Source organism: Eschrichtius robustus, chromosome 13, assembly GCF_028021215.1.
Source record: "Eschrichtius robustus isolate mEscRob2 chromosome 13, mEscRob2.pri, whole genome shotgun sequence".
Taxonomy (NCBI): Eukaryota; Metazoa; Chordata; class Mammalia; order Artiodactyla; family Eschrichtiidae; genus Eschrichtius; species Eschrichtius robustus.
The window spans coordinates 40,453,167-40,520,060 of record NC_090836.1 but is presented as its reverse complement, the minus strand read 5'-3'; the positions used below and the strand labels follow the sequence as shown (position 1 = coordinate 40,520,060).

The following is a 66,894-nucleotide window of genomic DNA, read 5'->3' as shown; positions in this document are numbered from 1 at the left end:
ATGTTGTACATCCATTATGGATTGTGGGTCCCCTTCTGTCTGCCTTGTCCTTTAAATGGACTGTTTTACATGCTGCCTGTGTCTTGTCTATTAGCCGGAGCTAAGTTCCTGGAGGGCATTTTCCTCATCTAATACTTCTGAGGAGCCCCTTATGCTAGGTGTTTAATAAGCCTGTGTTTAAGCACTGGGCTTGGGGGCCCTGGAGGGTGGAGTGAAGAGATGGTTTGACCATCTGGTGGAAATGGTTTGACCATTTGGTGGAAATAAAAGCCACCCATCCTCAAAGACCTTAGAGTCTAACTCATGTAGGAGGCCAGGCAGATACCAAGCAATGGACCTTATCAAGAAGGCAGACTCATAGGCATATGGTCCAGTTTGAAGCTGGGTGTAGATGATGGAGGGGCAGAGGTGGAGATAAGTCAAGGATGATGTTGCCTTTATCTGACTCTCTATGTGTGGCTCTCTCCTTAGTTTTTAAAAGTTGATTTATTTTAAAATAAATTCTCTGGATTTTGCTTTCTTGCTTTGACTTGGAAACTCCCTGGTAAAAAAGGACTCGATGGTGTTTGTCTCTCTGACTGTCTCTCTATCTCTTTGACTGTTTGTTCTGTCTCTGTCTGTGTCTGTGTCTCCTGATCCAAGCTGGACCAGTGATTGGATCCTCAGTGTGGTCTGGATTCCGGAGTCCACGCCTTAACCAGGAGTCTGAATACTGTTCATTCATTCATTTCATTCCACATACCTGGACTTGAAGTCTGAAACGCAAATAACATGCAAATCTGTGGCTCCTTGGCACTTTTTAAAACCAGACCTGTCTGTGGAGCCAGCCAGAGAGCCCTCCTGAGCCAAACACACCAGTCGGGACTTCCAACCCACCCTGGATACCTAACAGCATCCCTTGTCTCCTTGCCCCCTCCCACACCCCTTTCTCCTCACCATCTAACCTCCAGGAAGTGCTTCCGCCGGTCTGCCTGTAAAACTCGCACTCCAAAGAATAAAACAAGAAAGCACGAACTTCTGAAAAATCTTCCACTATCCTGGTGAAACAGTTTTATCTGTGTTGAGTTAGAAGAGTTGCTTGTCATCACCAGGACATTCTTTTTTTTTAATAAATTTATTTATTTATTTTTGGCTGCTACTCTTCGTTGCGGTGTGCGGGCTTCTCATTGCGGTGGCTTCTGTTGTTGCGGAGCACAGGCTCTAGGCGTGTGGGCTTCAGTAGTTGTGGCACATGGGCTCAGTAGTTGTGGCACATGGGCTCAGTAGTTGTGGCTCGCGGGTTCTAGAGCGCAGGCTCAGTAGTTGTGGCGCACGGGCTTAGTTGCTCCGCAGCATGTGGGATCTTCCCGGACCAGGGCTCGAACCTATGTCCCCTGCATTGGCAGGCGGATTCTTAACCACTGTGCCACCAGGGAAGTCCCTCCAGGACATTTCTTGAGTTCTAACATTTTTCTGACACAGTTAAGATTTTTCAGCCGTTTGAAAATGGTTGGAGTGAGGAGGGAAGCCTTCAAGCCTCTCTTGTTTTCTGATTCCCCAATGTGGTTAAAGATAGCTGACGATTGCCTGGGTCTACAGATGGGGAGTAGACTCCATCACAGTGGGGACCTGGACCCAATCGTGAGTCAGAGTCAGCCTCTACCCCCGGGTGGCTGGGTTGGTCTTGGGCCCTGCAGAAAGTTACAAAGGGAAGGGGGGTGGGATTCACGTTCCTTAAGGAATTCGTGTTCCAGATGCGCTTTTTATTCTTTTTCAGATTCTTTTCCATTATAGTTTATTACAAGATATTGAATATATAGTTCCCTGTGCTAGACAGTAGGACCTTGTTGTTTATCTATTTTATATATAGTGTTTGTACCAGATGCTCTTCTGAAACCCAGGAAAGAAAGTTTGCTTCCTTGTACACCTGAGCTCCGTTTCCCGTCAGCCCACCACCGGCCAATTACCTATGCCTACAAGGGCCCGCGAGGCCCTGCACGGTGGCTCACCACCTCTCCAACAGCTTCCCCCATCACTCTGCCCCGGCTCCTTGGTCTCGGCCGCACAGGCCTGCTTGGTGTTTGTCTAACAAACCCACCTTGCTTCTGCCTCATGGTCATTCTACTTGCAGCTTCCTGTGGCTGGAGGGCTTTCCCCCAGACACTCTCCCCCCGGCTCACTCCCTCACCTCCTCTGTCATTCCCACACCCCAGTTCTCACGCTCCCTAGCTCCCTTCATGTTTTCTCTGTAGCATTTCATATATGACTATATTATTTACTCATTTGCTTTGTCGGTCTCTCACTAAAATGTCTGTTCTGTTTATGCTGCATCCCAGGTGCCTAGAACAACGGAAGGAGAGAATTGTTGAAGGAGTGAACGAGTTACAGTTATTCAGCATCTCTGAGCAGTGCCTACCTTCTGTATTGAGAACCTCCACCCTATCAAGTCCTCACTCACTTCCTCGCATGTGGTTGACAGGGCAGCCTCCCCCAGGGCCTCTGGCTTCAAATTCATCATCCACTTAGCACTTAGAGCTGTCTTCTTCCAATAATAATAAGAAGACTAAGCATTTATTGAGGCCCTGGCCCCAGCTTTATGTGCCCAATCTTTATATACATTACCTCATTTAATCCTTACAAGTGTATGAGGTAGGTACTTTATCCCCATTTCTCAGATGAGAAAACGAGCATAGAGATTGCATAAGTTGCCCAAATTCTCACAGATTGTCAGTGATAGAAACAGAGGCTCCAAGCCAAGAGCCTGTGTCCCCGAAGCCTGTGGCCTGCCACTTCACACAGCCAGCGCTGCTGCGTCTCACTCAGCAGGGGTCACGGGGCTCCAGCAGCATGAAGCCAGTGAGAGCCTCCGATGAGGTCCGCAAAGGCCAAGGCTCCCTCTTTTCCCTCATGAGCAGGATTGAGGCCCTTACTTGTCTCTTCACCTTAGTTTGGAAGGTCAAGGGGAATGTCAGGGCACCTCTCCTTTGGGGTTCATTTCCTCTTGACTTCTCTAGCAAGGAGTACCAAGGAATTCCCTCACCCCTCCTTCGACAGCTCTTTCTCCAACTGCCCTTCTTTTTTGCCCCCCACTCTTGTCCCCAACTCCAGGTTGCCCATACTAGCAACACTTGTCCTTTGAGGCCTCTGGTTCTAACCCCGAAAGGCGCAGGGCTGAGGATTGGAGGGTGGTGACTAGGGAGACACCAAGCCGATCCAGCGCGTCCCCACAGATTCTCAGGGATCCAGGGCGTTGCGTGGGGGGCACACTTGCAGACATTTTGGGTGCTCCACAGTGCTCCATTTTATCTTTTCACTTTCTTCTGCGTCTAGGGCTCAGTCCCCTCAGTATGAAGTTTCCTCTGCCATTCCGTTCCGACTGGTTTGAGAATCTCAGGAATGCAGAGCCCAGTGCCCTCCTGCTCTCCCCTCCCACCTCCGGACAGAGAGCCCCTGTAGAGGCCGAGGGGGAGGAGTCCTGCTGTCTTCCTGGAAAAGAAAGACAGCACACACTCGACCCTTCCTCCCACCCTCTGTCTCTGATTTTTTCCCCAAAATCAGTCTGCCGCTTTCAGCTTCCTCTTAAACAGACGGCCTTTCCCACCCTCACCCCTCACTGGGGGCCTCTCTTGATGGTAATTACTCCTAATTGTTTTCCCTTGGCGCACGAGGCCTTTTCTTGCCTGCCCTGAGCCAACAGTTCTGTGTCTGCTCAGAAAATGGGCTCAGCACAGACCAGAGGCAAGCCCCCTCCGGCCTTAAAACCCAGGCTTTCTAGGTCTGATTCAGAGGGCAGCTTTGACCATGGATCTACTTTAAGGGAAGGCTCTACTTGGACTCTCCCAAAACAAATTGCAGCAGGGAAGAGTGATTAAACTTCAGGAGCACATCCCAGCAACAAGAGCCCCTGAGGAGCTCTGAGAACTTCCTTCCATGAAGATCTCAGCACCAGAGAAGATCTACTGGATCTGGCCTGGGGACAGGACCCCTGAATGGGGTCTCCAAGCCCCACGGCGCCGGCCTTGGTGGTATGGAGCCGCCCGTCTCCTCAGTCAAGCCACCTCATCACGGCCACTCATGCATGCACACATGCACTCACGTACACACGGCGGCTTTGTGCTGCTCCCTCCTGGCACCCCCAGCTTCTGGATCAGCACCGTGATAGCTAGCGATGGGGCTGGAGGAGGAGGACGAAGGAGGGGGGACCATGGGTAGCAGGGGTGGGGGTGAGAAGAGTTTGGATGGGGGCAGAGATGCCACCGTCCCTTTTTCCCTCAGCAGGGCTGCTGATACTGATTCGCTCTACCCTCAAAGGAAGGTCCTTAACGGTCTAGCGCTCTTGAGAATTCTCTATACCTTTTGGGAAAGGATTTGGGGGTGTTATCTAGAGAGAAGAGGACATAGGAATGTTTTATTCATTCATTCAAAAAAATATATGTGCTTACTATGTCAGGCCCCTGTGTTAGGTGCTGGAAATGTTCTCCACCTCCTGGTCCAAGCACATAACAGTTTACTCTAGCCCCAGCCTAAATCATTTTGTGCCCAGGGTCCTGTTCCATGGCACCCCCATCAGCCTGAGCCTCATCGCTTCCCATCTATCTCCTCCCTAACTCAGTGCTGCTTTGCCCAGCTGCAGAGAACCTTTTCTAGTGGGCAGAGAAGCCTCTGCAAGAAGGGGCCTGAAGTAAAACATGAGGATGGAGAAAAGGCCAGTTTCACCCAACCCCCAGACCTCCAGGGGAGTCTCAGGGACACGCTGTAAAGAGTCTGGGAAGAGAGATTTCCTTTAAATTCAGGAATAAGTTGGCTGCACCTTCTAGACCTAGGTTTCTCCTTCTTTGTATCCCACGTTTGGACCAAGAAATCAGATTAGGTTTATCAGAATGTCTACTTGGATCTAAGAGTCTTCATTTATTTATCTATCTTTCTACCCATTCACCCATCTACACATCTGCTTATCCATCCATCCATCCAACATTCACTCACTCACTCTTTTAGGACCTACTCTGTGCCAGGCACTGGGGAGAGAGGGATGAATATGGTATGGTCATTGGTCTCTGTGGGCCTATTCTTTGGTCCCCAGGGCATCTCTCTCAGCCTCAGCTACTTCCACAGAACCCAGATCTCCCTTCTCTCCTCACATAAGAAGCCAGACTCCTACTGAGGAGGACTCCCAATGGATAACTAGAAGTCCTGAACCAGAAGCCACTGGTAACAAGGGCCAGTGAGGGGAATGGAGGCCAGGCTAGTGGTGGGAGGGATGAGGAAGGCTCCCAGCCAGGCCACTGAGCCCATCACTGTGGCTTGGCTCTTTTTGGTGAAAAAAATAGCAACTTTGGACAAGTGTCTCCCTGTGTCCTGAGCTCTGGGTTGCTCCCGACAGGAGTCACTCCATTAAACAAACCACAGCCAAGGGCAACAGGGGCCCAGAGAGGACTCGAAGGGGGAGCAGGGACATGGGGCTGAGGACAGGACTTGGGCCAAGCCCATCCATCACAGGCACAATGGTGCAAGTGAGGCCTGCTGGCTGAGTTGGAGTTCTGAGCACACATCGCGGGAGCTGCAGGTGAGGCAGGGGAAAGAGAAGCCACACCCAGACTCACAGACAAGCAGAAGACAGACACACACAGTGCGAAACTGAAACCTCTCCGAAAGCAAATAGGGTCAGGTCTCTAGAATCTGTTTTAAGGTATTAGCCAAAGATTCTTCTCCCAAAGTACCCAGATGCGTAACAGGAGGTTGACAGTAGGGTTGAGAAGGGGAGGTTATGACAGGGCACCAGAGTGTGTGTGTGTGCGTGCGTGTGTGTGTGTGTGTGTGTGCGCGCGCACGCGTGCACACTCTATTAATATACGAGTTTGGGTCAGTATAATTTTCTTTCTTCTGTGCCTTCTACTTCATTCTAAAATCAGAAGGACTCTGAGTGGTTTGGGCTTCTCCAGGCCTCTCCTCCCCTTTCCACATGTGGCCGAGGGCGAGTTAATGGGACTGCACACACAGAGACTCACACAGCCTTGCAGACAGAGACCCATTCATCCCAGGACACTGCGGCACCGCTCTCCCAGGCTGGCCTGCGGTCCGTAGCTCCCACATGCGCGAGTGAGAGACGTGCGCCTTTGCACACGCCATGCCCTCGAGCACACACACAGAGCCACACTCGGGCTCTGTTAACCCTTCACCACCACGTGCGGGGGGCTCTTGGCTCCCAGCCTGGGCTCTGGACTTGCCTTTCTCAATCCCTTTTACCCAAGCCTGGCCACACCTGAGTTAACCCTTGAACAACGTCCTCAGGATCCCCAGGGAGCCCACCGCGGGCCTGCAAATCCCCTGAGTCCCCGGGAGGGGAAGTGAACACACTCTCAGCCAAAGAACTGGATGAAAGCCTTCCTCCCCATGAAGGAAGAGAGAGGACTCTGAACGTCTGGGTTCAAATCACAGCTACGCCGCCTGCAAGCTGCGGTCCTCGGACAAGTCAGTCCGCCCCTCTGGGCTCCAGTCTCTGACAGTGAGATGAATAGAGACCACCCTGAGGTCCATAGAGAAACCTACTAAAATCATACGCAAAACATGTAGAAGTCTATATTTTGCTGGAAAGAGGTTTCATGAGTTTAGCCAGCTTCTCATAGGTCCGTTGAACTCCCTCAAAACCAAAGAATCAGTGAATTTCTTGACCATTCAGGGCTCTACGTGTATGAGTCATGTGCTTTGCAAGTGACACAAAATGGCCAATGTAAGTCCACTCAATCATCTAAGGTCAGTGTCAGCCTCACCCGACACCTACTTTCTGAGGTTCTCCCACATGACCCCCATACCCATATCCCCATACCCATCACCTCCGTGGAGAGTCTAGCTCAGGCTCAGACTGAGGTCCTCTCATCTGACGGACCCATTTGCTGGGCTGGGGTCGTCAGGTTGGAGGGTCAAGCCTGGTAGTGGTCATGGAGCAAGAGAGAATGGAGGATGGGGTGGATATTTGGAATAATAACCATGATACTAATGTCTATAGAGTGCTTTCTATGTGCTAGGCATTGTGAAACCAAACAATGAAGTGAATAATATCATTATTCTCATTTTACAGGTGAGGAAACTGAGGCTCAGGGACATTGTGAATTGCTCAGGATCACTTGCCCAATAAGTGGTAGAAACTAACACTGAAATCAGGACTGTCTGACTCCAAAGTCTTTACTCTTAAAAGAGAAGGACATCAAGGGGATGAACCCATCCCTGGTGACATTTCAGATGAATTGGGCACAGCACTCTTCAGCATTTGGGGTACAAAGCTACATAAGGAATCCCCTTTGGAGGGAAGGGCCAGAGCCAGAAGTCTGTCTGAGCCAGTCCTTGGGAGTATGAGGGCAGCAAGAAGGCTGGGCCAAAGGCACTGGCTCTTCAGAGCTTTTGCCAAGGCCTGGTTCAAAGCCCTCTTTGTTCACTGCTCTGACTTCTACAGGGTCCTCCATCTCCATCCTCAGGGACCTTGGGCTGCTTCACCAACATACAGGGGTCCCCAGTCCCTCCCACCCTCAGCCAGAGAACAGCCAGCCCCCATCATGCTGAGGGGTCCCTGAGAGGGTGGGTGGCTCGGGGACCAGGGGCAGGACTGCTCAGGAGGTGGGGTGGGCAGGAGGGACTGTGTCCGGGAGAATCAGAGCGGAGGCACTGCATGCCCGCTGCTCCCCAAACAAACAGGCTTTACTTCTTTTGAGGCAGAGAATCAAAGACTTATTAGCTGCTTATTTTTATATTACTTAAAAGAATTTTACAAATTCTTATTAATGTGCTACTAAAGGGCTCAGAATTCCTCCAGACGCTTGTTAATACAGCTCCCCTATCCTCTTCTCCCTATAATCCTTCAGCCCCCTTCAGCCTCTGCTGAAGTAACAAAAAGAGAAGGGAAGATGGGAAAATGTGCCAGCTGGATTCTTGATAGATATCCCAGAACTTAATTTCAGCTTCCTCCTCCCCAGACTGGCATCTAGAAGGAACCAGAGAATATAGGAAGGAGCCCTAGCTCTAGGAAGTTCTGGAGGATGCGGTCCACTCCACTAGGGAGTGGGGAGTCGGGAAATCTCCAACTCCTTTCCTGGTCCCCTTGCTGGACACTCCTAATACTCCATTCTTCTCACACTGTTACCTTGGCCCTTCTGGATTTGAGCTCCATCTCCTTCCTGATGGTAGGGATGGTAGTCATGGCTGCATTTCCCAAGCCTGGGAAGAATATGACTGACAGCTTTGCAAGAGCCTCCATGTCTGTGGCCTCGTTTCCTTGCCCCCTTTGCCAGGGAGGACATGAGGCTGTTCCCAGACAGGGCTTGTTCCTCCTGCTTACCTGGGTCCCCCACACAGAGCACCTCCTTCAGGTCCCCCTGTTCTCTGCTTAGCAGTCACCTCCTGCTCCAGCACAGGCATCTTCCTGCCCTGTTCACAGACAATTCTAGAGATTTCCTCTCAGTGCAGAGCAGCGTGTGGACTGGGGGCCCAGGGACCTGTGATGGTGGGATGTCCTTGGAGCTGGGTGGTCCAAAGGTGGGCTAGAAACTACTCGGGACACCAGGAGGGCAGGGTCACTAAATAAAAAATTAATCATGTAATCTCTGATATTTGATTTTTTTTAAGCATACAGGTGGTCATCATGGTAAAAGCCAAAACTTTGTTGGACTTCTGTATACTTACTTTACCATTTGAACTGCCTTTATTTGAATACCAATCTTTTCAAAGCTGGCACTTGTAAAAGTTTTAATCCAGCTCCAAGGGCTCTGCATTGTCCCTAAGCAAAAGGAAAATCAGCCTGGAAAAGTCAGTCCTATGTGGCCCCCAAAATGGGGGTGGAGTGACGGCAGTGTGCCAGAAATAAGCGGTCTAGGCTTTGGGGCCAAGGAGCTTAGGTTCAGGCCCCAGAGCCACAACGTGTTACCTGAGAGACCCTCAGCTCACCCTGTGTTCTCTCCCCTCCAGACGGTGCAGTATTATTTGCCTCTACTTCAGTGGATTGTAATGAAGGTCAGTAGGACTGCAGATGCCCAGGCACATTGAAAATAGTCACGACATCAACATCAGTCATCATTAGAGCAAAGGGTGGAGGGAATGTCCCAGAAAGACCATCAGATGCTTTATGATGGCATCTCGTCCACCTCTTGGTTTCTAGTCCAACCCAAATACACACAGGGAAGGAGACCCCAGGCCTTCTCAGTCTAATTCTGGCCTCACCACATTGTGAGGGTGGTCTCTCTCTCTACTGCTCAAATAAACACCTTTGGGTTATGTAAACAACAACAGTTTAGTTCAAGGTAAATTTCCAAAAGGACTCCCTTTGCTAATTACAGACACAACGCCACCGGGCCTCCAGGGAGAGTGGACCCCACCGTAAGCAGCCCTGTCCAAGTAGGGCTTCTTGGTCCCTGTGGTGTCGGTGGAGACTGTGATCTCTGAGTTCACCCTCTTGCTTCTGGCCAGGGCAGAGTGCAGCCCCGTGTGCTGTTTCTATCGTGTGAGCGCACTGTCACAGCCTACTAGTTGAAAATTGGCTCTCCTTGGATGGCCCTCAAGCACTGCATTTTTTTCCAGCAAGTCTCACCAGACCCACAGATGAATTTATCTTCCCTGCGTGTGCCATTTGGCTGTTTCTGTTTCAGGAACCGCTAGCTCAATGAGTTCCACTGTTCTATGGAGCTGGCCAAAACAGCCATGGCTCTGTTCTCTCCGCCAGACCCTGGGGCCTGGAGTTCTGCCTCCGGGAATTCCAGAATTTGAGAATGTTAGAGCTGGAAGACACCTCAGCCCTTACCTAGTCTTGCCCCAACCTCTGTACAGATGGGGAAACTGAAGCCTAGGGAGGGGAAGTCCTTCAGGAGCACAGAACGTCAGCCTTTCCTTTAAGCTGTGCAGGCACCCCTTTCCCTGGCCTGCTGGCCTCTCGGCCATGGAGAGCTGGGACCCTCCCAGGCAGCCCACTCCATTGCTGGAACGCTAGGAACGTTCTTCCTAACACTGGGCTAAAACTGACCCCCTGACTCCCTTTGTTGCTCATCTTTTTGTGCAGTCTCCATGGAGAGACAAGACCGACCTATAAAGAACAATTTAGAAATCAGTTCATCCTCAAAGGGAGTGGAGCAGACCGTCCTGGGTCTTTCCCGGGCAGCCCCTGCCACCAGATTGGAGAGAAGGCCCAGCATCCTCATCACAGATACTTGGATTCAAATCACACTTGATTGCTTAAGCGCTATGGGACGGGGAGCATGTTACTTAACCTCCGTTCCCTCATCTGCAAAAATAGGGATAATTGTAGTTTCCACCTCTAAAGGCTGTTGTGAAGATGCAACGAAATAACATGAAAAGTGATTAAGCACAGAGCCGGTCTATGGTCAGAAGGCAACTAATGTGGTTTGTTGATGCTGTTGGAAGAGCATAGGCTCTGGATTCATATTGCTTTCATTTAAATCCCAGCTCCTTCACTCCTTCATGTATGTATCATACTTGACTTCAAACAAGTTACTTAACTTTCCTGGGCCTCGTATTCTGCATCAGTTTGGATACTTCCAAGTTACAAAAAAAAAAAAAAAAAATTCCAACTCAACTATCTTAAATAATAATGGACTTTATTAATTCACATAACAGAAAATCCTAAGGTCATAAGAGTTTCAGGAATAGTCTGATCAGGGCTTCAGCTTGTCTCTGTGATTCTCTTGGCTTGGCTTGGCTTTGCTGATATGTTGGTTCATCCTCACCTATGATGATGGCTCACCTATGATCCTAAGATCGCTACCAGCAGTCCCAGGCCTCACACCTGCACATATCACAGTCTAACATAAAAAGGAAAGAGAAGAGCGGTCTTTTCTTTCCTCATCATTAAATCAACTTCTGCTCTACACTTCGTTTGGATCAACCTGAAAGAGTTTCTCGGGCATGAGTGATAGGATTACCCTGATTGGCTCAGATCTACCAGGTTCTACCCTTGGAATTGGGCCTGGTGTCAACCCTACCAAACTGCAAGTTTGCTCCATAGTGGGGGTGGGGTGTGATGGATGCTGAGGAAGAAACCACCATGTCCTCTGCAGAGGACATTTGTCAGGGCTGGTTTAGATAAGGTATGAAAAGTGTTCAGAGTAGCACCTGACCCCCAGGTTTTTTTGTTTGTGTGTTTGTTTGTTTTTGTCGGTAGCACCGTGCGGCATGTGGGATCTTAGTTCCCCAACCAGGGATTGAACCTGCGTCCCCTGCAGTGGAAGCACGGGGTCTTAACCATGGGACCACCAGGGAAGTCCCAGGGCTAACCATTTTTTATGAACTATCATTGTTATTAGCACCCTGAGCTCATGCCGTGAATCAGTTTTCAAATGCATTTCTGATGGCCAGTTTGGGGTACAGCCCCAGCAACATCACCAAGCCTATTCCTTTCTATTTCACAGCAACAATGTTGCTGCAGCCCTACTCCTTGTTTCTTTCTCCCTTAGGACTCTGTTCAGCCTCAGGCCACTGGGAACCCTTCAGGCCCTGCAGTGCCAACAGCCTGCTTGTGATTATGGCTTCTGTAGCTCCCTGGCCCTCTCCTAGCTTTGGTGGGCAGCTGTGCTGCGTGGTTCTTTGTTCCCAAAGTAGAGCTTCCTTTATAGTCTTTCCACATTTTAACTTCTCCCTCCAAAATTTGCTTTAAGGCATCCAGGACCCCAGCTTTATTCTCCCCTTTGATCTGTGTCACTCAAAGTACGCCAGTCCCAGGGAGATAATATGTCCCCTCTGCTGGCCCCATAAATTATCTCAGGAGAGATAAGCCTTCCCTCCTAGACAAAAGTTTCAAGGGTGTCTTCAATGGCACGTGTCCTACCAACCTCTGGTTTTAAGTGGATCAATCCCAGGTTTGGGTGATAAAAAACTATGGGAGATTTCTTACAGCAAAGGACTTCACTTACGTGGTTAATATCAGAACCTACTCTTCTCCAAATGGCTGATGCTGGAGGCTCCTCTCTGACCTTCTGGCTGCAGAACAGAGAGCCCCTCCTGCCGCTTTCAGGTGGCGTGAGTGGTCTGGTTACTAAGACTCTAATGACTTCTAGGTCAGCATCAGCCCGTTGCCAGTGCCTGGAGAACTGTGTCCGAATAGGTCATCCCCTCTTGTCATCTTGCTGGTACCATACAGCTTAGAGAGTCCATTGGACGCCCTTCTAAGGATGTGCCCAGTGGCCCTGACAGTTGGGGATGGCGGGGGGGTAGTTGTTATTTTTCTAGTTTACAGAGAAGAGAATGAGGCTGGAAGACTTTAAATGGTTTGTACAAGACCACTCAGCTCAAAAGTGGGAGAGCTGGGACTTGAATCTAGGGCCTCTTGAATCCAATGCCAGTGTTCTTTTGACTCCTGCAGATTGGTTTCTTGCCTTTGGACCTGTCTCTGGGGAAGGAATACCCTGAGAAACCTCAGTCAGGCTTGTCTTCCTGCCTAGCCCAGCCTGAGCCAGAGCAGGAGCTGGTGCAGCGAAGCAGGAATGGGCCCTAAAACCCAGCTCTGCCCCTGTGTGGCCTTCCCTTGGGGCTGGGGGCACACACAGTGGGGATCCCAGGAATTGGACCAAATCCTTAGTTACATCTGTAAACACGGTGGCAGTCTCTTCCGATCCCTGGAGCTCCATAGCTGTGTGGGTGAACATTTCTCACTGTTTTCTTTCTCCTTTAACTTCAATCTCCTCCCCAGGTCTCCTCTCCATTGAACTTGATTTTCCTCTTAATTTCTCTCTTGACCTCCAGCGCATTTCAGTTGGCCTTTCTCTCTTGTTGATTTCTTCTTTCTGCCTTTTCTCTCCCTCCTTTTTCAGAACTTCCTGGGTTAAGCAGGCAGGGAGATGCTTCAGCAGGGCTAGGGGAGAGAGGCTGCTGAGCTGCCTTTCCCGCCCCCTCCTCCCCCCTCCCCCCCCCCATGCCCTCCATCGGCAGCTGCCCTGCACCCCTCTCACTTGGGCCCTGGCCCCTCATCACCTTAGCCAGCTCCTCCTTGATGTGTGGGGCTGAGACGAAGGTACACAGGGACCGTCAGAGCCACTTGTCTGGGTACAAAAGCTTCTTTCTCCCCTTCGGAGATGAGGTTTCCAGGCAGGTTATTTTTATAACAGGGCTCAGGCGGGAGCCTTCAGAGAAAATAAACAAAGTCACACACACCAGTCCTTCACACTCCTCAGCCCCTTCCCTGAGGGGCCCAGCCTGGCTATTGCGGACACAGGGACACCCACCTCCCCAGAGGGGCCACGGAAGCTGCTGCCTGGATGGAGAGAGGCCGGGAGGTCCGTGCGGGGGGAGGGGCTCCTGCGAGGGAGACAGACAAAAGCCCTCTGCCGCTGGTCCTGGTTGTCCAAAGGGGGTCCGGGAGGAGAGTGCTGAAACCTTGGGGCCCCATCTCACAGTCTGGGCCAGGGTCTTGGGTTCTGCATCTGTAGGGGAGAGTCAGATTTAAATTCAAATTTAACCCCGATTTTCTAATTGCCCGCCAAAGCCGGTCACTGTGCTTGGAGCTTTCAAACACATCTCATTTATTCCTCATCACTGCATTCAGTAGAATTCAGTTCAACAAATTGCCACTTTGCATCCACCGCTGTGTGCGCTGTTTCAGGTGCCTGAGAGACAAGAATACACAAGACACATAGAGGCGAGTCCTCAGAGGGCTGTCTGGACTGGGGAGAGGTGCAATATGGGGCTACAAGAAGCTGAGGTAGGTACTGTCATGCTCACTTTGCAGATGAGAAAACCGAGGCTCAAATGAGGTAAAGTGGCTTGTCCAAGGGAAGCCTGGGCCTTGGAAGTCAAGGGCATCGGGGATTTCTCGGGGCAGGTTTCTGCTAAGGGGGTGAGGAGGGCGAGAAGCCTGAGCAGGGGTGGGGGACAAGGCACAAGTCCAGGTCCAGTTTTCCTGGGGTCCCCGATCCCCACATTCCAGACCTAGGGTGGGGCATGCACAGTTCCCAGCCCCTGAGGGCAGGCAGGCGGGCAGCAATGCCATGTCTACCAGATCCGCAGAAAGGAAGGCCTTTCATAACTAGGTTCCCTGAAGTCTCCTCAAAGCTGCTCTATGAGGAAGCATCAGGTTAAAAAGGCTTCATAAATCACACACATTCCCCGTTGGGAAGGACAGAAATATACAGCCCCCGAGCACACCTGCCCAGAGAAGGCAGAGACAGCTCACGACAGCGGTCCGGGGTCCACCCAGGCCGGCACCCTACCCGCCCTCGGCAGAGCCAGTCCCTGACTAGGGGCAGGCCCTCGCCACCCCCGGGCCAGGGAATTCCAGATCCCAGCGTTCACACTAATGACCCTGCAGGAGGAGTGAACTTCAGTGCTGCCTCAGCCCCAGTGCTCATTCAGCCTTTTTATGACTAATTGTGGAGTGAAGGAATGTGTCCCCAGTTCAGCAGTCTCGAGTGTCAGGAGGTCACGTCCTAGTGAGTTCTTGAAGAGCCAGAGGAGACCCAAATAACACATTCTGGTATCTGCACTCCCTTATCTTTGAAATGGAGCTAACGATACTTGGGCGGTGGGGTTACTAAGAGCTTCTAGATAGGCCGTGCTTAGCACAGCGCCTGGCGCACCGGAGGTCTGAGCTGTTGCCGGCCCCGCTCCCCGAGGACCAGACTAGATATACATTCATTCATCAAACGGACGTTGAACGCATGCTGGCACTGAGTACGTGCCGGTGCCGGGCGCTGGGGGTTCAGCGTCCCCTGAGGCCCAGCCTCCATCTCCAGATGTCCACATAATGGAGGCTGTTCAGACCTCACCTCTGGGACCCTTAGGATCAGGCAAGAGAAGCTGGCAGCCCTTCCAGGACCCAGGGCCTTCCCTTCCCGTCTTGAGCCCGGGGCATCCCCTTTTAACGCCCCCAGTTCGCATCCCACCCCTCTCCCAGGTCGCAGTTGATTATTTTCATTCGACTGCGGGCTGACCTCAGTATGGTTTACTGGCCTTTTCCTCCTGCGGCCACTCTCATCTGACACCTGGAATGTCGCTCTGAGCTGCTTCGCGCCTTTCTGTCTCTGCTAATGAGGCTTTCTAACAAAGCCATGCGTCAGAGGGACCGCTGGAACGCCGCCTGGGGACCGGGGCTCTGTGGGTGGAAGGGGAGGGCTGAGGGAACACAGCATTTCTTTCAGAAAAGGTTGAGGCCTGGGCGGGGCAGGGAAGGCACGCTGCTTCCTCCAGGCCGGCTCCAGGGTGGCCACGGGCCATTTGCTGGAGAATTCGTCCTCAGCCCCAGGCTCTGGGACTGTCTCTATAGCCAACCTGAGCAAGGGCCGAGGGGCCAGACCAGGGAGCAGGGCCTGGACCTGCAGGGGGCACCCAGCACAGGGCCTGGGAGAGGGAGTCCTGGGTGGGTGTGGGCTGCAGGCCTCTCTCCTCTGTCCACGCAGGTGGCCATGCATGTGTCCAGGCACCGTCCTGTCTCCACCCATCTGCTCTGGGGACGCTTCATACGCCACCTCCACTGGCCTCGCCCGCTCCTGGGAAGACTCCAGCTATTCGGCCAAATTTGAAGGATAAGAGGTAGATAGTTCCACAAAGAGCCCTGGAGGCTAAAGATAACTTGGTCTAGAGAAGAGAAGGCCATGAGTTGGCCCAGGAATAGATGCTCTCCAAGGCTCCAAAGGGTCCTTAGACCCAGGCAAAGGAACGCAGCTCTCAGGCTCCATGGAGCCTACTATCAAGAGAATGTAAGAAAACACTTCCCAGGACAGCCACGATCAATCAGCAAATGTCTATCAAACACCTACTCCCTGGAAAACAAGTGCCAAAAGGCTGCTCTTGGCAAGAGCTAATTCAAGGAAGGTACAGCCACCGCAGTTTACTTGCTGTTACTGTGTATCTGGTGCTATGCCAGGAGCATCTCATTCGGTCCTCCCAACAAAACTGGGAGGAGGTAGATGTCGCTGTCATTACCCACTCGTTACAGATGAGGCAGTTGGGTAACAGAGAGGGTAAGTAACTGACTCAAGGACACACAGCTGGTAAGCAGTAGAGTCAGGGTCAGAACTCACAGCCTGCCTGTGAGCATTACGCTGTAGGAACTGTCCCTCCTCAGGGAAGAGGAGGTTTGGGGGCCTCGGAGGAGGTTGAGGAGGAGCAGGACAGGTTGGAGGTGGGGGGGCAGTTCACCTCGGTGGAGCAGTATGGGCAGAGGGGAGATCAAAGGAAGGAGACCAGATGCCTGGGCAGCGAGTACACCGGACCAGGGGCAGAGACCGGAAAGACGGATTAAGAAGGGCTTCGAGTGCCAGGCTGAGGAGTTGGCCTCCATCCTGCAGGCAATGGGGACTTACAGAGGGCTTCAGAGCAGTTCGACTGAAACTCCATGAGAGTAGCATTTGAGGACAGCAAGTCGGGCCGGGTGTGCAGACCACAGGGGGCAGACAGAACCACCATCCAGGGAGCTGTGACATGTCACCAGAGCTCTTTGGACACGGAGCAACCCTTCTCTCTGCCCAGCCCAGGGTTGGACCCTCCTGTTTAGATCAAAACCTTGTCCATGTCTAGGAAGCTTTAGGTGAGGGTTGAGATCAAGTATGCAGTGTTCCCAGATGGATCTGTCAGATCTGAGGGCCACCGGCACTACTATGGATTTAATAGTTTCCTTAAGTCAACTCTCTCATTCTCTTTTCCTTTACTCAAGTTTACGTGAACTGAAAACTCTACATCATGGCATTGATATTCTACCTTTTCCTCCAATGCACATTAAAATAAATACATTACAAAAATGTATAACTATTAAGACGAAAAATATTTACCCATGTTCCACCTAAAATCACCCCAGGGACCTCTGCACTTAGGAAATATTGGTGACCCTCCCCCGGCTCCCCCACTTGAAGTGACCTCATTCCAAGATTTCACATTTGGAAAAAGCAAGTCAGAAATCACTCAGAGCCAAGGGAGGGGAGGAGGCCAGGCTTGGGGGGTGGGGTGCTCTGCAAACCAGGCCCAGCAGGCCGGGTGCTGGTGGGTGTGAGACCGAGGGGCTGGGGGCAGCAGAGGGAGCTGCCCGGGGAAGTGAATGAGGCCTTGTTGAGAGCCATGGCAGCTGGGCAGTGTGCAGAGACCATGCTGCAAGTGTAAAGTTTCCAATAACTTTTATGGATGGTTTCTTAATAAACATTTGACCCATCTGTCTGGACTGGAACATCCGTTATCCCAGGCTCCTGGAGATGGGGCTGGGGGAGGGGCTGCTGTCTCATGCACCTCTCCCACGATGTCCCCTCTCCCCATCCTTGACTTGTCCCCTTGTTCTTCTTTTTTGTCATAATTAGAATAGCTTCCGTCTGCTGAGTGTCGACTGAGCCCAGCGCTGTCCGTTGTGGTCTACATTCTGCCTTATTTAATCCTCACAATTACTTTACAAGGCAGGCGCTTGAATGGTGCCACTTTTGCATGTGCGGAAATGTGTAAGCACGTTAGGTTGCAGAGCTGCTAAGTGGCAGAGCCTGGCTAGCCCTTTGGGCCCAGATCTGTGTGACCCCCCAAGCCCATGCTCTGAGCCACCTGATAACTCTTTCTCGCCCATGTCAGCACACTGCCTGCCCTTTCCTCCTCTACTTCTCCTTTCAAAGCCAATCTCAGCTGGTGCCTCTCCTCTCGAACATCACTAGGGAAACACCTCCCCCCACCCCAGGTGTCAGAACGGGCATCACTCATGAATATAGCAGGCTGGTCCATAGGGCAGCTGACCTTTCTGTGATGGAACTGATTAATCTAACGCAGAGAAACCTTCTGAGCCATTGAAAGCCACTTGGATTATTGGCTCTGGCTTCAAATAAACAGGATAAATAAACTTCAGCCAAAAAGGAAATGGTTCCTGGTGTCTTTCTCTGAATCTGGTGCCTTTCTGTGAATCTGGTGCATCAAAGACAACCGAGTTCTAGTTGGAAGCATGATCTTCTTACAAGCACCTTCCGGTGGGGTCCCTTGCTTTGTTTAGTTGATGTATATGAATTGATAATAATTTTTAAAAATATTATAGATGCTTAATGGCCTTGCTGGGCCTATCCAAAGATAGAATGTTATAGGAGAGGAAAACATCTCAAGAAGAAAGGTGCTCAGATGTCAAGAGGCAGAAATGGCGGCCTTGAAGCATTCCATCTACAGCCCTAGTAAACCCTCGACACACAGCTCATAACGAACCAATCAGCCTGTTGCATCTAGTCTACTAAAACTAGCCAAACTGACTTCAACCCTGTATTTCTTGGGTCTGGGGTTTTGTAGGGCCCGTTTGATCTGTAAATGTATAATTTTCAAAAACCCCCAGTGAGGAAGCAGCAGCTGGGAGTTAGAACTCATGAATAGGAGGTGCTCTCATCCTCTGTGCAGAAAAAAAGTCAATTTAGATTATTCAAAACTCTGGATCGACTGATGCGCATACGTGTGCACTCAAACCCTGCCGTGACCTCTCTTACTTTGCGTTTGCACGCAGATTATAAGCTTCCTCAGGGCAGAGACCATGGACCAGGGAAGTCCTTCTCCTTCCAAGATGGAGACCAAGTCAGAGAGGTCCTCAGGGTCCATGGGATGCCATGTCCATGTGTCCTCCTAATGCTCTGATCAGCATTTGGCTTGCAGGGCTGTGGGCCTCTGGGGTTGGAGGACCCACATTTGTTCTACTCTAACACAATCAAGAAGGATAAAAGATGGAACGATAGCTAAGGAATTAGCTAAGGAATCTCAGCAGCTGATGAACCCAAGTACCAGCCATCCAATGGAGGCGGGTGAAGCCCTGGGCCAGGGGTCAGGCCTGAGAACTGGTCCAGTTCCCCCCTTTGCCTGGTCTATGAAGGCTGCTCAGAGGGAAGAATCATGGACCCAGGCTCTGGACGGCTTCACTGAAGGACAGAGAGCACTTGTTACAAGCAGTTCTTCAGGGTTGAAATTCCACTTCGGGTCTCAGTACCTAAAGTCATTTTTCTTCCTTATTTATGTTTCCTGCGGAAAGTCTGAAGAAAAACCTGTGGAGCATCTTTTGAGTGTGCATTTGGAAGGGAGGAAATATGTTCCCTCTCTGCTGGGCAAACACAGCAAACATTGGTGCTTTCACAACTCGGACACAAGCTGGTTTTCAAAGCCTCCCGCTCGGCAGCCCCGAAGAGCTCGTCGGAGGGGTGAGGGGAGCAGAACTTGGGCTGAGGAGGTTTGCTTTGGGAGCAGAGCTTGGAATTTGTGAGTTTTCTACTCCAAGCACATCCAAACGGAGCAGCCACGGACCCCTTCGGCACAAGCTCGCTCAGGCAACTGGGGCTCTGTCTGCCTGGGGAGGGGCTGGAGGGCCAAGGGCCTCGGATGACCGGCTCCCTGATCCCACGAAGCCTGTGCTGGGGTGTTGGAGGCTTAGCAGAGAGGATGCAGATGAACAAAGATGGCCTCAGGGACTCTGGTCCCCCTCCCTGGGTGATGCTGAGGATAGAGGGTGGAGGTGAGAGCGAAGGGGACATGCTTCTGCACCCACAAATATTTCCAGGCTTCCAAACACTAATCAGGGAAACCACTGGGCAACAGTTGTTCCTGTAACGCTAGAACTGTGAGATGGCAGCTACCCACTGTGGGCTGTCTGGCTCTTTCAATGTGGTCTGCAGCAAGGGTTTCCTTCCCCCCACCCCACCCCGCCTCCCTCCCTCCCTTCCTTCTTTCCTTCCTTCCCTCCATCATTTCTTTCATGAGAGAATAATATAATAAACTCCCAAGCACCCATCAATAGCAATGGCCAATCTTGTTTCACCTGTAACTTCACCTACCCCACCCGCTCCATGCCCTCCAACTGGAATCTATTGAAGCAAATTCTAGACATCATCTTATCCATAGATATCTAGATTTTTTTTCTTTAAGTATTGGACTCTGGTGAACACCAAGAACCCTCCTTCCCCTAGGCCTATGTATACATTTGCAAATCACTGCAGGGGTTCAGGGAACATCTGAAGTGCATCCAAAGGCCTTAACTTGAAAACCTCTGCTATATAGGATAATCTCTATCTCCAAAGGAAAACTTTCCTTTTGATATCTTGGAACTCTCAGCTGTTCCTTCTAAGGAGATGTACTTACTTGTTTTATTTGCAGTGGCTGCTTATTGAGTGCAGTGGAGCATGCTGGGTGATTGTGGGGAGAGGTGAAAGAAGCCAAGGCAGGGCAGCTGCCTTCCAGGTGCTTTCAGTCCAGTGGTGGGGTGGAGAGGGGGGAGCCGTAGGAAGGAGCCCACAGGCTGAGGGAGCAAGAACTCCACCTTGGGAGGAGGAGGAACCTCTTCTGCATAATCTCTCCTGGGGGGTTGTTTATTGGCCAGCATTAGTTAGGTCTCTTAGTGGCTGTTAATGTGTTTGTTTAGGGTCTGTTGTAATGTCTCTAAGATAAGGGCCAGCTCAGTTTACACTCCACCTTCAAGAACTGGGCTTGGGGCCTAGGGTACCTGTGAGGGAAGCGAGGCGGTGACCAAAGGCCTTTCTGGGCTCCTGAAATTGGCAAGGAAGACACTGTGAGGATAGCCAGTGCACAGGGGAGAAGGGCTTCCCTCCGGGCTGGACAAATAGCCAGATTTTTTAATGAGGAAACAAACTTTGTTCTCTTTTTGATTTTCTTTTGAGAGGAGGTATGGGAGCAAAGACATTTTTGATGCGGGGTTCTTTGGAGAGAGCTTAGAATCTTTCCGATCTTAATAGCCAACTTTTTGCTATTCCCCCACCCCCATCCCGTCCCACCCCAGTGTCTGCAAACCCAGAGACCTGCAGTCAAGTCCAAGTGGCACCTAAAGAAAAGACAGGCTGTGGTGCTGGTGCACGGGGACCTAGGCCAGTGGGGCAGCAGGGGAAGCACTGAGACAGGCGCAAATATGCTCTGGAAGTGACAACATAGTAAAGATGGCATTTCCACCAGTGAGGAAAGATAGGCTTCTCAATAAATGTTCTGGAACAACTGGGTAGACACTCGGGGAAAAAAGTTAAAGTCAGATTTATACCTCACACCTTAAAATGAAATAAATTGCATATGGATGAAAAGTTTACATGTAAAAATTAAACTCTGAAAAAACTCAAAGAAACCATGAGAAAAAATTTAAATCTATGAATTAAGCCAGAAATCAAAATAAAATAATTTTGACCATAAAAAATAAAAGGTTTTTGCATGGCAAAACAAAAAACAAAAAAATCACCATAGGCAAACTCAAAAGACAAAATGTTAAACCATGAGAAAATACTTGCAACTATTATTGCAGCATTATTTCATCAAAAGACTAGAAATGGCCCAAATGTCCATCAAAAGAGGATTGGTTAAATAAATTATGGTTTATCCACACCGTGGAATACTAAGCAACCAATAAAATAATGAGGCCATTTTTAATGTGTTGATATGAAATCATCTCCAAGATACAAAAAAAAAAATGAAGTCCCATGTAGGCCAGTGTGTAGAGTGTGTTACTATTTGTGTTAAAACAGAGGACGGATGATATTTACCATTTGTAATGCGAGGGGGGAACAGTTGCTGAGCTATGCTTGGAATCTCTTGGGAAGGATACCTGAGAACTTGTCATGTTGATCTCTTCTGGGAGGGGAAGTAGGTGACTGGGAGGGAGAGTTCACTTTTTGTAACTTTGGAATCTTGAATCATGTGAATGAATTACCTATTAAAAATAATAGTAAAGTTATGATATTTTTTCTTTAAAAAAAAAAGAAGAGAAAAGAAAGGAGAAAGACCAAGAGTACTTTCCTTTCTTTGTAGATGATGCAAAGCTGACCCAACCTGGTTCATGGTAAGATGGCACCTCACTGCCCTCTCCTCTCCTTCTTTATGGGCTCTCCCAGCAGCCATGCTCACAGAGATTTTTAGGGAACAGTTGTCTGTAAAAGCTTACCACCAAACCACGATTTCCATAAATTTGGGTTTCCAAGCCTTTCTTTTGAGTGGAGGACAGTTGATCCTATAGCTAGAGGATGTGAATCACAAGCAGCACTGATTCTGGGCAGGGACCGTGTACTCTTTCTAAGAAAACTGTGTGCTTTACATGAGTGTGCAATGGAGAACCCTGGAGAAACAAAAGAGGGTTATCCCCAGCCAAAAAGTTAGAGGGGAGAGAGAAAGAGAGATTGAGAGAGAGAGGAGGGGAGGGGAAGGAGAGAGAAAACAAAAAGAAGCAACTGAGTGTCCATCAACCTGTGACTAGTGTGCCATGGTGCATTCATGCAGAGGAACGCCGTGTCGCATGACCATACAACGAAAGAAGAGGTGCTTCATTGGTGCCCAGTTGTTGCATATTGTTCACGCTTTACGTGCCTAAGACTGTGCTTTATGCCATGAGCATGGGGTGAGGAAAAGAACCACCGGTATGGTGAAGCTTTATCAAAGAAACAAAACTATTTTGAAGAACGCCAGCCTGGGTTTGGAAAGGATGGAAGGGGCTTCCTCACTTCCAAAGTAGTACAGGTGAGAGAGGGTTGGGCAGGGGAACTGGCCCACATTTTAGCCTGTGTTTCTACATCTGTTGTTACCTCACTGCAGTATCACTATTCTGATACTATCATCAATAGCAATCTGTTATTTAGGGAATAATTTTGCAGTTTCTTAATTGTGCAAATATTGCTTCTCTGACTGGGCAATAACAAAGCAAGAGTGTTATTATTCCGCAAGTTCAGCTCCCTGCCTGTTGAAGCGCTCCACTTATTTGGAGAAACAAGATCTCACACTTGAAGTTGACAGAGAAGAAGGAGGTAGACGTAGTTGGAAGGCCCAAGCTCTCCTTTTGCCTCTGGTCAAAACTAGCGCTGCTTTGGTCAAGTCCCTACCCTTCTTGCCAGGGCCAGCCAGGCCTAGGGTGAGAGGCAAGTAAGGCACTTGCTTTGGGTGCAAACTTTTAAGGACACACAAAAAAGCCTTAGTAATCAAGATAAAGAGTATTTTAAGGTAATATTTTAAAAATAAAAATTAATACAAAAAATCCATGACGAACAGAATGTCCACCTTTGAAATAAAGATGGGGGCAACATTACTGATGTCTGCTTTAGCTTTAGGCTCCATTATGGCTCACAGCTCTACCCCCTAGGTCTCATTTCTCCATCTTTAAGTCAAGAAGGTTGGACCATTTGACCTTCCAGTAGACTGCTGGGCCCTGATGATTTATGGCTCAGTAATGAAGTACCATTGAAGAATTAGGGAGCATTTAGCAAAGCGATAATTGTGCAGCCTAGATAACAGTACAGGTGGGTGACAGGGAGTCTTCATCTAGTCAGTGGGACAGCAATAAAGTTGAGACAGTTGGAGGAGATAACATTTAGCCAGCTTTCTTTCTCTGTTCCCACTGGGCATAACCTACCTATGCAGCCGTGGAGGGAAGAAAATCCTCCCATTGCCTCTTTTCCTGATTCTCCCCCTAGAAATAGGTTCACATCCAGTCGGAGCAAAGAGAGAGCTTCATTCAGATGTGGCTTGCGGCCAGGGGCCTGCTGGCTAACAAAGCCTCCTAAGGATGTCTGGATGTCTGCAAGTTGCTTGGTAACCTGCAGGTGGAGGTGGATTTGGAGGAGACAGCAGCAGATGTCCTTGCTCTGGCTGTCCTAGGACACTCCCAGTGCTGGCCCTTACTCTTCCCTTGCCCCAAATGGGCAAAGCATCGTAGCTTGTTCCCTTGTTTCTGAGGTCACCCTTGTCTTGACAGAGTCTCCTAAGGTCGACATGGAGAAGAGTTATGGATAGAAAGCTTAAGAAATTCTATGGACACGTCAAGACAAAGGGGCAAATAATCATAGAGTTGTGGACCCCATTTCCACAGTGCATCACTTGCATCTCCAAATTACCCAAGTCAAGGATGAAATTCCTCAGTGAGACTCTGGAAATTGACGTTCCATACAGGGGCTGCAGCTCCATCCCTGGGGACAGCCATGCTGTTCATGGGACCCAGTTTTCTCAGAGCCTGATTTCAGATATGCTTTTCCCGAGTCTTTGCCAGCTGGAAGATGAAGACTCATCTCCTAAAACGTCATTCATCACTAGAAAGTGACTGGGGCCTTTAAGGTCCTGTTTGAATCAACAGGATGAGAGAGTCTGGCTCTTCAGGAAAATCCACCTTTTCTCTTTGGCTCCAGTGACCCTCGGACATTTGCTGAGGTACAGGGAAGGACAGCTGAAGAGAGTGGCATTGGAAAAACCAGCCGCCTCCACCCTGGATGGGAAGAATATCTCCCTTCATGGGGCTGCTCTGGGATGCCAGTGTTATCCAAGTCCTAGAGTAAGGAAGTGAATCAGCCCTTCCCAGCCCTCCAGTCATCAGGTCTGTTCAGTATGCTCTGGTGGTGTGGCATTTGGATGTGTTTTGTCAAAAACTTATGAACATCTCACTTAGGCGTTGGAAACAAATATAAGCCCCAGCCAGTTCTTTTACTTGCTGAGGATGAATACCTCCCTTTGGCTTCCCAGCCAGCCGGGCCCAACAAGTGAATTTAGAGGCTGAGAGATGAGGCACTGGCCCTCACACACACTCATCCATCAGAGTGTGACCCAGGCTGGCTGCATGGCCCAGGAGCAGCCATTCTCAACCTTGGGAGCACGCTGGAGTCACATGAGGAGGGGGCTTAAAAAGCACTGGTGCCTGAAATTCTGATTTAACTTGTCTGGGGTGAAGTCACAGTTTTGGGAGTATTAAAAGCTCCCCTTATTAGGAATTTGAATACACAGTCAAGTTTGGGAAGCACTGCCCCTGGACTAGTGCTTCTCCAACTTCATGTGCAAGCACATGACCCTGGGATATTGTTAAAATACAGATTCTGACTCAGTAGGTCTGGGGTGGGGCCTGACATTCTGCATTTCTAACAATCTCCCAGGCGATGTGATGCTGCTTGTTTGTTTGCAGGCCACACTTTGAGTAGCAAGGTTGTGACATGTGGTCCAAGATGGTAGCTACTAGCCTCATGTGGCTAATTAATTAAAATTAGAACCAATTAAAACTTAAAAAGTCAGTTTCTCAATTGCATTAGCCACTTTTCAAGTGCTCAATCATCACATGTAGTTAGTGACTACCATACTGGACAGCACAGATGTAGAATGTTTCCATCATCACAGAAAGTTCTGTTAGGCAGTTCTGTCTTAGAGCATCTCTTTGTCTCTGAAGCTGTATTGGAGCAGCTTGAAATGTGGGTCATCTCTTGGAATGTGGGTCGAAGCTTTCTTGGTGCGAGGACTACATAACACTTCTTTCGCACTCCTCACATCACACCTGTGCCCTGGGCTTGTGGAAGATGCTTGGTTAACACTTGCTCAGGTTAGCGCACTCAGGCTTTTGTCCACAGACAAGCATCACGTAAACACTGGCTGATTGACTGACGTCTACTTGGGCATCAATTAGCATTCTCATGGAGTTTTATCCAGGACAGTTCAATGGGCTTGTCAGAGGTTGATGACCAGGTTGCACTGGGAATGCCTCCCCTACCTCTGGCCAGCCCCTGATTCAGGCAAGAAAATGCAGGGCTCCAGGTGATCGCCTCTCAGAGCATCTGCTGTTGTCAGTAATTATAGCCTGGAAGATGGACCAGGATACACTGGTGCAGCTGATGGGTGCTTCATCTTCCAAGCCCAACTCAGAGGCGACAAATCTAGACATATTCTCTCTTCTCAAGGTATTTTTTTCTGGGTCTTGGGGAAAGGGAAGTACTGGAGGCGGCCTGCCTCCTATGCCTGAGTAACCGCTCTGCTTCTCCTTGGGTGACTAGCATGGACCCAGGTGGAGCTGGGAGAGGGGTGCTGAGCGCAAAGGCAGAGGAAGTGCCATCTGACTTAGTCACACTGGATGGGAAAGTTAAACCCTCAGCCAGTTGATCCCTTAGCTTCACAGTGGTTGATTTTCAGATTCAACTGATGGGTCATTGATAGTGAAACTAGGATTAGGGTGAAGTGATAGAGGAAAAGAAACTGGAGCTGGCGCCTCTCATTGTAAAACCACACGCAGCTACCTTGTTTTACAGATGAAACATCTGAGGCTCACCGAGTAAAGCAATTGGATCAAGATCACGAGGCAAGTTAGATGCACGGGTAGGTGTAAATTTTAGGTTTCCTGACTCCAAGGCCAGTGTTCTTTCCACTGCTCCACGCCCAAGAGATTTGCAAGGAAGCATAAGCCATTCAAGAGAAGAAATAAAATATTACATAAATTTTTATCTCTAGTACAATACATAATATAGGTAGGTGTTTGTTAAATGTTTGCTAGTAAGGATGATAATGAAATTGCTTTTTTCTCATCTTCTCACTCCCGGCCACCACATCCTACCGCTGAATTCACCTTGCACACACTGTTTCTGGGATAACTAAACCTCCCCCCCACCCATTACTTTTTCAATAGTAAATATTACAGTACTACACAATGCGCCGTTGTTGAATCCGCAGAGGCAGAACTGTATATATGGAGGAACCGTAGATACAGAGGGTCAGGGTAAATTATATGCCGATTTTCGACTGCCAAAGGGTCGGCACCCCTAGTGCCTCTCCCCTTCAACTGTAGAGCACTGGTGCCACTGTGACCTGAGAAGAATCCGCTCCTCTCTCTCCCGTCTTTGAGTTAGATCATCTGGAGCTTCTCATCAAACTGGATCAAAAAGACTTACAGGGTAATTTCCCCCCAAATCTTGGTCTTTCCACAGTTATGCTTTTGTTTAAACTGATAGGTATTGAGAAGGTTAACCACTATCCTAGTCTTCCTAGCTTTCATGATAAACTTAGAAGCTCCTGTTTTCCTTCTTAGGGAGAAGTTGTGTACAAGTATTGGGTCCATGTATTCCTTGTGCCAAGTTTCCTTTGCAGGTAATACTAAATGTTTGTGAAGCCCGAGTTTGTGTTACTGACTTCAGAACAATGAAAACACTCAATTCTATACCTCAAATTCCAGGATCTTCATCAATCAACCTAGATACTATCAGTTGTCATCCAAACTCATGGAAACACAACTGGTAAGACAAAAATGTTAACAGGACTAGACTAAATTAAAAACAGAGAAATGAGATTGTTTCTTTACGGTATGGTAGGCAGGTGGGGCAAGGGTAAATAAATAGGGTGGAGACCACGGAAAGCCGGGATGAAGATAATGAATGTGACCCTGAGCTTCCTCTGCAGAGTGCTCTGCCGAGGCTCCACATCTGTATTTCATTTATCCTCACAATGAGCCCAGGAGAAAATGGCTCTTATCCCTGCTTTATGGATGAAGGTCAGAGAAACCGAGTAACTCGCCCAAGGGGACAGAGCTGGGAAGTGCGGTTGCCTTGTCTAGCCTGGGCAAGTCGAAGGGCAACAGTAAGGGCATGTGCGTGTCTAAGAACTTTTAGGATAAAACCAGACAGGCATCTTGACGGGCTGGCATAGGAGGGAACTAGGGTGTAGGTGGGATTCTTTTTTTTTTTTCTTTACAGTGTTACTCTTTTTTTTTAATTAATTAATTTATTTTTGGCTGTGTTGGGTCTTCGTTTCTGTGCGAGGGCTTTCTCTAGTTGCGGCAAGTGGGGGCCACTCTTCATCGCGGTGCGCAGGCCTTTCACTATCGCGGCCTCTCTTGTTGCGGAGCACAGGCTCCAGACGCGCAGGCTCAGTAGTTGTGGCTCACGGGCCTAGTTGCTCGGCGGCATGTGGGATCCTCCCAGACCAGGGCTTGAACCCGTGTCCCCTGCATTGGCAGGCAGATTCTCAACCACTGCGCCACCAGGGAAGCCCAAAGTGGGATTCTTTACTCTTGTTTCCATGAGAACGGAGCTCTTGTACAACTGGCTGAGGATTCCCGGGCAGGGTCCCCAAGTGACAATGAACAAAGCCACTGTGGCGGCCTTGCTGGTGGTGTCTTAGTTAAGCTGCCCGAGGAAGAAACTTACAGTTGGGGATGTGGAGGTGGGGTTAATGGCAGATCTCTGGAGATTCTAATGATTAGGAAGTAACGCTTTGGCACAGATACGACCAAGCTGCCTTCGCTACCCAAAGCTGTGTGAAGAAGAGCTATTCTCAGTTAAACACCAGGCCAGAGTGCTTCCACATACGGCATTGCACTGAGCTGCCTCGCATCGCGATACACTATGTTGCAACCTGTTCACCTCGTAGTTTGCCTCTTTATGTGACTGTCTCCCCTGAGGTGGTGATCTCCCTAAGCACAGGATCCACAACAAACAGATCTTTCTGTGCTGATGCTCAAAACAGTGCAGTGGAAGGAATGCCGGCTGAGGCATGGGAGAGGGAGACGGGCAGGAAGGGGGACAGAGTGAGGGGAGACAGTCAAAGAGGAGTCCCTGGCTTTGTGCCCAGGAGTCTGGGGGGCGGTGTCAGGGGTAGTGGGTGGGTGTCAGCAGAGGGCCTGGCCTGCAGGCTGGAGTGGGGTGCAGGCGTACAGAGCAGGGGGGTGTCCTGTCGGGCCCTAGACAGGTGCCTCGCTCAGCAGGACAGACGAGGCGCCTTCACCTGGTTTGCGGATGGGGAAGGGCGCACACGCGTCCTCCTGCTCCCTCCTGAGGTTGTTTTTGGTAGAGGAACCCACCAGAAGCTTACCACACATTCGCTTCTCAAGGACTTCCTGGAAGGCAGGTCCACCCCACCCACGGGGGTAGAATAAACTTGGTTTCCAGGTGCCTGGCTTTCTTGAGGGGTGAGAGGGGGAGAAGCAGGGGTATGTGCCTTGCTAGGCCCAGGGGCTCCAGTCTAGCTCCTAGCTTTCCGTGATAAATTCCCACCCAGGAGGAGTTCATGGGTCACGACCCCGAGTGGCGGGGCTGGTGGGAAAGAGGTAAGACGTCAGCCTCCACTCCAGCTCGGCCCCGAGACTCTCTCCCTGGAGTTCCGGACTCAAGTTCTAGAATGGGTCCATCTCTTCCTGGCACCGACCCCACTACTTATCAGAGAAATGGAACGGAAGAAGAGTGACCCCCACCTACCACAGAAGGAGATGGCCTTTAACATGCTCACACCCCCAGCAGCAGGCTTTCCAAAGCCCTGCATCTGTCTCCTCCTTGGCAAACCCTCTGTCCATCCCTCTCCCTCAACTCACTTCTCCTTTCTGCCACCCCTTAACTCAGGCCCCCTCCTTGCCACGCCGGCAGACGCAGTGCACGCACGATCGCAGCTGTCTGGAACTGAAGACAACACCCGCTCTATTAGCCAGGACCACAAATAACTATCCTCAAACCGACATTTAGACCAGCACTTCTCCAGCCTAAATGGGCGCATGAGTTATCTGGAGATTCGGCAAGATACCAAATCTGCTTGAGTGGATTCTGTGGCCCACTCTTCCAGTAGCAAGAACTTAGAACACTTACTACGTGACAGCACTGTGCTAGATAGACTTTGTGGGGGAAACCGTAAATGTAAAAATTACAGCCCCCGCTCTCAAGATGTGTGAACAGACTCAAGTAGGATTTTTCTACATGGTTGAGGGATAGATGAATGAATGAATGAATGAATGAGGGCACAACGGTATGGTATGGGCTATATATTAGTGCAAAGAGTTCAAGGGAAGGAGAGAGATAGGAGATAGAAGCCACCCACTTTCACATGTCTGGCAGGTTGTTGGTCCCTCGAAGGGTGTCCCCTGGAGCCACCGTGCTGTGCCATTGCCTGACGAGTGCCCGGAGCAAATGCTCCCTGGCTCTTGAAGACAGATGTGGCTGGACAACCATGACTGCTTCACATGTAACCTCTGCTGGGAGTGCTGCAGCAACTCTGCATCGAGGCACTGATATTTTTCCCTTCACCCCATAACCAGCAAGAGCTGATGAGAGACACGCATGTTCCGTTAAGCCAGAAGGCCACGTACTTCAAGAAAATGCAAGATATTGCGTGAAAGGGATTTGTTTAAAAAAAAAAAAAAAGTGAAATGGGAAGGTATTTCCGTGTAAAAGTACAGCTATTTCTTCAAAAAGTAAACCTTTAGAAAACCCAGACATCTTTCTCTTTTGCCCCAAAGGCCTACCTAGTAGGAGATAAGTAGAAAAGGAAAAAATGAGAAGTAAGAAAGGCAGGTCTGAGCCAGACCCAGTGACAACTAGTGGCACTCATGGTGTCCTCTGTGTCTGGCCTTTGTCTCATCCCTAGTGCTACGTCTTATTCCCACTGGCCCCCATGGCTGACTCCACACTGTTCTGGGCCCCCTACCATGTCTTCTGGTTCATCTACCTTCTTTTGCTTTCTTATAGGTGCCTCCTGTCCTCTCCTATACCTCCACATTTCAAAACCCCACCCACCCTTGGAGACTCACTTCTCCTAGGAAACCTTCCCCAGCTTGCTCTATGGCTTCCAGAATGCTGTTCTTTCTGTTTTTGTTTGTTTTCGTTTTTAGGAGGAAGGGGAGTACCTTGCTTGCGGCATTTTTCACAGTCTTTTTTTCTCATTTCCCCTGCAGATTCAAAGACAGTCTCTTAATCCTCACTGTATCTCCATTTCATACAGAAGTGGGTGTTCGGTATGAGCGCTAAACTGAATGCGTATGGCGCTGGGATAGGACCGAAGAGACAGAGTTGGATTCTTAATGCTGTTTGCGCTGAGACTACATAGTAACACATTTATGCTCTCATGAAATGGAATGTACGCCATAAATCTAGAAACCCTACCCTGGACAGTCCTGATCCTGTTACTCTGCCCCAAAAATGCCAAAGGAAAACATAAACACACCTTGAAAAGATGTCTGAACTGAGCCCAACCAACAGAAGCTGAATGTCGCTGAGCAAGTTGGCCCGGCTCTGCCTCCACCGTGGCTGGCTGTGTGAACTGTGTGCATTCACCACCTGCCATATTTGGGGCTTACCTCTTTGGAATGTGAATCCTTCCCCACTTTATCACTATTTTTAAATGGGATTTGTGTAGAGGGAGAGAAAGCGATCTTTTCTTTACAGTTTACCTACAAATATCTTTCCCAATAAGGCTGTGTCCACTATAAGTCTAAATTTAATATCCCCGTAAAAGAGAGAAAAATAGTGAAATAGTTATTTCGTTTATACAACATAAAATGGTTTAATCCACCTGTCTCACTGAGTTGCTCTGATTTGGGGTAGATACACTGATTGTGTCCATTTAATTTCTAGCTGTTCTACCAAGCCTGCCGTACTTAAAGATGTAAGTGAACAATGACGGCCACGTGGGACCTTCATCCTTAGCCATCCATGCCTTTCTTCCACTAAGTGGGAGGAAATAGCAGCTCTTTGATTCCACTTCTACAGTTCTAGACATTGTAGTGCTTCACATCTATTTAACACTGCTAGGATATAAGGTTTTCCACATTAAGTGAACAAACATTTACTTTCATTATGTTTAATGGAAACCTTTCTAAAATGGAATACAAATTTCCCTGTCTCCCCGAAGAGACCATATTAAACTCGAGTTAACATTTTATTGGACATTTAAGTTCATCATATGAACCACAGGGACAGCAGCAAATGCTATATAAACCAGGATACTCCCTGGAACTACTGAGGACTTTAGGACTATTGACCCCTACCCTATTGGCCCTAGGCAACCGTGTTTTTTATTGGTTCCTTTTCTATCTCCTGTCTTATTGTCCCTTCTTGCTGTTCTTCCTGTGTTTCATCAACTGCTCTCCTGTCTTACCTCGATTTTTCTGCACCTAATTGGTGAGGTCAGATGACTATCTGTTAATGCAGTATCTAAACTATGAATTAATAGACACGGGATAAGAGGGACTCTGCTACGCATAAAATGCATAAGGTTTAGCACATAACACAAATTCTGGCTGCTCAGAATTCTGAGTGCTTCTCCCCCCAGCTCACAGGTTTATTTCTCCTTCTTTTCAGTTTGTTGGCTATGTTCTGGATAGCGAGATTGTTGGGTAAGTAATCTCCAAATCAGTGATTTTTTTGCCTCCCACATATAGGTTCAGTCCCAGTCTGAGTCACAAATTAGGGGTTTTTTAATTGTAGTTGTTTGGATTCATGGATGCGTAAAATATTAATACTGGTATTTAGTTGACTTTAGAATTTAAATAATTTCCATAGTTTATTTTGGCTTTGTCAATTTAAATTTTATTTTGCTTTTGTCAATTCTCATCTCTGATGAAAAAACATTTTTCCCCCCCCATGGGGAGTAGAGAACTAAATTTTGTATTCACAAATGAACCATTATTACTGGGAAGACTCCAGAGCTCTTACATGTAGACACAGTTCACTGCAAAGATGAAGAGGAGTTAGAGGATGAAATCAAGTTAGAGTTAGAGGATGAAATCAAGAGCAACTTACCAACAGAAATATGTATAATTTTTGCCCACTGAACCAGATCACTTTGAAATAGGCTTCAATTTTTTCATCTATTTTAGTGTTTTCACCCAAACTCTTTTTTTTTGGTTGAACTTTTATGGCCACTTGTATTTGAGGTCAGTTGTATAAATGCCTAGATTTGCTTGTATTGTATTGCTTGTATCAGAAAATAAATCATATTTTGCATCTAAATGCAGTAGTCCACACAGGTTTTCTTAAATCCTCCTATGTCCTAAAATTGTGCTAGGCAACTGTGCTTGTCCCCAAGGAGCTTCTAGGCTCATTAGTAAGATAAGACCAATGAATACGGGGGGGGGAGGAGGGAATGAAAACCACACAAAAAAGTATGTAGCTTAGAATATAGTTGTGGATACAGGCTATAAGCGCCAGAGGGATTCAGAAAGGCAGGGAGACATTGCATTCTAGAGATATCAGAGAAGGCTCTCAGAGAGGCGTAAACGTAGGGGGTCTTGAATAATGTGTGAGATTTGGTCATTCTACCTTCCAGGTGGAGAAGATAGGACCCATGGCTCCAAGCAGGGCATGGGACACCTCAGGGGGTGAGACTGGCCTTCTCCCAGCTGGGGCTGGGGAAAGGCTCAGAGCTTAATGCAAGATCTTGAACAGGAGGACGGGAAAATAACCAAGGAAGGCCCATGGCAGGTAGAGGAGAAGTTGGAACCAGTGCTTTAACCCTTCACCCACCAACATCCAGACTAGACAAAGCGTGGAGGTATTTCTTTAAACGATGCAAGTTCCTTCACTCTCGAGCCAGCACACTTGCACTGAAGTTAAACTCTGCACACTTGGAATTCAGGGCTCTACTCTGAGAAGCTTCAAAGCCCAAGGGGGGTGGAGAGAGAGAGGAGAACCCCAGAGCATCCTGTGAAGACTGAGGCCTGGAAGGAGAAGCAGCTTCTAAGCTCCTTCAGCTTCAAGGAGGAAAGCGCTGCAGAAACCCCACCACTGGGGAGGGGATTTCTGGTTAAGTCAAACTCCAAATTCTGAGTTTCATTGAAGTTTGCCTTTTTGCCTAAAGTTCTTTGGGTGGGGGGGGCTTACAATCCTCAGGGATAGAAAACCGTCAAGAGGAAGAAGGTCTGTTTGGGGGCTTTTCCTCCCCGGTATTAATGGAGACACCTGGAGCCAAGAGACGAGCACAGCTGAGCCCTTTTGCAAGGCAGCATTTGGGCCAAGGTGCCACACAGGCGCTCACCGGGAAAGGTGAGATGAGGTGGGAAGTGAGGGCCAGGGGGCCACCTAGGGAATTCTGGCTTCTCCTCTGGCTCACAGAACTCGGTCCAGCTGGAGGAACCGCCTCCCTCCCTGGCCAGGGCTACAGTAGTAGCCCACTGTCCCTGGCCAGAGCTGCTCAACCCCAGCCGGCAGCGCCCACTCCCCCCGCCCCCGCCCCCCGGGACTCCCGGACCCCGGCCAGGAAGAGCAGACACCGAGTTTGAGCCTGGAACTAGACAGTCCCCCACCTCGGCCGCGCGCACGGTTTAGTCTCGCCTCCCTCGGTCCTCTGTGTCTCCTCGAGCCCCCTCCCCAGGGTCGGACGCCGCCCTCCACACCTTCACACAGGTCTCCCTCTGTGCTGTAACACACCGGCCCCTTTCCTGGCGCTCGGCTCGGGTCAACGTCTGCTGAGGTTCCAGAGGAGGCTCATTCATCGCATAGTTAGATGGGGGAGGGGTCGGGGGGTCTGTCGTTCTGAACCTCCAGGTGGGAGCCCAGAGGCCAGGTGTCCCGAGAAGCTGCTAGAAGATAGGTCGGGACGACGCCCCCAAACTTGGCCCTGCTTGCCAGTCTCCAAGATTTAGGGCTCCAGTTACTTCGTGGGCTCCCCCTGCGCCCTTCCCCTCGCCTCCTGCCCAGGGTCCCAGGGCGATGCCCCCTCTCTCCCTCCCCCGCTGCTCCTTTTTACCGCTTCCCCTCCTCCTTCCCAAGTCTTTTCCGTCCACGGTCCAGGGCTCGCAGCCTGCGCCTCTGCAAACACCCCCCGCCCCTCCAATCCGGGCAGAACTCCGAGGGGAGGGGCCGGAGGCCCCCCTTCCCGCCTGTGGTCGGAGAGGGCAGCGCCGCAGCCCCGGGTGGAGGGGAGTACAGGGGCCGTTTCTGCGTCCCGCCCGATCAGGCCACTCGGCACACTAGGGGTGGGGGGCGGGAAGCAGGGCTAGAGGAGAGGGGGCTCCGGCCCGGGCAGGTGCGGGCTCTGGCTGGGCCCGGGCGGGCTTCGGGGGCGGGGTCTCAGGTTACAACCCTGCGGGGGGCCGGGGGCGGCCCGCGGTTTGGGCGAGTTCTCCAGCCTCGAGTAGGGCCGGGCGCATATAACGGGCGCCGCGGCGCAGAGAAGACGCAGAGCGCTGCTGGGCTGCCGGGTCTCCTGCCTCCTCCTCCTGCTCCGAGGGCCTCCTGCATGAGGGCGCGGTAGAGACCCGGACCTACGCCGTGCTCCTGCCGCCTCGCTGCGCTCCGCCCGGGCCCGGCTCCGCCAGGCCCCGCGGTGAGCCATGATCCGCCTCGGGGCTCCCCAGACGCTGGTGCTGCTGACGCTGCTCGTCGCCGCTGTCCTTCGGTGTCACGGCCAGGATGTCCGTAAGTTGCCCACGGCCCCTGCCTGCCACCCTTCCGTGCCGTCCCTCCGCATCCTCTTCCCTGGCCCTCTCGCGCTCTGGAGCCTGCGGATGCGCAGAAGCTCATCGAGCGGAGTTCTGCAAGTCAGGGGCTCTGTCCGAGCGTCCTCCGTGCCGGTCGTGGTTGGAGGCATTTGCAGGTCCCTGCGTTGCAAAGGAATACTAAACAAGCAAAGCGTCGGGTCCGAGGTTTGCGCACAGATTTTAAGCGCGCTCATTCCCACCAGCTTTGATAATTAGGCGCACGCGCACACGCACACAACTTGGCTGCCCGAAGCACTCAGAGTTCAGCAAAACAGGTTGCGGCCCATCGAGCTTAGGAAAAGTAGGCGAGAAAGAGCGCGAGCAAAGGAGCGAGCAAGCGCCAACGGGTTGACGGCCCAGTAGTGTCCAGGGGTTGGTGCCTGGGGGTTCAAAAGGAAGTTAGACAAAGGAGATGCTCTGAAACTGGTGGGCTGAAATCCGAGGCCACAAAGAAGGGCTTCGGAGAGACACTCTGAGACCTCAGCGCCTCTCGAGGGTTTCCTCCCCCTCACGGCTGGCCCAGGAGCAAAGTGCAGCCCTCTCGCATCTCGGCTTTCCCCTTGCCTCTAAAGCATACAGAAACTTCCCGTAGGAGAGGCCATCTGAAAGGCGATAACATTCCAACCAGACCGTGCTTTTCAAACGCCCAGGAAAATAGCGCCCCCTCCCCGCCGTCTTCCCCCCTAACACTCCCCCCCCACCCGCCCAGGTACTACAATGAGTTACTTTTCTGAAAGTTTCTGGAACTAACCGAGGCTCTGCCAGGTGTGTGTGTGTGTGTGTGTGTGTCTGTGTGTGTGTGTGTGTGTGTGTGTGTGTGTGTATGTGTGTGTGTAGCAGAGGAGGGAGACACGGTTGGTCGATTGCTATAACAATTTCAACCGAATATAGTTAGAGATGGCAGTTTTACAGTCTGGTCCAAAGGCGATTCGAACCGCACCTTTCCATCGCCTCCTTTGGTGAAGTCCCACTGCCTGGGATTATATTTAGGACAAATGAAGCCTGGAAAGTGTATTAGGTAGAGAAGTTATTTTTTTTCCCACGTGTTTGGGCACGTTTCCGACGGCTGGGATTCCAGCCCTGTCTTTGTATGTTACAGATTGTAAATCAATCGCAGGGGAAATTTTTTGGCTGGGGGAGTAATGGAAATCAAAGTCCGTCTGCCGACGAGGCTGTCTGCAGTCTCGTCTGCCACTAGGCTATCTCCAGACACAGTTTAGAAGGCTGCGGACCCAGAAGGACTTTCCGTTCATTAGGGTGGTTGACTGGGACAGGGTCAGGACTGGGGCCCACGGTGCAGCTGCAAGGAGCCCCGGGCAGGAGATTTTGGCCAGGCGGTCGGATGGTGCACTAAGCTGGAGGCCTGCTCCCAGGTACTTGTTGGAATACGGTGCATCTATAAGTGGCCCCAGCTCGGACTGACTATATATTTGTCCTAAATTTGCATGTACACACTCACAAAATTGTCTTCTTGACTGACCTCTGCCTCAGTGCGCAGTGGAATGAGCTAGGTGACTCTAAAATAATTCCCCAATTCTCCATCTGGTATCAGAGGCGCTCACTTAAGTGGCAGAGCGTTCTCAGCGCAGCAGCCTTCCTAGGAGGTAGTGAATTCCACAGTTTCTTGGGCCCAAATCTTCCAGTCGTTCCTCCTCCTCCCCAGGGGAAGTGCTTTGGAGCCGCTGACTTTGCGCCCTGGCGCATCCCGGCTCCGTACCCCCCTCCCCTGGGTCAGCGGACCCAAAGACGTGACGTGGGGAAAGACGCAGTCTGCGTGGACACCAGGGATGTCAGAAACCTAGAACTCTGGCACGCCCCTCCTCCCCATCTTTCCACAAGTTTGAGAAACTTATTGGCTGCGGCGTCTTTGACCCACATCTGCATTTCACAGCCCTCGCCTCTGAATGTGCCCCTCGGCTCAGGGGAGAGACCTCAATCCTCCATTGTGAGGCTTGTTTGCGTTGGGAGATTGGCAGCGATGGCTTCCAGATGGGGCTGAAACGCTGCCCGTATTTATTTAAACTGGTTCCTTGCGGAGACCTGTGAATCGGTCTCTGTGTGCACTCGAGAAAAGCCGCATTCATGAGAGATGAGGTCCGGTGGGTTCCCCAGGACTCCCCGACCCCCTCTCCCACAATGCTCCCCTGTGCCCGCCCGCCCCGCCGCCACCTCCCGGGCTCCAGCCCTGCGCAAAGCGGCTGCGAAGCAAAACAGTTCCCCGAAAGAGGTAACTTTTTAATTGGCCTGCTACAAAGAATCACTTATGTGGCGCTGCGGTAATGATGGGAACCCGATCAGGCGCGCCGGGATGCTATCGGCAGCCGTTTCGAACAGCAATTATGGTGGCGCTGGGCTCCTCCGTCCACACCTAGGGGATCCGGTTACGGCGCTGGCTCCTTTCTGGGGCAGTCATTTAATCCCACTTTTCACCGCCCCCCCCCCCCAGTGTCTGTGGGCGAGCCGCGTCCAGAGCCGCAGCCACAAAGAGTCACCCGACGGCTCTCACGCCCAGCGCTGCCGGCCCCGCCCCTGCACCCGCTCATCCCCGGCCACCCTTCCGAGGGAAATCTGATACGCCTTCAGGGTGCACCCCGCTGTCCCAGCACTTTACCCTCTTCCCCCACGGCCCCTCTTGGGTGAGGGGGGGTTCTTCCTCAGTCGCTCCCCCGCCGCTCGCTTTCTACAGCTCCACCTATTTATAGCGGTGCGCGTGCCCCGGCAACAACTGTATATACCCTAGGCTCCCCCTCTCCCCCCTCCCCTCCCCGTGATGATCTTGCCTAAAGGCTGGGTGGAGTTTTTCTAGTGGAAAAAAAAAAAAAGAAAGAAAGATTTATCTTTCAGTCTCCTTAAAGAGCACGGGGCGGGCCGTTTCTCTCTCCGCCCACCTGGTTTGTGGCCCTTTCCTATTATTCAACCCCCGCAGTCGCCAGGGCTTTGGGGATTTTGATGAGAAAAACAGCACCGGGCGCTCCCCGGCACGTGGCGCGGGCTCTGCCGCGCTTGGCGCTCTCCGGAGCGCTCTTGTCAGCACAGGCTTCGTTTGCAGGGTGGATTCCGGAAGGCAGGCCGCTTGTGGAGAGGGACTAGTGCATGCCGTTCTTGGTCTGCGTTCCTGGAGGAGGCCAGGCCTGGACTGGCTAATCTTAGCCCGGACCAGGCATTCAAAGCCCCCCGTCACACACCCCCCCCCCTTCCTCAAATTGGGCTGTTGTCTTCAGATGCAAGCAGGGTCTCTCCAGAGAGGGCTACAGCTGGAGGTCAGCACCGGCAGCGGGGCGGGGTTCTTTGGCCCTGCTTGCCTCCCAGGGCATTTTGTTATACCCTTGGGTCCCAGGTGTATTGTTTAACTGGGCCTATGCCCCTCCCCCAATCGGTCCTAATCCTAATATGATGTAAAGAATGGAACAAGATCCTAATTTGTAACAGTTCCTCCTCTCACACACACCCCACCCCCATGTATCACTTCTGGAGCCTGGCTCTTTGCAGAGTCTGATTTTTGTGGGTAGAATTTTCTGCATGCCTTCTAAATTTTAGCTGTCAGTTGTATTTAGCAAATCCCATAATTCCTAGAGGAAGGCAGGAAAAAGAAGGCCTCTGCTCCCGTGCTGGCGGTGGGCAGGTGGGGGCATCTCTCCATGTCCCCCTCCCCTCTGTCTGTACAGTTCTGAGTTCCCATTCAAAGGCTCCTGTCCTCCTGCTCCCACTCTCAGTTGCCCCTGACCTCCACATCATCAGGGCCACCCCCCCCCCACCCCTTGCTAGATGCATGAAGACAGTACGGCATAGTCAGTCCCCCTCGCCTTCCCTGCTGGGTCAGGATTTTCACTGGTGAATAGACAGCAGAGTGCAAGGCACACAATAAATGTTTGTTGACTCCATGGAAGAATGAATGATGTCTTAGAAAAATAATTTTCAAGTTCTCTGTGTTCGAGTGGCCCGAGCCCACCTTCTTCAGCATTTGAATTATGTCAAGTTGACTTGCAACCTCTTTCTCTTTTTCTCTTCTGGCTCCTCACCCCCTCCTTCCCTTGGCTGTCTGCTTCCCCTGCCCCACCCCCGGTGCAGAGAAGGCTGGCAGCTGTGTGCAGGACGGGCAGAGGTATAACGATAAGGATGTGTGGAAGCCCGAGCCCTGCCGGATCTGTGTCTGTGACACTGGGACTGTCCTCTGCGACGACATAATCTGTGAAGACATGAAAGACTGCCTCAGCCCCGAGACCCCCTTCGGAGAGTGCTGCCCCATCTGCTCAACTGACCTCACCACTGCCAGTGGTCGTAATTTATTTATTTCCTGTTCCACATAAATAAATTACTTGCAGGGGCAGCAAATGCCCTGCCATGGATGCCGGTCATCTCTGCGAAGCGGAGGGGCTGGTTATCCATGGGACCCCAGCAGCTGAGGCTGAAAGGAAAGGCCATTTCTCGCTTGCAGGTTGACACTGAGTGAGCCTGACACACTAGAGGGGTCCTTCCTCACCCAGCACCTCCAAACAATACGCTTCTAAGACATGGAGGACAGAGGTGATTCCACACAGGTATCCTCACTGGAATCACCTCTGCAGATGCCTAGAGCCACCGTGGAGATCCAGTGCTCCTTCCGGCCAAACCGCAGACTAACTCCTCCTCCAGTACCCACACCTTGGCTTCTCTGTAGAAGGCCTCAAATGTATGGTCTTCGGTGGGGAGCGAGCTCTGCTGGCCAGCGGGCAGACAGAGAGGGCAGGCCCCCTTCTTGAAATACGGAACACTGGTGGCAGTTTCCTTTTGGTTTTGCCTCTATTGGCGTTGACTGCCAGTTAAGAAGCAAGTTCCTAGGAGAAGGAGGAGCTGGGGTCTGGGAGTTCTAGTGGTGAAGGGCAGAGATGGGGCTGGGACAGAGCCCCGTGTGCCTGCACTCTGGTGGGTTGTTAACTCCCAGCTGGAGCCAGGGCTGGTGGGTGTGCAGGTGACCCCTCCTCAGCTCTGGAACACACGCCCTATCTCCCTGTAGGGTGGCTGGGGACACACATCTAGGCCTCTTGGGTGGCCCTCGCTTTTCCCCTCCTGCTCAAGTAGAGAAGACAATTGAAAGGGAAGCGAGCAGTTGCCTTTCCTTAACACTTCACCCACCCTGGAAAGCTGCTTGGGGAAGCTGCTTTGATGGTCCAGATTCCCAGATCATTTCTGAGGGGGCCTGTGTGAGTGAAGCGTTGATCACCTTTACTACTTCACTGCTACAAAGGGGGAAGGGGTTATTGACTCGGGGTGGCACTGGCTCCAGTGCCCTCTGTAACTCCTATGCTCTGCTGTTTTTTTGTGCTTGCTTCACGGAGATCCAGCTTGAATGTAAGACCTTTCCAACTACCTAACTCTTCTTCTGGGGTGGAGGAGGTTGGCGGGCGGTGGCGCTTGGGCTACGGAGGGGCTTCTTACCCTGTGAGGAAGAGAAGAGACTGAACCTCTCAGTTTCTCAGTTTCGGCTGCTTTGTTTCTTGGCGGCTGATTAGATCTTGAATTCTTCATTTTCTCTTTGTACCACCCCTGCTCCATTCTTGTGCATGCTGACTGCCTTTTGAATAACAAAATCTGGACCGTCTCCATTCCTCATGGGACCTCAGCAACTCCAGGACCCCAGTGACCCTAACACCCCAACAGAGGGGTTCAGTGGAGTAACAGGAAGCTGCCTCCTTCCCTGGTTGTGTCCCTTTTTTGTTTGATCCGTTAAAGAGTGTCTAAGCGACAAGAAGTTGTACGTACCCATCTCATGAATCTTACATTTTCCTTCTCTATTTTTTCCATCTGCAGGGCAACCAGGACCAAAGGTGAGGATTTTTGTTGTTTTTTGCTCTTTCATTTGCCTTTATATTTCCTTCTTTAGAAGCAGTGCTATGCTCATTCAGCCTGTGGTCTTTAGACATCAACAGGGATCTGTTTCAGAGGGCATCTCCATGCGAGGGCTCCTGGGCGAGGTTTTGTGCTTGGGGCTTGGTGGGCTTGCTTGGCTCAATCCTGACGGTGTTTCATGTTTCAGGGACAGAAAGGAGAACCTGGAGACATCAAGGATGTAAGTACGCATTATACTCCCACGTTGCATCTACTGCTCTCACTGGGTCATTTCCTTGAGGTTCCCCCTAACTTGCCATCCTGTTGGTCTCTCTATCACAGATTGTAGGACCCAAAGGACCTCCTGGGCCTCAGGTAAGAAAGGGAGAAACCCCTTCCTCCGTGTCTTCCTTGAGTTACTGAACTGCAGGCCCCTGGTCTTGCTGTCATCTCAATATTTTCTTCATTTTCAGGGACCTGCAGGTGAACAAGGACCCAGAGGTGATCGTGGTGACAAAGGTGAAAAAGTGAGTAGAGAAGCAATGCTGTCTGACCCTTGTGGACTCCCAAGGTTCTCTAAGCTCCCCCTCCCCAAATGGCTGACTACCTACCTCCTCAAGGGCAGCCTGTAGACAGATGGTTCTCACATAAACACTGCTTCTCATTGGGGCCTTTTTCTCTTTCTGCCAAGGGTGCTCCTGGACCTCGTGGCAGAGATGGAGAGCCTGGGACCCCTGGAAACCCTGGCCCCCCTGGCCCTCCTGGCCCCCCTGGCCCCCCTGGTCTTGGTGGAGTAAGTATCCTTATGTCCCCTTCCTTCAGGCTGTCCCTCCAGAAGCGTGGCTTCTAAATTGCTAGTCGCACTCACCTGGCTGGCTCCCAGGTCTGCCAGCAGTGTGTACACAGCCTGTCCATGGGCTTCTCCCCCAGGCCTATAATTTAGTGGAATCACATAGTAGGCGTGAGACTGTGGCGCTAAGGGATGACTTTTTTCACTCATTGGGTTTCTGCAAAGCAAGTCTTCAGTTACCTGGCTTCCTGGCGTCTGTACTGTGTGGCTGATTCTTGGGAGTGGGTGTGGGGCTTGGGGGAGAGGATGGCTGGGCACTTGTAGTTCCCTGGAGGAAGAGTGACCACTGTCCTTGGAAGACATTGAATCTTCACCTTTGCCAAGTACATTCCAAGCAATTATTTATTCTCATGAAAGAGCCCCAGTGAGTGAAGGTGTGTGGCTAAAGTCATTTTTGGAATCAAACCAATCAACAAATTATATTATTGCCCAGTTTTTGCAGGTTTGCCATTTTGATGTTTGCTGTGATTTAAATTTTTAAACTTGAATGGCTCATAGATGCCTACTACATTCCCTGCTAAAATATTTCAAGACTGTTCATTTTAGCCTTTTGCTGGGCATTAAAGTCTTGGAAAAGAAAAAAAGAAACTTTAAAAGTGGTATTTTTAGTTATATTTCTCAATTTATGTTAAATAATGTATTTAATATTTTAGAATTTTTTTAAAAAACTTATAAAATGAAATGCAAGTAATGGATACTCTTCCAAATAACACTTCATCTCCCAGGGAAATGACTATGCCACTGTCATCTAATAACCCATTTCCAAAACTATTTTTCAGGAATCATTAGTAATTCAGATCAATGCTAGGTTAGTCTCCAACAATTAGAATTTATCTAAATAGAGTATTTTCTATTCAGATATAGCTTACCTAGCCAAGTAGGAAAAGCACAGGGCCTCTCAAACTTTTTTTTTTTAAATTTCTTTCTTTCTTTCTTTCTTTCTTTCTTTCTTTCTTTCTTTCTTTCTTTCTTTCTTTCTTTCTTTCTTTCTTTCTTGCTGTGTTGGGTCTTCGTTTCTGTGCGAGGGCTTTCTCTAGTTGCGGCAAGTGGGGGCCACTCTTCATCGCGGTGCGCGGGCCTCTCACTGTCGCGGCCTCTCTTGTTGCGGAGCACAGGCTCCAGACGCGCAGGCTCAGTAATTGTGGCTCACGGGCCCAGTTGCTCCGCGGCATGTGGGATCTTCCCAGACCAGGGCTCGAACCCGTGTCCCCTGCATTGGCAGGCAGATTCTCAACCACTGCACCACCAGGGAAGCCCCCTCTCAAGCTTTTAATGTTGTTGGGTTTATTTGCAGAACTTTGCTGCTCAGATGGCTGGAGGATTTGATGAGAAGGCTGGTGGCGCCCAGTTGGGAGTAATGCAGGGACCAATGGTAAGAAAAAAACACCAGTTCTTTGCAGCCAAAATGGCAGGAGGTGGCCCTTAGCAGGGCCAGGGATTCTGACAACCTCACTTTACAGGTAATTGCTTAGAGCAACTCTTCCCCAACAGTTACGTAACCTCCCATTTAGCTAGCTCAAAGCATTTGGGTTTTTACGGCGATGGATGCCAGTTTTAATGATGCGCTGGAGTGACTAAGAAGAATGAGGATGGAGAGAGGCATATAGGCTGATCTGTCAGAAGGCCAGTTGCTATTGCTCTTGGAATGAGAACTGAAGAATGCAGACAGCAGCCACTGTTCTCCAGCATCCACAAGACTTCCAGCAGGAAATCTCAGCCCTGCAGCTCCCACTTGGCACATGCTAAATGAAACTCAGACTTTAGTAAACATGGCTGCTGTCCAGGGGAAAGCAAGGCCAGCTTCTCTGTCCAAATGGTACCTATAAATAAAAATAGATTGTTGCGAGGGGAGTGGGAAAGGAGAGGGAGCAGCCACTGCAGGCCCCCTGCTCACAGAGTAACTCCTTGTCCTTTGTCTGGGCTGTTGGCTGGGAGGAGGTGGCACCCTGGAGGCTGTGGGTGAAGCATTTCCAGTAAAGCGCCTCATTTTCTGTTCCAATGCAGGGCCCCATGGGACCTCGGGGACCTCCAGGCCCTGCTGGTGCTCCCGTAAGTACTGGGCCTTTCCTTTGGGAAGGTGGAGACACAGATGCTTTCAAGCTCTCTGATGTCAGTTTGCGGGGGGCCAACCTGGTGTCCTCACTTTACTTTTTAGGGACCTCAAGGATTTCAAGGCAACCCTGGTGAACCTGGGGAACCCGGCGTTGCTGTGAGTACCTCCGTGGGCCCTGCCCTCCTGGGGGGGAGCTTCCAATGATGTACCACTCCGACCCCGATCCCGTCGCCTCCCGGGCTCTGCCCAGCACTTTCCACGGTGGAGGGCTCAAAGGAAACCTAGATGTCCCCTCTTAGCTCTGGGGGAACTGAGAGCCAGATGTGGCAAGAACCACCCAGGACTCTGTCATCTCAGTCCTTTTCTGGGTCACCCCTGGCTCGTGCTGTCCACTGCCTCCCACTATGATCTGCTCTGTGCCTCTGCTCTCTCTCAGCACAAAGTGGGTTCTTCCATCTTTTTTTTTTTTTTTTTTTTTAATTGGAGTGTAGTTGAATTTTTTGGCCAAGCCGCGCGGCATGCCCGCATGCGGGATCTTAGTTCCGCAACCAGGGAACGAAGCCGCAACCCCTGTGTTGGAAGCATGGAGTCTGAACCACTGGACTGCCAGGGAAGTCCCAGGGTTCTTCCATCATCTTTTCCTTATAGAGGAACTAGCTTCCAAAAGCTACAATCCCCAAATTTTGTCCACTGATTAGGTGTCTTCCCCCTCCAACCATCTCTTAAACTCTCTTATTTCGTTCGTAGGGTCCCATGGGTCCCCGCGGTCCTTCTGGCCCCCCTGGAAAACCTGGTGATGATGTGAGTACACCTGAGGAGTCAAACAAGTGGCCGCCTCACTTGAAAGGGCCCAGAGAGGGGTTGCTGGGCAGTGATACAGATGCACCCTCGGCTTGACCCAAGGGGGAGGCAACCTGAGGGGCAGAGCTGGTCTGTTGGAGACTCGGACTCCGCCTACTGTCCACATTTCCACTGGCAACTTAGCTTGCAATTGCCTTGGGGACTGCTTTGGACCCACTGGGAAGGGAAATAATTAAAACATCATTAACTCCTGGAAGGGAAATTGAGAAGTGAGAGAAGGGAGAGGGAAAACACAAGGGGAAAGATGTAGAGAAGGAAACACAAAGAAACACTCAACAGCCCAACATTATCTTAATTGTAAATGAGTTAGGAAAAGCTCAGCCTGAGTCAGGATGTCTGCAAGGGATGCAAACGAAGGGAAGAGACAAGAGTTGGCACTCGTGAATCCCATTAGGCAGTGAAAGTCTCTGAGGTTAGGGGGCCCTAGGCCAGTCAGCAGCGCCTATGAGAGGAGACAGGGAGCCCACCAGGGGAGGGTTGAGGCCGTGGGGTTGGGGACGGAGGAGCTTGCCCAGGGCACAGGCAGCTGTGTGAGAGAAGACATGGTGACCCAGGGAAGGCATTCGGGGAAGTCTGGGACCTGAAGGAGGCGGGTGGAGATGAAGAAGCAGGTGGGCAAAGGCACGGCGGGCTGGGAGGAGAGACGGTGCTCTGGAGTATGCCAGCTGTGCTAACGTGTCTTCTGAGGAAGCTGAGGTTCATCTCTCTCCCTTCAGGGTGAAGCTGGAAAGGCTGGAAAACCTGGTGAGAGAGGCCTTCCTGGCCCTCAGGTAAAGCCCCACCTTCCCCAGCCTCCAACATCATTCCCAGAGTCTCCCTCCTTGCAGCCAAGGCAGTGGCCTCCCGCCCAGCTCATCCAGGTCCGTTAGCTCACTCCTAAAATTCCAGCAGTCTCCACGTACATCACACCTTCATGCTGATGACCATGTCTCTGATCCGAGCATGGGCCCTGGGAGGCTGGCAGTTGTTCATACCCACTTTGCATAAGATGGGGTGAGGCACAGTGAAAGGGATTCTGGGATTGACTGAAAGATGGTCCCCGTGCTGGGCTTCCACTACTCCCTGGCTCTGAGGGCTCTGTAGCAGCCCAGGACAGTCTTGACCCGGTTCTGCTCGGTGCCCTGAGAATCTCTTCTTTGGATTGCAGGGTGCTCGCGGCTTCCCAGGAACCCCAGGCCTTCCTGGTGTCAAAGGTCACAGAGTAAGTATCATGGGTGAAGGCGTTGGAAGGAAGGGATTGACCAAGGGAGAAAAAAGCTTTTGAGGACATGAATCTTCCCATTTGGCTTCCCCAGAAGTGCGACTGAATGTCTTCTCTTGTCCCGTAGGGTTACCCAGGTCTAGATGGTGCTAAGGGAGAAGCTGGTGCTCCAGGTGTGAAGGTAAGGACCAAGAAGCACACGAGGATGGGGGACGGACAATGAGGAGATGCTACTGAGCTCAGTGGAGTTAGGACGTCTGAACAGCTTGGGTCACGACAACCAGTCCTACATCCTAATGTACGAACGGCAGTTCTGGAGAGCTCTGGGAATTGTCCCTCACAGAACTAAAGTTTGGGGGTGTCAGTGCTAGTTGAGATGACCAGAGCTTTCGGCTTCTTCCATGGGAGTTGTCTGGGGTCCCAGCCACTGACCCTCTGCCTCTGTTTTTCCAGGGTGAGAGTGGTTCCCCAGGAGAGAACGGTTCTCCAGGCCCAATGGTGAGTATGAGCGTTCCCCCCGGGAGGGCCTCTCCAGACGCTCTTCAGATACCTTCTAAAGCCTGGCGGGTGGCTTCACAGTAAATGCCATGGCTCCCTTTATGCAAAGTAGATACTCAGTTTTGTAGATTGATCTGATTATGAGCAAAAGGCAAAATGTATCAAGTAGATGATTTGGTCAAGGTTTCACCAACATTTCCTTGAAATAGCCCTGTTAGCACACTTGAGGTGTGCTTCAATTTTTACAAATTTCATTTATTTTCAACATTTTGGGGAGCTCATCTATTGCAAGAAGCAAGATGTGCCTCGAACAGGGCTCCCAGTAGGTAACAACAGGCGCACCTGTGTGCTCTGCCATGGCAGAAGAACCTTTGGTGTGATAGGAGCGTCCTGAATCAGGAAGGTGAGGTCAGGGGCATCCACACCTTTGCCTCCTGGGCACTGCACGCTCCCTCCACTCAGGTGTCCAGGAAGGGCCTGCAGGTTAAGTGATGGTGCAGAGTGTCCTTGAGTCAGCTCACGCTTGTGCTGTCCTGGTGTGTGTTCCAGGGTCCCCGTGGCCTGCCTGGTGAGAGAGGACGGTCCGGCCCTGCTGGCGCCGCGGTGAGTAATTGACAAGACCAAGAGCCACCATTTGTCCAGCATTTTCAAGTTTACAAGGCACTTGCATGTAGGGTTATTCTGCCTGACCCTCAAAACAACCCTGCGAGGTGTAGCGAGTACCATCCTCCCGTGAGGATTCACTCTAGTGTGCCCGTCACGAATTCCCCGGCTGGGTCTGCAGTCGGAGGACGGGGAGTGGGCCACGGGAGGGCTGGTTGGTAAGGGCAGGAGTATCCTTAACCAGCCTCGATTATTCAGGTAATCCCCTCAACAGCCCCACCTGCTCCCTGTCAATCCCGTTCGAATTTATGGACAGACTTTAACTGGCTAGAGTACTGTGCTCCTTTTTGTTCTTTCTGGTTGCTCAGATGCTGCCCTAGAAAAGTACTAACAGTCCAGGGTCAGCTCACATACTTGACATTGGTGCACTGCTGGTGACACTATGATAACACCAGTGGCCACCACTTCACGGGCACTCCCTCTGTTTAATACCTGAGATGCTTAGTCTCATCCAATCTTCCCTCATATCCTGTGAGGTAGATTCTGTTGTCCTCCGCATTTTAGTGTAGAAGAAACCGAGGCACCGAACGGTTAAATAGCTTAAGACAAACTATGCTTTGCAGCCTCAGACTCTGGTGGCCTCTTGTTAAGGGGGGAAGTTAAGAGCACGGGGATTTGCCACGGTGGAGGGTGCAGGTGTTTAGCTCTGATCCCTTAGCAATCGAGAGCCCTTGTGGGCGCCTGGTCAGGCGAGTGATGCGATGAAAGCTGTGTTTAAGAAAGATTATGCTCTCTTGTTGATTTCACACCCAGCCACCCAAGCTCTGAGGCCCCTCCTCACGGGTCCTTGCAGGACTGGCCAAAGTAAATCAGCTTCACTCGGTTTTACTGCTTTCCAGATAATGTATCTGTTTTGGCAGAAATTTCCCTCAAAAGCAGGTCAGTGAAATACCAAGCAGCCTCGACCCCCATTTGTCAGCCAGAGCTGTTGAAGTGGCTTGTCCCCGGGTCGCTTTGTGTGAGGGGATTAGAGAGCGCTGGACCTGCCGAGAAACACTGCGATTTCGGCAGGTTGTCAAGACCTGGCCTGTGGGGCCCATGGTGGCCACACTCCGTGAGGGGCACAGATGAGCTGCATCCCTGTTTTCCCTCCTTCCCGGGCACAGTAGACCCTGCTTCTCGCTCCTCCTCGCTGACTCCTGTCCCCGTGGTAGTCAGGCTGGCAGGGTGTGCACAGGATTAGGCATAGAAGATTGACAGCGTCACGTAGTTCCAAGCGCAGGCCGGGGTTCAAGGCCTCGTCAGGGACTGGGCTGGGTTGGCCTCTGCCTGCTGTGGTCACGTGCCCCCCCACCTTGGGCCAGACGGTGCCCACTCCCCAGCCTTGCTGCAGGAGGAACCCTGGATGCCCGCTCAGCTCTAGCCTCGCGGGAAGCACTGCAGCTCCCCCTCACTCACGGCCAGCCCAGGCCTCTCCTCTGGCTGACCCCTGGAGGGTGGGTGCTTCTCGAAGCGGCCAGGCTAGCCCAGAAGGGGCTCTGGCCAGTGCTGAGGCTTTATGTTCCCTGTGACATTTTCTTCTGTTAAGTCTTCTCTTGCTTCCCTGTTTAATGCCAACGGGGAGAGTCTCAGGAGAAATGGACCACAGCCAGGAGGAAGATTTGAGTCTTCTTTAAAACAGGAGCTCCCCGTAAAGCATCCTTCTTCAGCTTCCGAGGAGAGGCAGAGGCAGGCAGACGGGGCTCAGCCGAGGTCCTCCAAGGACCAGGTGCCAGGCCCAGCTCCACCTAGCCTAACGGTCCCCTGGGCCTTGAGGGGCCTTGAGAGAGGCACTAGGGGTGCTCACCACAAACCCAGGAGAAAACCCTCAAAGGGCAAGGCCTGTAGAGGAAACGCCGGCAGCCTTGCCTTTCTGTGAAGGAAGTCTTGGGGCAGATGTGGTCCCCGGGCTGTGCCCGGTGCCCTGTCCCCATCACAGAGCTTCTTCCTGGGCTGCTGGCAGATGTCCTGCAGCTTCTCTGTTTTCCATAGAAGCAGGTGGTTTTATGGGTTGGAGGATGGTGGGGCGCAGATCCTGGAGTTAACCAAGCCTCAACCAGGGAGGTTACCCGAGTCCCGAGAGGGCTTCCTGCTGTGACAGGCAGGAAGCACTGAGTCAGGGTCGATGCTTGGCTGTTTCGTTCTCCTTTGGCCCAGTTCACCGAATCTTTAAATGATGACTCGGCCTTGGAGTTAGGAATACTTGGGGTCTAAACGGAAGTTTAAGAAATGATGAAATAGCTGGAAAATTACCCAGGCTTTGTTAAGCTGAGAACAAGCCCACTGCCCTCCCGGTTCTCCCAGCCGCCTTGGAGGACCTGCCAGCCTCCTGCTCAGCCCTGGGGTACCATGAGGGTGGGCTGAGGCAGAGAGGGACTGGACGTGTGCGCGCCTCTGACGGTGGCTGCTTCCTTCTCGCTCGCAGGGTGCTCGGGGCAACGATGGCCAACCCGGCCCCGCAGGGCCTCCGGTAAGTTCGCTTCAGCCCCGGCAGGTCTACCTGCGTCCCAGTCAGCCGCCCAGTGAAGTTGCAGTGTTTACTCAGTACCCAGGCCATGCTCTGGCTTCTACTGGAAAGGAGGAGAAATAATTTTTCATTGCTGCAAGAGCATGTTGAACAAGCTTTGAAGCAGCGGGTCATTTTTCTCAGCCACGCTTTCGGTAGTTTTCTTGAGGAGGGATAGAGAGGGAGGTGAAAGAATCACCTGCTTCTCACCATGTATTCAGTCAGAAACCTGCTTTGCCTTGTGAAGCCAGGCTTGGGGACACTGGCAGTGGGGACAGTTTTCACCCAGGGACTTTCGGCCACAATGGATGTAGGGCAATATCGGTACAAAGGTGGGACGGCATGTGAGGTGTTGCGGGGGTGGTTCTCACTCTGGAGGCTGGAGAGAGTCTGCCCAGAATCAGCATTCACCTCTCCATCCACTTGCTTCCTCCAGGGTCCCGTGGGTCCTGCTGGCGGCCCTGGCTTCCCCGGTGCTCCTGGTGCCAAGGTGCGTGTCCTGCCCGTTGTGTCAGGAACCCCGCTTTCCCCGTAGCCCTTGCTGACTGCCCCCTGGATGACCCCCCCTTCCCCGCCCCCTTCCCTTCGGAGGCGTGTCCCCCAGCCCCACCCCACCTCCGCTCTCCACGGAAACGAGGAAAAAGCCAGGCACTTGGCAGGGTCACCAGCTGGAAGGGAAAGTAAGATGGAATGATAAAAAGCTGGAGATACAGTTACAGCTTCAGAGTGGGGCAAGGCAGAAAAAGGTGGGGAGACACCTGAGACCTGGGAGGGAGCAGAAGACCAGGAACCAAAGGGAAGAAGGCAAAGCTCAGCCGACTTAGACCCGGAAGAGAGTTGGAGGGAAGTGGGCTCAGAGATGGTTCCACGCTTCCCGCTCGCTGCTGCTTCATCTGGGGGCCTTGGCTCTCCCAAGCCGTGTTAATAGAGTTCTTCCAAGGATTAACAGAGGCCAGTGGGAGGCCAGCCAGTTCAGGGAAAGGCCCCTGTGGCCCAGGAGGGATTCCAATGCGCATGTGTCCCTGGGAATTCTCTCCTGGTGCCCGCCAGGGGATGAATAAGGAGCCTCCATGGGGTCACTGGCATCAGGTTGCTTTTTCCCTCCTGGGGGTTTCCATGGCAACCAGACAGTGTCTGAGGCCCCAGGAGCCGGGTGAAGGAGACCCATTGTGAAGAGGGACAGCGGAAGGTGAGGGGGCCTGACCTTTAGAAAATAATAATTACAGAAGTAAAGCAAGAATGTTCTGAGAAGAAACCTGAGGAGGCTCTGCCCTCCCTCCAGGTCATCCGTCCTCCCCAGGGACTCCGCTGTCCAGAGAGCCTAGATCGCAGCCAGTTGTAACTTTCAGGAAAAAATGAAAGTAAAAGCAGAGGCCATTTTGGGAAAAGTGGTGTTGGGGTGCTGGACCCAGCTTGCTTCTGCCCTGGCTTTCTGGCTCCCTTCAAACAGGCTTGGCTCAGAGCCTGGGTCACACATCAGCCAGATACAAGCCAAGTGGTGCCCCGAGCTGAGCTGTTTGAGAGCCTGAATAAAAGAGAAAATAGGTAGGGAAGGGGGGGTAGAGGTGCCTGCCCATCTCGGCCATCTGTCCATCATCCCCGTGACACTGGGCCGGCAGGGTCCCCCAGCTTGGGCTTTCCTGAACGGTGCTGACGGGACAAGCACGATGCCCAGGCTGTAGCATGAAACTGTGTGCTTGCTCCTGGTGGTCACCGTACGGGGGGCAGATGGAGAGCACAGTGGGTGGGGTAGGAAGTCATCAGGGCAGCGAGCTCAGCCAGGCAGCCCACGTGGGAACCCAGGTGCTCAGGAGCAGGACTCAGCTCTTTGGTGCGTGTGTACAGCTTGCCCTGAACTGTTGCTGGCCCACGAGGTCTCTGTCCCCCTGACTTGCCCTCACTCCATCCCTCCCTATCTCTTCCCAGGGTGAAGCTGGCCCCACCGGTGCTCGAGGTCCTGAAGGTGCCCAGGGTCCTCGCGGTGAAGCTGGTACTCCTGGGTCCCCCGGGCCGGCTGGTGCTTCTGTAAGTGTAGCTTCTCTTTTGCCTGAAGGGTCTGGGGTCTGAGGCCTTGGCACACTTGACTCTGTGCTTAGCTATGAGGGAAGTGGCGTCTCAATCATGAAACCTTCATTCTGGCTGAATGCCTGCCACCAGCCCCGCCCCCACCCATCTCTAGAGACATGTCTCCCTCCATCGCCCATCCTCCCCCTGAAATGTCCAGCAGGGCCATGCCTGGAATGGACAGCTGCTGCTGCAACCCCTGGACCTGGGGCCTGGAGGGCTAGGAGATGGCTGGGGTTTATTCTTCGCTGCTTATTTTATAACGACAGTCTCCTTTTTCAGGGTAACCCTGGATCTGATGGAATTCCTGGAGCTAAAGGATCTGCTGTGAGTGCTGCCCTTGGACTTGGCTCCTCCCGGTGGGGTCAGTCCCTCCTTGCCCCCTCTCCTGATGCCTCTCTCTCTGCTCATGCTGATAGGGTGCCCCTGGCATTGCTGGTGCTCCCGGCTTCCCTGGGCCCCGTGGTCCACCCGGCCCTCAAGGTGCAACTGGTCCTCTGGGCCCGAAAGGTCAAACGGTAAGATCCAGGATGAACCCCAAGCACCCCAGAGTCAAACCCGCCATCCCTCCTTCCTGCGCTCACACCATGTCCTTTGGTGGGGCGCCTTTAAGGGTTTCGGGAGGTAGGGACAGGGCCGTGGAGAGGACCGAGTGTGAGAACCTGCCTTTCTCCTTTGTTAAGGGTGAGCCTGGTATTGCTGGCTTCAAAGGCGAACAAGGCCCCAAGGGAGAACCGGTGAGTAGCTGGCCACCACCCCTGGCCCACTGCCCACCTCTGCAGGAGCCCTGTCCCCTAATCCGGGTCGTCTCAGGCCGTGTCGGAGACGAGATATGACAAGGCTGAGAAGCTGTTGCAGCTTCAGCTCCCATCGCTGGCCTGACCAGCTTGACCAGTTGGAACTGTATAACTCTCTCTTTTCCCCCTGGGGCACTTCTGCTCTCCCCCAGCTGATCCTTTGTGGCCTCACTTCCCCAGGTCCCCCAGCCCTGAAACGATAGTCACAGCCACTTCCTCCACACACCAGGCCGGTGCTCGCCCCAGGGCCTGGCGAAGACTCACCCTGTTTCTCTTTTGTGCTGGTTCTCAGGGCCCTGCTGGTCCCCAAGGAGCCCCCGGTCCTGCTGGTGAAGAAGGCAAAAGAGGGTCCCGTGGAGAGCCTGGAGGTGCTGGGCCCGCTGGGCCCCCTGGAGAAAGAGTAAGTGGCCCAGGAGTCCCCACGCTCATTGGGGTGTGACCTGGAGATGCAAGTCGGGTCCCTGTGGCTCTGGGTCTTTGCCGAGTCTGTGGCCTCCTAGACGTCCTACTTCTCTTTTCTCCACCCACCACCATGGGGATAGGGAACCTTCTCCTTATTTGTGTCTCTCCCCCCCACCCCGGGAGGGCATGAAATAGCTGGAGCTCCTTCCCAGAAAGGTGGGGACAGGCCCAAGAAGTTAATCTCTCAGAATCTTGCAGGCCGTAGCTACTGCGCCACAGAAATTATGGTTGGCGGGTTCGTGGGATGGACCCCCTGGGGTCTGGCAAGGCTCTCTGCAGCCACGGTTGGGTCAGGGGCCACTCTAACTCACAGCCTCTCCTCTCCACTTCTTCCTAGGGTCCTCCTGGCAACCGTGGGTTCCCAGGTCAGGATGGTCTGGCAGGTCCCAAGGTGAGTCGGGGCACAGGGGCTGGGGTCCCACATCACTGGTCAAATGGCTTTTTGCTGACCCCCTGCCTCCTCCTGTGTAGGGAGCCCCTGGAGAGCGAGGGCCCAGTGGCCTTGCTGGTCCCAAGGGAGCCAATGGTGACCCTGGCCGTCCTGGAGAACCCGGCCTCCCTGGCGCCCGGGTAAGTAGCAGAGCTGCTTTTGTCCTCGGCTTCCGACTTTGAGCAGACTCTTCATGCCCTGCCCCACCTGGTCCCTCCACCCCTGTGCTGCCAGGTTTGGGAGGTCCTGGGGCTGCCCTGACACCCATCCTCTTCTCTCTCCTAAACAAAGGGTCTCACTGGTCGCCCTGGTGATGCTGGTCCTCAAGGCAAAGTTGGTCCTTCTGTAAGTCCATCATCTGAGGTCGCTGGGAGGGACTGGGGAAATCCTTGGGGGGGCAGATGGGAAAAGAGACAGGAGTTGGGTAGGGGCAGCCCGTGAATTTTGAGAATTGGGGTGGGGGACAGATGGTAGATACTACGGCCAGGTGTGGCCTGTGCAGTGCCTGTGAGTTCTGAAAATGCCACCGCCTTGTGCATTTGGGCCTTCTGTTGGCGGAAGACAAAGCATGATGTGCACTTTCGGGGACAAAACTTATAAGCGAAGGAGTGCCTTGTCGCTGATGGGACCTGTGTGTGATGTGGGCTGCTGTTTGTGAACTTGGTCAATCCCACGTGCTGTATGTCTGGCCAGTGCCCAGCCCTGAGCCTGCTACGTAGTAGGCACTTAGTAGATACTGGATGGACAAATGTGGTCGAGCGTCCATGTTCTGAGAATGGTGTCCTCTCTTTCAGGGAGCCCCTGGTGAAGATGGTCGCCCTGGACCTCCAGGTCCTCAGGGGACTCGTGGGCAGCCTGGTGTCATGGGTTTCCCTGGCCCCAAAGGTGCCAATGTAAGTAATCACCTGCCCTTCCTTTCCTTCCATATGGTGCCGCTACCTCCCTGCCCCTGGGGAAAGGGCTGGCCCTGAATAGAGTTAACCCAAGGGCCATGATGGGCAGGATCCCTGAGTGCCCTGGGCAGCTTGGACCTCCACGCCCAGCAGGAGTGACTGTGATCGGGGGAAACCCAGGGCTCTTTAGAGCCCTTGGGACATCTCAGCCATGACGTTGATCCATGGGGCAGCGCTATCAGTTCACACCTCTGAGCATAAGAGAGGTGCTGATACTTGGCTTTGGCCTTTGCTGTCCACGAGGCAGTGAGCCCAAGCCCCAATCTCCCAAGCTGGCCATACCCCCGCTCCCACCAAAGCCCTCCACCTTACGGCCCTGCACTCTTTCTTCCAGGGTGAGCCTGGCAAAGCTGGTGAGAAAGGACTGCCTGGTGCTCCTGGCCTGAGAGTAAGTACCCTCCCCACTGCCCACGCCTTAGCGTTTGCTGCACCCCCGCAAGGAGAGAGCATCCCTGTGGCATGCTTCTGGGACCCCTAGGTGGCAGTGTGGATTCCTGTGGCTGAGCCCATTGCTGCTCTGCGAGTCCGCACGGGGAGACTTCTGGTTGCTGACAGCAGCCCAGAGAGATGGAGGAGGCTGAGAAGGACTGAGGGGAAGAAGGGGGCCAGGGAAGGACAGGAGGGGAAAGTGTGGAAATGGAGTTCAGGTGGGGGATCATCTAGAAACTCTGGGCCACATAGTACACCTGCCTGGTCCTGGGGTCTGTAGAACTGAAGAAGAGTGTATCATTACATCACCCCTTTCTCTCCCCTCTAGGGTCTCCCTGGCAAAGATGGTGAGACAGGAGCTGCAGGCCCCCCTGGACCCGCTGTAAGTACCTGCCCAGCCTCTCCAGGTGGCCCGTGGGCAGGAGCTTTGTGGGTAGAGGTGGGGAGTAATGGAGCTGACAGGTGTGGATCTGGGCTGATCCAGGACACCTGACCCAGCCTGAGCTGAGGCAGGGCTTCCCAAGAGGCAGTCTGGACCCCATCGGGGTTGTCAGGGGTGCGGGTCGCTGGTGGGAGGGCAGTGAGGCACGCACACCTTGCTTGGGCAGTGAGGCAAGGTGTCGCCTGCCCTCCTGCGGGCCGGCCCCAGGCCCCTCTAGGCCTAGCTGAGGCTCCCAGAGTCTCTGGAGGCTGGCTCAGCTCGTCTTTGTCTTCCTCCGCAGGGACCTGCCGGGGAACGAGGCGAACAGGGTGCTCCTGGGCCATCTGGGTTCCAGGTAGGTGGCTGGATCAGTCCTGTTCAGGTTCCGTCCACACGCAGGGCTCTGGGGCAGCAGCAGCGCCCCCTCGAGGGGGACCCGGGGACGAGTCTTCCCTGAACCCCCTCCCCTACACCTGCTCTCGCACTGTGCTGGCCTCCCTGCAGGGCGCCGCAGCAAACGCACTCCTTTCCTAACTAAGTCACTTTGGCTTCTAGGGACTTCCTGGCCCGCCCGGTCCCCCAGGTGAAGGTGGAAAACCAGGTGACCAGGTGAGTTTGGGGCTCTTTGAACCTGTAGCCTCTTTAGGTGGGAAGATCTATCCTCATGCCCAGGAGGCAAGGGCAGGAGGGGGCACGAGGAGCCCCATGAGGCCAGGGAGTGTCCAGGACCTGCTGCCCAGCTCTCCACAGAGGACAGTCTGAGCTCAGCCCCCAGCGGGAGGGCGGCTCGGCCAAGGATCTGGGACAGAAAAGCCTCTGCTCTCGCACACATCCTTCTTTGTTCTTCAGGGCGTTCCTGGCGAAGCTGGAGCTCCCGGCCTCGTGGGTCCCAGGGTGAGTGTCCCGTCCGCTGTTTCCGCGCGGCCTCCTTGGGCCTGCTCTCTCCCATGTGGTTCTGCCCGCCCGTCCCAGCCCAGCCGTCCTGGGTCTCCTCTCTCTTTGGGCCTCCACCCCACCTCTCTTGCCTGACTGCTCCTTGGTGTCTCTGCCACAGGGTGAACGAGGTTTCCCAGGGGAACGTGGCTCTCCCGGGTCCCAGGGCCTCCAGGGGCCCCGCGGCCTCCCTGGCACTCCCGGCACTGATGGTCCCAAAGTGAGTGAGGCGGGTCCTGCTGGCGGGGGTCCTCTGGGCTGGAAGGGGAGGGGGCTCAGGGGGGATGAAGATGGAAGGAGGGAGGGATGGAGGATGAGACAGAAAGGGGTCTGGGCAGAGGAAGAAGGGAAGGAAAGGGGGCTTGGGGTCTGGGGGCCCCAGGGAAAGTGCTGCCCTCCACAGATTCCTCTCCCACCGCAGGGCGCAGCTGGCCCAGCTGGCCCCACTGGGGCTCAGGGCCCTCCAGGTCTGCAGGGGATGCCTGGTGAGAGAGGAGCAGCTGGCATCGCTGGCCCCAAGGGAGACAGGGTGAGTACCAGGCTGAGCGCGCTTCCGCCACAGCTGGGCTTCCCCACGGCATCTGGGGGTGAGGGTCCCCGTTACCCTCTTGAGGAACTTGGAGACCCCTCCCAGGCTCTCTGTTTGACCTTGAGTGACATCCTGCCCTGACACTTCCCTCCGTCTCACTTCTGTTACTCCTCGTCACCCACCCTGAGACTGAAGCAAATCCCTCTTGGCCAGGCTCTGAGCTCTGCCTGGAGCCCCATTCAGGGGGGCACTGAGCTGGCAAAGGGGATCTTGGAATGCCTCCCTGAGGAGGCCCGTTTTTCTCTATCCCACAGGGTGATGTTGGTGAGAAAGGCCCCGAGGGAGCCCCCGGGAAGGACGGTGGACGAGTAAGTGGATGCTGGTTGCAGGCTCCCTGGGGTTGGGATGGGGATGGATGCAGGGGACCTCATGCACTCAGGGTACAGAGGGGCGGCGTGTGAGCGTGGTCCCTGCTCCTATCTCAGTCTTGTGGGCTGGGCAACTACAGGGACTTCCCTGACAAAAGTGGGGGCCCCAGGGTGAGAGGGAGCTCTGGGGGCCACGGGAGGGTACACCAAGGTCCGCTGGGTGTGGCGTCTCCAGGCTCCCTGTTGGGCTCCGCGTCCCTGGCTGCCTCTCCCTGCCCCTCACTCCGCCTTCTCCCCGCCAGGGTCTGACTGGCCCCATTGGCCCCCCTGGCCCGGCCGGTGCCAACGGTGAGAAGGTGAGTCGTGGATCCCTTTCCTCGCTCTGCCTTGCCTCCCCCATCAAATCTCCTTCTCATCTCCTGCCAAAGACTGCTCTCTCTTCCCCTCGACACCTGTCGGTCTCCTGCCCTGCAGCGGCTGCAAGGAGTGGAGGGTGGGGGCTCTTCTTAGAGGCAAAGTCATGGCTGTGTGCACCACCGAGGGAAGCAGTTGGATGGGGGTATGGGTGTCTTCAGCAAAGGCCCCGAGTAGGTGCAGGTATGGCCAAAGCAACAAGGGGAGAACATGCCGCGGGTCGGAGGGGAGACCAGAGCCCCCGTCCCCTGTCAGGGCTCTCTGGATGCACTTTGCTCTGGAAGGGCCCCCCTCTCACCCCACATCCCTCATCCTTGGCTTTTGTCCCCCGCCCACCCGCCCCCGGCCCACTTTAGGGAGAAGTTGGACCTCCTGGCCCTGCAGGAACTGTTGGTGCTCGCGGCGCCCCGGTGAGTATCTGCCCCTGAGCCCGGCCCTGCAGGCCCCCGGGCACGGCTCCCACCCTGCCCTCTGGGCCTGGGGGTGGGAGGAGAGATGAGAAAGGAAGGGAGAAGGCACGTCCCCCCATGATGTGATCAGGGTGGAGGGCCTTCGGGTCCCCAGATCCTCTGACCGCGAGAGGCTTTCTGACCTGGGTCCCTTTATTTAGGACGGAGCCTCCCGACCCCCTTCCCTCTGGGGGTTACTGTGCAGTAGGCTAGGCTGGGCCAGAGCGGGCTCTGGGCTCACAGGAGGGCACAGAGCAGGCCGCAGCTGAGGCTCACCCCTCCCGGCCCTCTTCTCTCACAGGGTGAACGTGGAGAGACTGGACCCCCCGGACCCGCTGGATTTGCCGGTCCTCCTGTGAGTATCTCTGTCCGCCCTCCCTCCCTCCCATGCCCTCCACTCTGGCCATCTCGCGTCATTCCCCAAGGACACCTTCCCGCCTGCAGGGGGTGGGGAGGGAGGGACAGGATTTAAAGAAGAGGGAAATGGCTCCTCTCCGTCCACATCTCCACACCGATGTAACCGTCCTACCTGAGACTTGGTGTCCAGGCCCAGGGTGGACGCACACACTCACACAGTCTCTGGCCCCTTTGGAGGAACCTCGAATGTTTGCCCGCACTCACTGGCTTCCTCCTCCTTCCCGGGACAGGGTGCTGACGGCCAGCCCGGTGCCAAAGGCGAGCAAGGAGAGGCTGGCCAGAAAGGTGACGCTGGTGCCCCGGGTCCTCAGGGCCCCTCTGGAGCTCCCGGGCCTCAGGTGGGTAACGCTGAGCTCCCCCCCGGCGACCGATCCCACAGGGTAGGCGGTGCTGGGTGCCGGGAGAGGGGCCTGGGCAGGCAGAGGTGGCTAGGAGGCCTGGGGATGGCCGCCTGTGTTTAGGGCCCTCCACCCAGCAGACTCCGGAGCCGCTGCTGCAGCCACAGGAGGGGGAGGCTGCAGGGAGGAGGAATTTGTGCTCAGGGGTAAAGGTTCAAGGAGCTAAGCTGGCTTTCAGTGCCGTGGGTGTGGGTGTGTGGCTGGGGGCCGGACACAGGGTACCAGCCGCTGGGTCTCCCTGAGCACAGACGGCCTGGGGCAAAGCGGCCAGTCTCCTGGGAGACCTTGGACTGGCTCTGAGGACACCTGATGGGCCTGCCCTCCCCGAGGTCTCCTAGAACACGAGTCTCCTATGGGTCAGGGTGGCAGGCCCACCTGTGACAGCCTCTCCAGGCTGGGATTTTAGTGCTGACAAAGCTGCGTCTTTGAGAACCTAGCTCTCAGGAGTCCACAGTCGGGGCTCAGAAGGAACTCACGCCCAGAAGCCCACAGCCCTGCCCCGGGGCGACCGGGCCTCACCGTCTCCCTCCTTCCTCCTCAGGGTCCTACTGGTGTGACTGGTCCTAAAGGAGCCCGAGGTGCTCAAGGCCCCCCGGTGAGCGAGGCCCCCATTCCCACTGTCACTGGGCCGGGTGGAGGGCACTGTAGGGGCAGTGGCTTCTCTCGCACCCACCCCCGGCCTCAGGAAGGAGGCCTGGCCCCAGGGACCCCACCCCGCCTCCTTCCCTCTCAGCCCGAGCCCCTCCCACACAGAGCCCACCCCACAGCCGGGTGGGAGAGAGGGCGCCCCCCCCAGCGCTGACCGCCCCAGCCGCATCCTCCCCCTGCAGGGGCTGGAGGCTGAGAAGCTGCAGCTGCATGAGGCAGCGGCCAGACCTGGGGGCCCTTTCTCCCTCTCTAGCTCTCCCCTTGCTGCCGTGCGCCCCTCGCCCCTTTCCACACCAGCCTATGAGATCCCCGCCCCCAAATCTGATTCTTGGGCCTCCTGAGGGTCTGAGGTACTCAGGGTCCTCTTCTCGTCACATAGGGGGCCACCGGATTCCCCGGAGCTGCAGGCCGCGTCGGACCCCCAGGTTCCAATGTAAGTGCTGCCCCCGGCTGTTTCCTCCCTAACTCCAGGCATGGGAGGCACAGGCAGGGGTCGAAGAGTCTGGCCCAGTCCCCCACACGTCTGTGTGCCCACCCCCACTCCTGGGAACAGTAGTTAACTGACCACAGGGACCTGTTCTCCTTGTAGACAGCTGGGAGCAGGGCGGTGTGCCCTCTTGCTGGCCACGGGCTTCTGGCTCCGTGGACAGGGCAGGGCTGGTACAGTTGCTTTCATCGTGGACACACACTTCTTGAGCACACTGTGCTTTGTAAGAATGTCTGCATCTTGCTCTTGAGGAGTTTGCAGGAGTGGGAGGAGAGGTGATGAGAAGTCCCCCAGCTCACCAACACCACCAAGTGCAGAGGGAGCGGGCGCAGAGGCTTAGGGGCCAGGAGCAAGGCTGGAGCTGTTCCTTGAGGACTGGTGGTGGGACTTAGGCCACAGGGAAGGAGGCAGGAGGGAGTCCAGGTAGATCAGAGAAAGGAAAGTGTGCAGAGGCTGGAGAAGCCAGGCTGGCTTGAAGCCAGAGCTCACGGGGGAGAGAAGATGGAAGATGTAGCCCGGGGTGGGGGTCAAGCTGCCCTTAGGGTGGAGGAAGCCCCCAGAGGGTCACCGTGGCTTTGGCAGCCTGGAAGGATGGTGAAGGGTAAGTTCTCACTTCCCGCATTTGCTCCTTCTAGGGCAACCCTGGACCCCCCGGCCCCCCTGGTCCTTCTGGAAAAGATGGTCCCAAAGGTGCTCGAGGAGACAGCGGCCCCCCTGGCCGAGCTGGTGACCCTGGCCTCCAAGGTCCTTCCGGACCCCCTGGCGAGAAGGGAGAGCCTGGAGATGACGGTCCTTCTGTAAGTCCCACCCCAGGCTGGGGAGCCCAGGGCCAAGGTCCCTGGAGCAGGAGTGTGAAGGGCACATGGGCTCACAGAGCCCAGAGTGGGGGGAGCAGGACTGTGGGGCTGCCGGGGAGGGGTGGGCGCCGCAGAGAGAAGTGCCCTGACCCCTGCAGTGGGCAGCCAGCTGCCTCACGGATGGGCGGGGGGCGGCTCCGTGTCACTTCTCAAGTTCTCACCTCCCTCCTCTCCTCCCTCAGGGTCCCGACGGTCCTCCAGGTCCCCAGGGTCTGGCTGGTCAGAGGGGCATCGTTGGTCTGCCTGGGCAGCGTGGTGAGCGAGGATTCCCCGGCCTGCCCGGCCCATCGGTGAGTGGGGATGCCCCTTCCTCCGCGCGGGCCGGGCCCAGCCTGGCTCGGGCGGAGGCTCTTCACCTGGTGCTCTCGGCGGCCTGGCCGCCCCGAGGCTGCCACCCGCTGCGTACCGTCTGAACTGAGCCCCGGTCAGCGCCCTCCCCAGGAGGGCGCAGAGGGGCCTCGGAGCGCGCACTCATCCTCCTCGTTGCTGTCCCCCAGGGTGAGCCTGGCAAGCAGGGAGCTCCTGGAGCATCTGGAGACCGAGGGCCCCCTGGCCCCGTGGGCCCTCCCGGCCTGACTGGTCCTGCGGGCGAACCTGGACGCGAGGTGTGCGGTGGGATCCACTGTGGGGTAGCCCGTTCTAGGGAGAGGGCAGCCCTGGAGAAGGGGGTGACAGACGGGCCGAGCCCAAGCGCCCAGATGTGATGGGAAGGTGGCGATGGGAGAGAGAGGGCACGGAGACTGAGAGCTGGGCTCCTGAGGGAGGACGGGAAGCGGAGGCGGGGATGGCGGGCAGCTCTGATGGCGTCCGTTTCCCTTTGCGCAGGGAAGCCCTGGTGCTGACGGCCCCCCTGGCAGAGACGGTGCAGCTGGAGTCAAGGTGAGTATCGGGGTCTCACTCAAGGTGAGTGCGGTGGGGCGGGGAGGACGTTCCATTGGCCTGGCAGGGTTGGGGTCAGAATCACGGCTCTCCTTGCCTCTTCTGGAACGTTCCTCTCTGAGCCTGAGACCTCTCTCCTGACAGGGCGATCGTGGTGAGACCGGTCCCGTGGGTGGCCCCGGAGCCCCAGGGCCCCCTGGCTCTCCTGGCCCCGCCGGCCCAATCGGCAAGCAGGGAGACCGAGGAGAAGCTGTGAGTATCTTCGAGTCAGTAAAAGCCACGGTGGAGGAGGGTGGCTGCGTGGGTAGGGAGCTTTCCACCACCCGCCCTCCCCCACGCCAGGCCCTGGACGCGTCCCTGGGGTGGGCTGTGGGGCAGTAGCCTCCGTGCCCAGCCCGGGGCAGACGCAGAAGAGGGCCGTCCCTGTCCTGACTGTGCTCTGACGCTGCCCCCACTCTCCCCACAGGGTGCACAAGGCCCCATGGGACCCTCAGGACCAGCCGGAGCCCGGGGATTGCCAGTGAGTATCTGAGCGTCCGGTGCTGGGTCCCCGACAGGCAGGTTCAGGGGGCAGCAGGGACCTGGGGCTCCTTGGCTCGGGTGAGGCTGGCAGAGGCTGGCCTGAGCTGAGCAAACCTGTGTCTCTGTGTCTTGTTCCCAGGGTCCTCAAGGCCCCCGAGGTGACAAAGGAGAAACGGGAGAGGCTGGCGAGAGGGGACTGAAGGGACACCGTGGCTTCACTGGTCTGCAGGGTCTGCCCGGCCCCCCCGTGAGTGCCGCTGGCTGCGCTTGGCTCCCCAAGGCGTCCCACTTCACAGAGCCCACCTGAGTTTCCCAAGCTGCTACGGCGACTTGGGATCATCCTGAGAAATGTCCAGGACCTCCGCAGGGTTGGAGGGAGGAGCACATGGAAGGGGCACAGGGGCGGGACATGTATGTGCTCCCCCAACTCCCAGTATATACACATATTCAAGAAGGCCTCCTGACATGGAAGATGGGGCCCTGTCTGTGCTGACCTCTGACCTTTGCCTCTTCCCGCTGCACAGGGTCCTGCTGGAGACCAAGGTACTTCTGGTCCTGCCGGTCCTTCTGGCCCCAGAGTAAGTGAGACGGAGAGAACCCTTCCTCCGGGGTGGGACCAGGGTGCTGGTCAGGTGTTTGGTGAGGAGGGAAATGTGGCTGCTTCTGGGGGAGCCTCGGGCTCAGGGGCCTCACTCAGCAGCAGAAGTGGGCATGGCTCGGTGAGACTGTGGTCAGAGAAGTACCCGAGATCATAGGATGAACACGAGAGCAGCTCTCGGCTGTCAGACGTTGGTCTGCATCCTATCCCTGGGAATAGGATTTTACAAAGAGGACTGTGGGGAGTAGGAGAGCCGTGGAGCCATCCTGCTGGTTCTTGGCCACACGGAGACCAGCATGGGGTTCTGTGACTGAGAAACGGGAAAACTTGGGAAGAGAGCAGCTATTAGTGCTACCAGGACGGCCACCTCACCAGCCCCGGCTTCTCCCGGACCTTCCCTGTGTCGATGGCTCTCTTCTCACTGCCTTTCTCTCTACCGGCCTGCAGGGTCCTCCTGGCCCCGTCGGTCCCTCTGGCAAAGATGGCGCTAATGGAATCCCCGGCCCCATTGGACCTCCTGGACCCCGTGGACGTTCAGGCGAAACTGGCCCTGCTGTGAGTGTCCTTCCTGCTGTCTGGGGTGTTCCCAGCACCGGGAGGCTTGAGCTCTCTGATGCTAAGGGCTTCTTTTGGGGCATCAGCCTGCAGCTAATATGACAGCATCCTTTATCCTGGGAGCTCCATGGAAGTTCAAAGAGTCCATGAGACAGAGAAGAGAGGGGCTAATGAAAAAACAGGGAGCATTCTATGGTTTTCTTGGTCTTGGCCTGCTGCACACACACACACACATACACACACACATGCACACACCCAACCTCACAGGACTGGGAAGAAGACATCCTAGTACATTCTAGCAGGTGGGGATGGACACAGGAGGGGCATCTCCCTGTAATTCCTGACTGATTTCTCTGTTTCCTGCTGCAGGGTCCTCCTGGAAATCCTGGACCCCCTGGCCCTCCAGGTCCCCCTGGCCCTGGCATTGACATGTCCGCCTTTGCTGGCCTAGGCCAGAGAGAGAAGGGCCCCGACCCCCTGCAGTACATGCGGGCCGACGAGGCAGCCGGCAACCTGAGACAGCACGACGCTGAGGTGGATGCCACACTCAAGTCCCTCAACAACCAGATCGAGAGCATCCGCAGCCCTGAGGGATCCCGCAAGAACCCTGCTCGCACCTGCCGGGACCTGAAACTCTGCCACCCTGAGTGGAAGAGCGGTGAGCCTGGAGGGCAGGATCCCCGCCCCGGAGAATAGGAAGTCAGCCCGCTGGGCATGGCCCCCTTCCGAAGGAGGGAGCAGGCATCTCTTAGTGCCGGGGAGAGTCTGGCCTGGAAGGTTCTGGCACTGGTGGCTCCCCCATTTCACAGCAGAGAAACTGCAGCCCTGGTCCCATCCTGCCATGACTACATGGTGGAAGTGACTTCAGGGTAGAGTTCCATCCACCAGGCAGGCCCTGCTCCTGTCCCTTTGCCTGCACCCCTGTTTAGCCCTGGACATTCCCATCCGGGTCTCCTCGCCCGGATCCCTCCCTCTCCCCTCCCTTTGGCCGCATGTGGCCCTCATACCCTGCTCCTCTCCCCCTGGTGTCCCCATAGGCCTTTCTGTCACCCCAGGCAGGCCTGGCCCTCTCGGGAGCGTGTGTCTATGGCTGTCTGAGCCCCGATGGGGTGTTGCCTCTCCGCTGCAGGAGATTACTGGATCGACCCGAACCAGGGCTGCACCCTGGACGCCATGAAGGTTTTCTGCAACATGGACACTGGCGAGACCTGTGTCTACCCCAGCCCGGCCAGCGTCCCCAAGAAGAACTGGTGGAGCAGCAAGAGCAAGGACAAGAAACACATCTGGTTCGGAGAAACCATCAACGGTGGCTTCCACGTGAGTCCCCGCTTGCTCTAGGCCAGGGACGGCGCCTCAGCAGCCTTCTCTGCTTTCTCCCTGGCAGTTTTTAGCGCCTTGCTCACATAGCGCCTTGCTCACAGAGTTGAGGGGAAGGAAAGAGGAGGGGTAGGATTTTTTCCCATTTCGAGGTGGAGGGAGAGTCCTTGGAGGCTTGCTCCACTCCCTGGAAGCAAAAATGTCTTCCCAGTGATCTGCCCCCCCCAGCCCCCTTCAGCTCCTCCGAACCCTGGTCGGAGGCCCCCGCCCCCGGGCCTCACGCCACTGCTCTCTGCCCTCCCAGTTCAGCTATGGAGATGACAACCTGGCTCCCAACACCGCCAACGTCCAGATGACCTTCCTGCGCCTGCTGTCCACCGAGGGCTCCCAGAACGTCACCTACCACTGCAAGAACAGCATCGCCTACCTGGACGAAGCCGCGGGCAACCTCAAGAAGGCCCTGCTCCTCCAGGGCTCCAACGACGTGGAGATCCGGGCTGAGGGCAACAGCAGGTTCACGTATACTGTTCTGAAGGATGGCTGCACGGTGAGTCAGGCCGGCTGGGCCGCCAGAGAGATGAGCTTCCCGGGGCCCCGGGCTGGAGCAGGCAGAGGGCTGGTCCACAGCAGGCATCGTAGTCCTAAAGGGGCACGAGCGTGAGGGGCTACGTGGGGATGACACACAGAGCGACAGGTGTGGCAGTGGAGCGTGTTGTTCCGTCTCCTCCCCTCCCTTGGCTCAGCGGGTCCAGTGGCTTGGAGGAACACTTGTGCAACGTGTGTGGGCCTCTGCCCTTGCAGGCCGGGTCACTGTGGAGAGTGGGGAGGAGAAGGGCAGGGGGAGGAGGCCCTACTGCTGAGGACTGGAGTCGAGGTGGAGGTCAATCCAAAAGAGGTCTAGGCCCCCCGCGTGTGTTCTGTGCTTTGTGTTCAGTTTTGGGGTCCAGGGCAGCTGGCACCGGCTTGTAAGGCAGCCACCGACTCTCCTCTCTTTCTCCCCTAGAAACACACCGGTAAGTGGGGCAAGACTATGATCGAGTACCGGTCGCAGAAGACCTCACGCCTCCCCATCATTGACATTGCACCCATGGACGTAGGAGGGCCCGAGCAGGAATTCGGTGTGGACATAGGGCCTGTCTGCTTCTTGTAAAAACCCGAACCCAGAAACAACACAATCCATTGCAAACCCAAAGGACCCAAGTACTTTCCAATCCCAGTCACTCTAGGACTCTGCACTGAATGGCTGACCTGACCTGATGTCCATTCATCCCACCCTCTCACAGTTTGGACTTTTCTCCCTTCTCTAAGAGACCTGAACTGGGCAGACTGCAAAATAAAATCTCGGTGTTCTATTTATTTATTGTCTTCCTGTAAGACCTTTGGGTCAAGGCAGAGGCAGGAAACTAACTGGTGTGAGTCAAACGCCCCCTGAGTGACTGCCCCCCAGCCCAGGCAAGAGAACCCCCCCTTCAGGTGCTGGGCGCAGGGACTGTGTGTGTCCTACACAATGGTGCTATTCTGTGTCAAACACCTCTGTATTTTTTAAAATGTCAATTGATATTAAAAACAAAAAAATTATTGGAAAGTACATACTGGCTTGTGCTTTGTTCTTTATTTTCCATTAGTCCTGGAGTCTGTGGGCAGGACAGAATCCTCTTTCGTAAACTTTGGCACCAAGTGGAACCCAGGGGTGAACTAGGAACAGAGACCAAGGTTTGGGAAGGGAGGCACACGAGAGGGGGTGGCCTTGTTCCTGAGCATAAGCCCAGACACACATCCAGGCGGATTAGTGCAAGAGAAAAGACGTGCTCTGAACTCCGACGGGGAGGTGGGGGCCTGCATCGTGCCACTCGGGAGAGACCAGAGACGCCCCGAGGGAGGAGGGGGTGCACAGTGCAGGGGGGAGGGGAGGGGAGGGAATCCACAGAGGCCCACGATAAGTGCACACAGTCAGACAATCTATTTATCTGTATCTATCTTTCCCTCAGACTTCAGTTCAAGGAGAAGCGTTAGTGCTGAACACTCGCCCCACCCCTTATTCCTTTTTCCTGGGCCCCGTTCCTCACTTCCTGGGCTGGCACCTAAAGCTTCCATGGATGTCTTCTCAACACACAGAGTGTTCCTTTCTTGCCTTCCAAAGACTTGTGTATGTGGGGCAAAAATGAGGAAGTGGTCACCTTTTCCACTAGAGGGCGCTAGTTCCCGACAAACTAAAAGAGTGAAATGCAAACATAATTAAGAACACACAATTAGAAGAGCTATCTCATAATTTAAAATAAACAACCCTTCCATATACCAAGAGAGCTAGTGGGGGCAAGGGGGGAGAGGTATGCGGATGCTTATGGAAACCTCCTCAGACCACATACGGAGCTGAATAGTGGAGTTCGGTTCCAACCTGTCAGCCACACTCAAAGCCTATCCTGCTCCCTAGCTCACTTCACTGCCCATGGTGGGGTCAGAGCTACTTATTCTAAAGCAGCTCAATAGATCGTGAGCATCGGCTCGGTCCCTGGTAAGAGGAGTCCCATTTGCATCAGGATATAAAGCTGATCCCTCGTAGCCCACCCATTTCCCGGGTACCCAGTAAAACCTAGAAATAATAGCAACTGCTGCATAGGTAACTGATGAATGAACCAGAAGGGAAGAGAAGCAGCGGGACAGAAAGCCCTGCATCTGTGGTCAGATCAAAACGCACCACCCTGGGTGACAGTGCT

At 53.6% G+C, this 66,894-nt stretch overlaps 1 protein-coding gene across 1 annotated transcript; it reads left to right on the top strand.

The window, feature by feature from the left end:
• The first annotated feature begins 34,690 nt into the window (after window positions 1–34,690).
• On the top strand, window positions 34,691–65,688 carry COL2A1 (collagen type II alpha 1 chain). The gene is made up of 54 exons (XM_068559722.1): window positions 34,691–34,775; window positions 38,906–39,112; window positions 40,625–40,641; window positions 40,851–40,883; window positions 40,985–41,017; window positions 41,116–41,169; window positions 41,334–41,435; window positions 42,787–42,864; window positions 43,497–43,541; window positions 43,648–43,701; window positions 44,293–44,346; window positions 45,123–45,176; window positions 45,554–45,607; window positions 45,735–45,788; window positions 46,061–46,105; window positions 46,655–46,708; window positions 49,173–49,217; window positions 49,690–49,743; window positions 51,180–51,278; window positions 51,600–51,644; window positions 51,737–51,835; window positions 52,001–52,054; window positions 52,407–52,514; window positions 52,914–52,967; window positions 53,048–53,146; window positions 53,298–53,351; window positions 53,801–53,899; window positions 54,294–54,347; window positions 54,717–54,770; window positions 55,111–55,164; window positions 55,365–55,418; window positions 55,659–55,703; window positions 55,864–55,962; window positions 56,164–56,271; window positions 56,586–56,639; window positions 56,942–56,995; window positions 57,410–57,463; window positions 57,804–57,857; window positions 58,150–58,257; window positions 58,859–58,912; window positions 59,345–59,398; window positions 60,088–60,249; window positions 60,492–60,599; window positions 60,807–60,914; window positions 61,135–61,188; window positions 61,333–61,440; window positions 61,655–61,708; window positions 61,850–61,957; window positions 62,235–62,288; window positions 62,756–62,863; window positions 63,233–63,521; window positions 63,993–64,180; window positions 64,485–64,727; window positions 65,184–65,688. The coding sequence occupies exons 1-54, from the start codon at window positions 34,691–34,693 to the stop codon at window positions 65,328–65,330; spliced, it is 4,464 nt and encodes a 1,487-aa protein (XP_068415823.1). The 3' UTR covers window positions 65,331–65,688.
• Window positions 65,689–66,894: the final 1,206 nt, after the last annotated feature.

Coding starts and splice junctions, on each gene's coding strand:
- COL2A1 (XM_068559722.1), top strand. CDS start 34,691: ATGATCCGCCTCGGGGCTCCCCAGACGCTGGTGCTGCTGACGCTGCTC. Junction 41,436..42,786: donor GCCCCCCTGGTCTTGGTGGA/GTAAGTATCCTT, acceptor GTTTATTTGCAG/AACTTTGCTGCTCAGATGGC. Junction 54,348..54,716: donor CTGGTGCTCCTGGCCTGAGA/GTAAGTACCCTC, acceptor TCTCCCCTCTAG/GGTCTCCCTGGCAAAGATGG.